This window comes from Mesocricetus auratus, unplaced genomic scaffold (assembly GCF_017639785.1).
Source record: "Mesocricetus auratus isolate SY011 unplaced genomic scaffold, BCM_Maur_2.0 Super-Scaffold_6731, whole genome shotgun sequence".
Lineage (NCBI taxonomy): Eukaryota > Metazoa > Chordata > Mammalia > Rodentia > Cricetidae > Mesocricetus > Mesocricetus auratus.
Genome location: NW_024429185.1, coordinates 4787159 through 4859247, shown reverse-complemented (window position 1 = coordinate 4859247; position 72089 = coordinate 4787159). Strand labels below are relative to the sequence as shown.

The following is a 72089-nucleotide window of genomic DNA, read 5'->3' as shown; positions in this document are numbered from 1 at the left end:
ATGGTGCTTCAGAGCTTCTGTAGTGGCCAATGAATGACTGTTCTAATTTGAGGTCCAAATGATGAGAAGGAGCCCATAAAGAATGCTACCTAAATGGTCAGAAGCTGAAAGTTGGATGGAACAGAGAACTATGGTAGAACCAAATGCAAATGAAAAAAAATCAATGAAATGATTCATGGACTGGTGCCTAGCCTAATAGAACCTTTCTCTGACAGCTGATAGGATCAGATGCAGAGATTCTCACCCAAACATTAGCTGGAGCTCTGGGAACCCTGCAGTAGAAGGAGGCATGGGAATTGTAGGAGCTAGAGGAGTCAAGAACACCAGGAGAACACAGCCCATAGACTCAGCTAAAAAGGGATCACAGAGGCTCACAGAGACAGAAGTGACAATCATAGGTCCTGCATGTGTCTGTGCCAGGTCTTCTGCACACATGCTCTAGTTGTGTGCTTTGGTGTGTTTGTGGGATGGAGATCCACCTGCTTCTGCCTTCCGAGTACTGGGATTAAAGTGTGCCACCACCAACTGGGTGTAGTTTGTTTTCTTTATGGCACTAGCTATCCTATTGGGCAAAGAAATTGCCCTTGTCTAAATTGCTGACAATTATTGTCCAAACTCACCAGAAGGACACAAAAAGGTGACTGCCTAAAATTGCCAAGACAAGGTAGGACAGTCCTTTAAAATTTTCCTGCTTCTGAATAAAGAGAGTCAGCTCTTCTAGGCCTGCAGGCCAAAGGTGGATAGCCCAGTGTTATAGAGGAACTTTGGCTGACTGCTTAGGCAGCCTGATGCCCATGTCATTAGGTAATATTTCAATATTTTGGGGTCTTTGTTCAAGTTAAAGACTAGATAGTTATACTTATAGTTTTCCTTTGTTATGATAGGAGGTAAATTAGGTACAAAACTTAGACATTAGATAAGATAGAAAAATATAGTATTTTCTCTAATTTTACCAAATGCAAACGGATTAGATATTGTTACTGTGATTCTTACCCGATAACTCTTTCTGTTATATATAGTTTCACTGTGCTAACGTTAAAACATTCCTTTTTATTTAGAAAAAAGGGAGAAATTCTGTGAAATAATCCTTCAACACGATATGAATATATACACTATCAATGACTAATTATGAATTGATTCATCAGTAGTCAAGCAGGAAGTAGAGGTAGGAAAGCCAGAGACACAGAGAATTCAGTGAGTCAGAGGAGAGTCCTCAGTGTTAAATTGTAAGAGCAAGTTCATAATAAGCTCAAGCAAATGGCCAAGCATTTGAAAGTAATATTAAACCTCTGAGTGATTATTTGAATCTGCTACAGGATGGGATGGGACAGAAAACCTTTCTCCTACAGTTACCAGTCTCCCCACATGTGTGTTGGGATCAGAATACAGGTAATTCCCTCTAAAAATATGTGCTGAGCCCCCTGCTAAGTCTCATAGTACTTTTTATCCAATAAACTGTCTTTCACAGAGTAAAAACCTGCTCCTCCTGCTCTGTGAAGGTAAAGACACTGAGCACACACCAAGACATGCCCTGTGGTCTCCCTCACAGCTTCCTGCAGGTGTATCAGAGGAGATCCCTAAAAAGAATCTGCAAGTTACCTTCTATTGGTGCTCCTGATTGCTAAGCCTTCCCAGAGTAACATGGTAGATAGGGCCCAGCCATCTGGATCTCAGGACATTAGCATCTCCCCTACTAGATGATCAGAGATCAAGTGACTCAGATCACACAGTCTTCCCAGCTCATGTCATCCAACCCAGCAGACAGAGCTCTAGTCTGGGACTTGGCATTTTACTAGAAATCCTTGTAATCCCCACGGCACTTCCTGTTCCTCTTCCAAGGCACAGGGTCCTTTGTGTGCACATTCCTTTACACACGCAGGGTTCAGCATAGTCAACCTATTGCTCCAGTGTTGTGAAGTCTTACAAACAGATAGTGCATTCCAACAGTAACTGTAATTATTGTTTAACTGCTGCTAAAGCAAAAAGAGGCCAGGAGTGAGAATACAATGAAGAGTAATGGTAGGGCTTGGAGGCAGTATAGAGACTGTGTACTTGATGTAGTTAAAATGTCCAAAATTGTTTTCAGAAGTTCAAACAGGCTTCATGGTCATGTGCTCCAGAGACTAGGGATTTGTATGAGATCATACCAGAGATTACTCCATACCATTTCTATCCACCAGAATCTTTTTTTTTTTTTTTTTTTTTTTGGTTTTTTCGAAACAGGGTTTCTCTGTGGCTTTGGAGGCTGTCCTGAAACTAGCTCTTGTAGACCAGGCTGGCCTCAAACTCACAGAGATCCGCCTGCCTCTGCCTCCCGAGTGCTGGGATTAAAGGCGTGCACCACCAACGCCCGGCCCACCAGAACATCTTAAACCAGGAAAATAACAGGGCCACAACATTTTACCCAGATCATCTCTTTTGGTTGAACTAGGGTAACAGCAGAAATTGGGTTTCATAACCAGGTCAGTTTTCTATCCAGTCTCTTGATTGCTCTGGTGTGTGAACCCCAAAAACGGACTGTCAGAACATTTTTGAACATCTAAAATTTACTACATAACTCCACACTGCTAATATCAATTATTGTCAAAGCAAAAAAGCCCTCATCTTGCTGGATGCCTCTCCCTTTCTGCACTGTCCCTACACCAGGTTCAATGTTGGTCAATGAGCTCAGTACTTGCATACACCACTCTTCATTTGTATGTTCCCAATAAAAGCCAGAGAACCTGGAGAACACTTATTCACTGGTCTCTTCTCCTTCTTACTGGCCAGTCAAGGTCATTAAGGGGAGTAGGAAGGAGTAGCAGGACTACTTCCCAGTCATGGGCAACAGAGGCAGGGTTAGGTGTTCACTGCAATTCTCAACTGCACAGTGTGAGGTAAGCCTATGATTCAGGGAACATTGCTCTAAATAGAAATAAAACCCAACAGCAATTGAGAGACAAGGAATCAAACTATGAATTACTGATGCTGAGATCTGTTACCTGACACAGAGTTACAGGTAATGGCCTGTTTCTCAAAACTCTCACCTGACTTAAATGTGTCAAGCAGGACTGAACATATATGCATAGAAGAGTACCCTAATTGTAAATTCAATATGCAATGGCTCAAGCTAACCTTCTCAAATTATATATGCACTAATCTGTTTTGTCTGCATTCACATGGCATGAATTCATTCATGCTGTGAAATCACAAAATCCCTTCTGCCTGCCACAATCAGGTCCTTTTACAGAATGGTGACTCCAGCAGCTGATTGCCTACCATGTTTCCCTCTGCAGTTTACACAATAGATTATTGCTCCTAGTCTCATTTTAAGGCAGAATTCATGGTCCACATGCAATTCCTTTTCCTGGGACTATAATAGCTGGTAGAATACATGATTCAAATGGATAATTTTAAAACATTGAGTTGGTACAGTCATTTAAGATTTTTAAAGGTGCAGCCTGATCTACAAGAGTTAGTTCCAGCACAGACTCCAAAGTCACAGAGAATCCCTGTCTCGAAAAACAAAAAACAACAACAACAAAAAAGAATTTTACAGATGTAATATAGGCCGGGAGTTGGTGGAGCACGCCTTTAATCCCAGCACTCGGGAGGCAGAGGCAGGTGGATCTCTGTGAGTTCGAGGCCAGCCTGGTCTACAGATCGAGTTCCAGGACAGCCTCCAAAACAATACAGAGAAACCCTGTCTCGAGAGAAAAAAAAAAAGATGTAATATAGAAGACAGCAAGGACATTGACCAGAAGAGTCACAGACCGGGATTGAGGCCACCAAGGTCAACATAAGAGAGCTTGTCTCAAAACATTTTTCTAAAAGGCTGGAAGTGCAGCAGTTCTAGAATTAATATATCTCCCCAGGGAGAAATCATTGAAAAAACCTGAGGAGGTTAATGAAGGAAAATCTGTGTAATTATACCATGCTTCCATCTATCACTAATGCTCGATGATGAGGAAGCCTAGAACAGATTTGCATTCCACATATGCTGCAATCCTTGAGTATCTTTTAGGTGAAGTCTTCAAGAAAAACCTTTAAACAATTTGAATAGGGACAGGAGAATGCAATTCTAGCCACTTAAGCGGATGGGACAGTTGTATACCAAACTCTTGTCAAATATATAATAGTAAAAAGTGCAGTCTTCATGGTAAATTGAATGCTTAGAGAAACAGAGCCAGGAAGAATGTCTTTAGGAACATATCTTTTAGGCAGCACATCTTTTTCAATGGGCAGATAAAAGAAACCACATCTGCATTATTCAAATTCTCTATGTGAACAGGACCGGTAGAATGAATTTGTGTATAAAGGAAGTGGATTTATTAGAATATCTTATAGGCTGTGGTCCAGCTAGTCCAACAATGGCTGTCTACTAATGGAAAGTTGAAGAAGACAGGAGTTGTTCAGTCCATGTGGCTGGATGTCTTAGCTGGTCTTCAGTATACACCAGAATTCTGAAGAATTTGTCTCAGATGAGAGTGAAGGAATGAACTTGGTAGCCAGAGCTAGGGCAAGAAGGTAAAGACAGACTTTCCTTCTTCAATATCCTTTATATGTACAGGCTGTTACCAGAAAGTGTGATCCAGATTAAAGTTGGATCTTATTCTTTGTTGGATTGTTTTTTGGTGTTTTAGAGACAGGGTTCATTTGGGTAACCGCGGAACTCATTCGGTAGACAAGACTGGCCTCAAACTCAGAAAATCTGACTGCTTCTGCCTTGAGTGCTGGCATTAAAGGTGTGTGCCACCACCAAGCTGTTAAAGGAAGATCTTCTCACCTCAAATGATGCAGATTAATGAAGGGTTTTTAATTTAAAATCTGTTAATATTGAAAAATCACCTCAAAGTGTAACTAATTTGCTGGGTTTTTTGTTATCCAGAGGTAAAGAGTTTGACTACCAAGAATAGACATCACAACAGCCAAGATAGAAACAAGGAAGATTTCTTACCTGCAGGAGGCACAGAGATGATGGGAATTCTTTCCTTTCCTTTCCTTCCTTCCTTCCTTCCTTCCTTCCTTCCTTCCTTCCTTCCTTCCTTCTTTTTTCTTTCCTTCTTTGCCTCTTTCTTCCTCTCTCCCTCCTTCCCTCCCTCCCCATCTCTCTCCCTTCCTTCTTTCTTTCTTTCTTTGAAAAATTTTTAGTTGGGTTTTTTTTTGTTTCTTTGAGACAGACTTTCTCTTTGGCTTTGGAAGCTGTCCTGAACCTAGGTCTTGTAGACCAGGCTGGTCTCGAACTCACGGAGATATACCTGCCTGTCTTCCATGTGCTGTGATTAAAGGCATGTATTACCAATGCCCAGCTGAGAATTATTTCCAAACGAATGCCTTTCCTAAACAGGGGAAGCATGGAGAATTTACTGAGGGAGTCTGGACACATTCACGTAGAGTTCTGCCTCTTCCTGAGCATACTGTAGAAGCAAACCCACTTCTGAGCATGGTAAGAATGTAAAAGAAGAAACATTTAAGGACATTCTTACCTCAGAGTCATGCAGGAACAAATATAATTTTATAAATGACGAAAAGAACTGCCTCACACATGTTTATCTTGTACCACAAGATCTTAGTGGAAAATCAAGTAAAGGACATTATGAAAGTAGACTGCCTTGGAGACCATGCTACCTGTCAATCTTGATGTTTGATGTAAAAGAAAGATGCATCAATGCCCCATTTCTCACAAATACAGAAAACACCAAGGAAAAGTCACTTAACAGCATAGTGTACTCTGCTCTTAACATCAGAACAACTCTGCTTTTGCCTGTGAGCAGGTAGGCTCAGATGAAGCCTACCACTGCTTCTACGCAAGACGAGAAGGAGTAATACAGAGGCCAGAAGAAGGGAGGGAATCCCAGGGTAGCAAATAGTTAGCTCCCATGTGTGTCTGAGCATTGAAAATGTGCTATCTGTAACAACACTCAATGCTCTTAAGTGCTGAGCAATCTCCCTAGGCCCCTTTGCTTGTGAGCCTAGCCTTTAATGGCTGAGACATCTCTCCAGCCCACTAAACCCCTTTGTAATTTAATTTTTCCATATATTTTTAATAAAATGATATTACCTCAATTTCCTCTTTTATCTCTTCCCTCTGTGTCTTCTCAAATACTTCCCTTCCAACTTCTTGTTAAGTATCTGTGAATAAGTATGCTGAAATACATGAGGATAACCTGCTGCATCAATTTTTGTTGGTTGTGCATATATTGTTTAAGGGCACTTTGTACTGGAGAAGCAGTTAAGGACCTCATCCCTGTCTAAGGCTAAGTATCTCAACTGAAAGAAAATTGGACTTTTTAATGATCATCAGGTGTCTGAGCCTGAATAGGGCTCCTTGAACAGGTAATATGATCAAGAATAGAAAACATGGGGTGGAAAATACCTTAGTAGTTGAGAGTACTTTAGATTCTTACAGAGCACCCAGATTCCATTCCCAGTATATATAGAAGTTTACTGTTATCTGTAATTCCAGTATCCCAGTTTCTGACACTATCTCCTGCCTATAAAGAGATGTGCACCATAAAAATTATTTTCAAGCTGTGTTTGGTAGAGCATTCTTTTAGTACCAGCACTCCAAACACAGAGGCAGGAAGATCACTGTAAGTTTTAAAGCTTGTGCTACACACACACACACACAGAGAGAGAGAGAGAGAGAGAGAGAGAGAGAGAGAGAGAGAGAGAGAGAGAGAGAGAGAGAGAGAGAGAGAGAGAGAGAGAGAGAGAGAGAGAGAGAGAGAGAGAGAGAGAGAGAGAGAGAGAGAGAGAGAGAGAGAGAGAGAGAGAGAGAGAGAGAGAGAGAGAGAGAGAACAAAACTGAATAACATTACACAAAAAGAGCATTGGAAAATTGGGACAATACATCTTAAAATCATTTCAGGTGTCTGCCACTGGTGCCCACGGAATTATTCTTGAAAATAAATAATGTTAAGTGTGAAAGCATATGTGATTAATCCCAGCCATTGGAAGGCAAAGATAGGCTGATATTCATGAATTTGAGGCATAGTGATTGACCCAGTCACTTCCCAAGTAAGACCCTTTACAAAAAGACCAAAATTTATTTTTTAATGCATATATGATTTTGAAATGCTTTCTTTGAGGCTAGATGTCATTCAATACCCCAATTGTCCTTTATTCACTAACTATACTATAATGCAATGTATATATGTATATATTGAGTCTTTATACTTCTCATATATTTAATCCTATGCCTTTGGACCATCATTCCTATTGTCTATAGAAGACAGAGTTTTCAAGTAATTTGATAGTGTTATGGTAAGAAATTAAGGAGACTGTTCTTAACAGGGTTGTTGTTTCATGGAAATCTAGACTTGACAATCTTGTGATCATTTCTAACTTCATACACAAAGGATTTATGCTACATGCTCTAGAGCTAAAGTTAAAAAACAAAACAAAACAAAAAACCAAAACTCCTCCCTAGTTTCTGTAGTTGGAAGGTGAGATTTTTTCAGTGTTCTGATCTTCCAGAGAACACTTCCATATACTTTTATTTCTATTGCTGTGATGAAACACACCACGTCCAAGGCAATTTATAGAAGAAAGCATTAAAGTGGGCTTACAGTCGCAGAGGGTTAGAGTCCATGAGGATGCTGTAAGCACGTGGCAGACGGAAAAGCTTAGAGCTCACATTGTAAGCCGCAAGAGGAGGTTGAGGGCACACTTGGCATGGTCAGAGGCCTTTGAAGCCTCAAAGCACACCCCATGGCATACCTTCTTCAAAAAGGGAATGCCTCTACTCCTTCCCAAACATGTCTACCAACTGCAGAAACTAGTATTCAAAATATGAGTCTGCGGCTGCTATTCTCATTTAACTACCATATGTTTTTCCAACTCTTTGATAGTGATAACTACTTTGTATCTGACCACATTCTCCCATATTCTTAAGTGACGCTGTTATCTTTCAAACATACAGTGGAACAGAATAAACATTCTTTTTCCTTAAAAAAAAAAAGGCTGTACGAGAACTGGTTACAACAGCTGCTGTTCTTCCAAAGGACTAATACCCCCACCTCTAAAATGGTTGGCAGACAAATCTATATAGTTTGGGCAGTGGCCTTTCACAACAGAGAAACTGTAGGCTTCAGAACAGCTGGTACAGGAGCAACCAAATACTCTGCATGTTGTAAAATCAACATGTATTTGCTGTTAAAAAGAAATCTGGAAGCTGGGCGGTGGTGGTGCACACCTTTAATCCCAGCACTCGGAAGGCAGAGGCATGCGGATCTCTGTGAACTCGAGGCCGGGCTGGACCGACAGCATCCAAAACAATAGAGAGAAACCCTGTCTTGTAAAAACAAAAACAAAAAAAAATCTGGAAAATGAAGAATGGTAACAGATCTAAGAGCTGCGACTAAGGTGAGTCAGCCAATGGGCTTTCTATGGTCTGGAAATCCTTTGCCTTCTCCATAACGTAAAGCACATACTCTTTTTATTTTTTCCTTTTCTTTTTATTCTTTAAATTAGAAACAAACTTGCTTTACAGGTCAATCCCAGTTCCCTCTCCTCCTCCCCTGCTCTCCACCACCCCTTATCCTATCCTCTTCCTGTTGCCCAGGGAGGATGAGGCCTTCCTCGTGGGATCTTAAAAGTCTGTCATATCACTTGGAGCAGGGCCTAGGCCCTACCCCATGAGTCTAGACTGAGAGAGTATCCTTCTAGGTGGAATCGACTCCAAAAGTCCATTGATATACTAGAGATAAATACTAGTACCCATAGATTGTCCAGGCCTCCTAAGTGATAACCACTTTCAGGGGGTCTGGATTGGTCTTATGCTGGTTTCCCAGCTATCAGTCTGGGACCAATGAGCACCCCCTTGTTCAGAGGAGATGTTTCTGTGGGTCTCTCCAGCCTGATCTTGACCCACTTGCTCATCACTCCTCTCTCTCTGCATCTAGATCCCAGGATTTCAGCTCAGTCTTTAGCTGTGGGCATCTGCTTCTACTTCCATCAGCTCCTGGATGAAGGCTCTAAGATGGCATATAAGGTCGTCACGAATCTCATTATCAGGGAAGGGCATTTAAGGTAGCTTTTCCACTTTTGCTTGGATTGTTAGTTGGTGTCACCCTTATAGATCTCTGGACATTTCCCTAGTGCCAGATTTCTCTTTAAACTTATAATGGCCCCCTCTATTATGGTATCTCTTTTGTTGTTCTCCTCTATTCTTCCCTCAAATCAATCTTCATGCTCCCCTCTTTTTCTCCCTTTCTCTTTCCCCTATGCCCCCTCCATGCTCCCAATTTGCTCAGGAGAATTTGTCCCTTTTCCCTTCTTCAAGGGACAGTGAGATAGAATTAATAAATGGAACCTCCTGAAACTGAGAAGCTTCTGTAAGGCACAGGACACAGTCAACAAGACAAAATGGCAGCCCACACAATGGGAAAAGATATTCACCAACCCCACATCTGAGAGAGAGCTGATTTCCAAAATATACAAAAAACTCAAGAAGCAAGTCTCCAAAACAAGAAATAATCCAGTTAAAAAGTGGAGTACAGAACTAAATAGAGAATTCTCAACAGAGGAATCTAAAATGGCTGAAAGACACTGAAGAAACTGCTCAACATACTTAGCTGTCAGAGAAATGCAAATAAAAAACTTTGAGATGCCATCTTACACATGTCAAAATAGCTAAAATCAAAAACATCAAATTAGAAAATTTAAGCAAAGTGATGTATGCCCTTATGATTCTGTCTGAAAGTCAGGATTTTATGCTATTCTCACGGTGTCAATGTGTATTGTAGAACCTCTCAACATAGTTATTGATTCAAAATATGCAGAAAGAGTTGTTTTGTATATTGATAGCTCTGAATTTATACCTAATTATAGTGAATTGACTATTATTTATTCACTCACAATAAATAATCAGGAATAGGAAGCATCCTCTCTATATAACACATATCCAATCCCATATGGGCCTGCCAGGCCCTGTAGCATAAGGCATGATCAAATTAATCAACTATTGAAAGGAAATGTCCTGGAAGACTCAACATTTCAAAAAAAATCATCATGCAAATAGCAAAGGTTTAAAAGAAGACATTTCCATCACATGGCAACAAGACAAGGAAATGTCCTACTTCTTCTTTATACAACCAAACTCTACTACCTGCCGGAAGTAACACAAAGGGTATTCAAAGGGATGAAGTATGGCAGATGGATATGTTCTATCCTGTAGAATTTGGAAAATTAAAATATGTACCCCACCCCATTGATACCTGTTCAGGTTTTCAATGGGCAACTTCTTTGAGCTTGGAAAAGGCTGATTCGATAATCATACACTTGCTAGAATTTATGGCCATCATTGTTCTACCTATACATATGAAGACAGAAAATACTCCATATGTCTCTAAAAAATGAAACAATGTTTTGCTTACTATACTATACCACACAATCCTTCAGGGTAGGCAGACATAGAAAGATCAAACTGAACCCTAAAGGACATGGTAAATAAACAGAAAGGGATGAGAAAGATCCCCCAAAATTGATTGCATAATGTTTCATTATCTTTGACTTTTCTAAACGTTATTGATAAAGGAACATCAGAATGCTGTCAGAGAAGAGGCTCAGAGTTTAGTGGAAGAAGGAGGATGTTTAGTTTGTTCCTATAGTCACAGGTTATCCAAGTTTATGTTCTATAACTGATGTAAGCTTAAAATACACTGTCTAGGAACTGTTCAGTAGTAAAGAGTGCATACCGCTCTCATACAGAATCAACAGCTGTGGGGTGACATTGGATAATAGAAAGAAAACAACTACAGAAGAGTGAAGACTAACAGAGCTCATGTCTTTAATCCCAGCACCTGGGTTCAATGCCTTGAATACCAGCATTAGGGTGGTGTATCAGACAGGAGCAAGGTCTCAGAGCTGGAATTCTTTTTCCAACCACATTGAGGATCGGAAGATCTTGATGTCTTCCATGATGAGGAGAGAGAGGCAGCAGTGTGAGTTTTGGTGGAGCCAGGATCTCCTTTTAGTCTGAGGTTGAGTAAGAGCTAGTGGCCAGCTGCTTTGATTTTTCTGATCTTCACCTTGAAGTTTGAACCCCAATATCTGTCTCTGAGTCTTTTAACTTCATGGTATTCAGCCCGTGGAGACACAAGTACCACCTGCACAGTTTGGAGGAAGAGACCTACTGCTCATAGGCAAAGTCCCATGACGAAGAGGTACCACCTTCACCAATTGAAGGAAGAGATAGGTAGATGGCAGTGTAAGAATATATTCAACAACACAAAGAGAAATACGGCACCAACGGAACCTAGTGGTTCTACAACAGCAAGACTTAAGCATGACAATCCAGATGAAGCAGAAGAAAGCAAGGTTAAAAATAACATTATAAAGATGATAGACTTCCTTGAAGAGGAAATGAAAAATTCCCTTAAAGAAATCAAGAAAAAAATTAAAAAGTTGGAAGACATCAGTAAGTTTCTTAAAAAAAGCCAAGAGCCAAATAATAAGCCCTAAAAAATGAACAAAAATTAAAAAGGTGGAGGAAACAGTTCAAAACTTGAAAATTTAAATAGAGGCATTGAGGAAAACAGAAACCCAGGGAATTCTAGAATAGAATAGAATAGAATAGAAAAAAATGGATAAATGAACAGGAAATACAGATGCAGGTGTGACCAACAGAATACAAGAGATGGAAGAGAGACTCTCAGGCATGAAGATATGACAGAGGAAATAGATTCATCATTCAAAAAATGACAAAGCCATCAATGTCTTAACACAAAACATCCAGGAAGCTTGGGACACCATGAAAACACCAAACCTAAGAATAATAGGTATAGAAGAAGGAGAAGAATTCCAGCTCAAAGACACAGAAAACATACTCAACAAAACCAGAGAACTTTCCCAACCTTAAGAAGGACATAATGATGAAGATACAAGATGCTTATAGAACCCAAGTAGACTGGACCAAAAACAGTCCCTTCACCACATTATAATCAAAACATAACCATACAAAATAAAGAAACAAAGAATATTATTAGTGTCAAAGAAAAATGTCCAACTAACAAATAAAAGCAGACCCATAAGAAGAACAGCTGACTTCAAATGGAGAGTCTGAAAGCCAGAATGTCCTGGACAGACATTATGCAGACACTGTGAGACCACAGATGCAAGCCCAGACTATTATACCCAGCAAAACTTGGTATCACCATAGATGGGGAAAACAAGATAGTCAATGAAAAACACACATTTAAACAAAACCTAACCACAAATACAGTCATACAGAAAGTACTAGGAGGAAAATTCCAACCCAAGGAAGCTACCTGCACCCATGAAAACACAGGCAATAGATAATCCCACATGCACAAATCCCAAAGAAGGGAAAGACACACAATCTACCACCACCAATGATGGGGGACAGTCTTCAGCATATGTTTCTCTCATTGGTTGGTGAATAAAACACCCTTTGGCCAATAGAGGTAGGATAATATGTGGGACTAGGACAAGAGGAGAAAGGTAGGAAGACAGGCACTGTGGGAGTGACATCATGTAGAGATTGGGAGGCTAGGATGCACCACATGTTTGCTGGTAAGATAAGGCCATGTTGAAATACATAGATTTATAAAAATTGGTTAAAATTAAGATAGAGGTAGCCAATAAGAAGCCCTAGCCACCAGATAACAGTTTAATAATAATATGTCTTTTTATGCTTATTTGGGTATGAGAAGTGTGTCAGGACCTGGCAGGACAAGAATAAAATAAAAAATAACAGGAAGTAACAATCACTGGTCACCAATATCCCTTAACATCAATGATCTCAATTCACCTATACAAAGATACAGGCTAACAGAATGGATACTAAAACAGGAATCATTCTTCTGTTGTGCACAAGAAACACACCTCAACTTTAAAGACAGATGTTACCTCAGAGTTAATGGTTGGGGAAAGATTTTCCAATCAGATGGTCTTAAGAAATGAGCTGTTATAGCTGTCCTAATATCTAACAAAATAGCCTTCAAACTAAAATTAATCAAATGACATGAAGAAGGGTATTTCATATTCATCACAGGAAAAATCCACCAAGATGAAGTCTCAATTCTGAATATTTATCCCCTAAATACAAGTTCAAACACATTTGTCAAAGAAACATGACTAAAGCTTAAATCACACATTAACCACTACATACTAATAGTAGGAGACTTCAACACCCAACTCTAACCAATCGACAGGTCTGCTAGACAAAATACTAAGATAGAAATAAAGGAACTGGACACTTGGGGGAGGGCCTGGGCCCTCCCCGGAATGAAATGACAGACTCTAGAGATGAGCCATGGAGGGCCTTACCCTCCCTGAGGAATGGAGTGGGGACTGGGGGGCTAGTGAGGGGGTGACTGGGCGTGGAGGAAAGAGTGGGGGAACTGGGACTGACATGGAAAGCAAGCTTGTTTCTAATTTAAATATATAATAAAAAAGTGTAAAAAAAGAAATAAGGGAACTAACAGATATCATGACTCAAATGGGCTTAACAGACATCATTGAACATTCCACTTAAACATAATTGAATATGCCTTCTTCTCACCTCCTTATGGAACCATTTCTAAAACTGACCACATACTCAGTCACAATGAAAATCTCAATAGGCACAAAAAATTGAATAACCCCCCCTGTATCTTATTAGACCAGCATGGTTGAAAGTTAGAACACAACAACAAAAAGTAGAGAAAGCATATACCTGAATAATGATCAACTGAATCAACACTGGTTCAATACTGAAATAAATAAAAAAATAAAGACTTTCTAGAATTCCATGAAAATGAAAGTACAATATACACAAACCTATGGGACACTATGAAAGCAATGTTAAGAGTTAAGTTCATAACACTACAGTCCTACATAAGGAGTTTGGGAAATTTCACACTAGTGATTTAATAGCATATCTAAAAGCTCCAGAACAGAAGGAAGCAAATTTATCCATGATGTATAAATGCTAGGAAATAATGAAATTGAGAGCTGAAATCAACTAAATAGAAACAAAGAGAACAATACAAATGAAAGTAAGGAAAGAGTTGGTTCTTTGACAAAATCAGCAACGTAGACAAACTCTTTTTCCAAACTAACCAAAAGATAGAGAGGAAATATCCATATTAAAAAACTCAGAAATTAAAAGATACCATAACAACAGACAATGAGGAAATCCAGGAAATCATTAGGTCATATTTGAAAAAGCTGTTTTAAACAAAATGGGAAAATCTAAAAGAAATGGACTATTAAGTGGATAGGTACCACACACTGAAATTAAATCAAGACCAAACACAATTTAAAACAGGAATCAGTCAGGACTGTCCAATCTCTCCATATCTATTCAATATAGCACTCAAAGTTCTAGCTAAAGCAACAAGACAACAAAAAGACACCAAGTGGATCAAAATTGGAAAGGAAGAAGTCAAACTTTCAGTGTTTACAGATGATATGCTAGTATCTATAAGTGACTCCAAAAATTCTACCAGAGAATGCCTACAGCTGATAAACATCTTCAGCAATGTGACTGGATAAAAGATTAAATAAAAAAATCAATAACCCTCCTTTATACCAATGGAAAAAAAGGTTGAGAGAGAAATCACAGAAACATCACCCTTTACAAAAGCCACAAATTATATAAAATATCTTGGGGTAACACAAATATGTCCATATCTGTTGCCATGCACAAAACACAAATCCAAGTGGTTCAAAGATCTCAATATAAATCCATCCACATTTATTCTGCGAGAAAAGAAAATTTGAAGTGACACTGAATGCATAGGCACATGAAACCACTTCCTAAATACAACAACAATCACACAGACACTCAGAGCAACAATCAGCAAATTGGTCCTCCTGAAACTGAAAAGCTTATGTAAGGCAAAGGACATGGTGAATAAGACAAAACAGCAGCCTAAATAATGGGAAAAGATCTTCACCAACCCCACAGCCAACAGAGGGCAGATCTCCAAAATGTATAAAGAACTCAAGAAACCAGACATCTAAATACCGAATAACCCAATTAACGTGGGGTGCAGATCTTACCAGAGAATTCACAAGAGAAGAATCTCAAATAGACAAAAAACATTAATAATCACATGGGTGTCTATCCTAATCATCATCATAGAACCTTCATCCAGTAACTGATGGAAGCACATGCAGAGATCCACAGGCAACAGCTTTGCAAAGTTCCAGGAGTCCAGCCAAAGAGAGGGAGGAAGGATTAGAAGAACAAGGGTGTCAAGATCATGATGGGGAAACCAGAGAGACAACTGACCAAAGATTATGGGTCCTCAGGTCTCTGGACTGACAGCTGGGCATCCTTTATGGAACTCAACTAGGCCCTCGCGTATGGGTCAGCTGTGTGGCTTAGTCTGTCTTTGCGGCCCAAGGCAGTGGGACCAGGATCTATTCCTGGTGCATGAGCAGGCTATTTGAAGCCCATTTTCTATGGTGGGATGTCTTGCTCAGATTTGATGTAGGGGACAGAGGACTGGTCCTCCTTCATCTTGATGTGCCAGGTTTGGTTGACTTCCGATTGGGAGACCACACACTTTCTATTGAAAGGGATGCGTTGGACAGAGTTGGAGTGGAATGGAAGGAAAGGAGGTAGTGGGGACCATGTTTGGTATCAAAAATGATTTAAAAATTTAACATGAAAAAAGAAATCTAGCAATCACATTAAAAATGTTTTCAATTCTTGAAAAATATGACGTTTGGGAAACTCACAGGTCCTAACAGATCCACACACTGGTCCTCAGTCTGTCCACTCCCAACAGTTCTGACAGCTCAGTCAACATGCCCCTCCTGCTCAGAAAGCAATGCCCCCTTCTCACTATGTTTTCCTTCCTAGGTCCCTAGAGCTGCATCAGAGGAGAACCCTACAAAGAACCAACAATCTACCTCCCAATGGTCTTCCTGAAAGCCAGTTCAGTCCAGAATCCTTCGTTACCTAGAACCACCTCACTGGATCTCAGGACAATAGTGGATCCTCTGCTGGATGTGCAGAGATCAAATATTACCAACCAGCACAGACGTTTCCAGCTCTGCCCTTTCTGCCATGGATCAGACAGGCCTCGAGTCTGGAGACTTGGTATTTTAGCAGAAACTTTCAGTTTCTCAGAGCACTTCCTGTTCCTTCGAAGACACATTGTCCCTTTCGTACAGTCTTTTCCCTAGCAACTGTCTGGGGCAACCTGTCAACCTCTAATGCGTTGAGATCCCTGGGTAAGGTCTCGTTGAATCAGGACACGGGGGTTGGGGGGGGGGCAGGGTAGATGCATGTCAAACTTTACTTTCGTTGAACTTTTTGTTTGTTTTTTGAGACAGGGGTTCTCTGCGGCTTTGGAGGCTGTACTGGAACGAGATCTTGTAGTAGACCAGGTTGGTTTCGAAGTCACAGAGATCTGTTTGCCTCTGCTTCCCTAGTGCTGGGATTAAAGGCATGCACCACCATGCAAGCTGTCTCCCAATCTTTGAACACAGGATACCCCTATGAAACAATGTGTCTGCTATATTTAAAATACTATGGAGCAACAAAGCACTTCCCTATATCTATATAACAGTGGAGTACAGTTTGCTGACCCAGAGAGCCACCTCCTTATCTTGAGTAGCAAACTCTGGCAGATCATTTTAAACATGTCAGCAGATGTATGCTTCCAGCTATTCTTGGTATGCCAAGTCTCATGCTCCAAACTGTGTCACATTTGACCCAAGAGGAGCCTACGCCTCACTAAGCCAGCTCTGTATCTCCACAGCAAACAACCGTTCCATAGCTGGAAAGTCTTGCAGGTAAACATAGTCCATATTCAAACAGTAACTATTGTTAAAGCAAAAAAGAGGCCAAGAATTAGAAAAGAATGAGGTGTCTATGGCAGAGCTTGCAGGCAGGAAGGAAATATTAGTATGAGGAAAGCATAATGCCAAAAAGTGTAGATCCCCCATGGAGGGCCTCACCCTCCCTGGAGAGTGGAGTGGGCATTGGGTGGGGGGTTGGGAAACTGTGGGTGCAGGGGGTGAGGGGAGAGGGAGCTGGGATTGACATGTGAAGCATGCTTGTTTCTAATTTAAATAAAAAAATTTAAAATGTTGAAAGTGCTTAATGGCTATGCTCTCTAGGAACTAGGGTTTTGCATTAGAGCCATGAAATATTGGTTACACCTTTTTTCCCCAGGCTAAACATCTTTTTTAATCTTTGATATTCCATGTATTTGCATCCCTGACTCCATATGGAGCTTCCATAAATGGCCAGTTTTTCATTATTTAAACATGGTAGCTTTTGCATCTTTCCATTCATTTTTTTTAAATTTTTCATTTCAGGCTGAACATCATTTTTTTTTTTCTTGAAGCATTGTAACATTGTAGACCAGGCTGGCCTAATTCACAGAGAACCACCAGGCTCTGCCTGTCAAGTGCTGGGATTAAAGGTGTGCACCACCACCACCTTTCTGAGGCTAAACATCTTAACCTGGGTAATAACAGACAAACCATTTTGTCTAGTTCTTGTACAATGACTGAACTACTGGAACTACAGAAAACTGGTTTCATGATGGTTTTCAGTTGTTCATCCTGATTCCTGATTGCCTGGTCTATGGACACAAGAAATGACAGTCAGAACATGTATAGATCATCTAAAACTGATTGCATCATTACTGCTTTCTAAAGTAGTATGGTAAAAGCAAGAATGTCTTCCCCCTCCTTCTTGTGCCCTCCCTTCTATGCTGTGATTACACCGGCTTTAACACTGGCCAACGAACTCAAATAATGCAATGGTTCCCAATACAACACAGAAAGACTTAAGGACACTCATTCACTGGTCTCTTTTTCCGTTCTCAGACCAGTCAAGGCACAGCTTGGAAGGAGCTGCAGGTCTGTCTCCACAGCACTGGGCAGTAGAGTCAGGATTAGATGCTCAAGAAATTCTTAATTACAAAGCATGGGGGGAACACCCAGAGCTACAGGAGACATTGTTCTCAACAGAAATAGATAATCAACAGTATGTGAGAGAAATGAAAAGAAATTATTAGTGATCAGGACATATTAGAGAATTAAAACAAATAAGATCCTGGAGAAGAGATGCACTTAATGAAATAATATCTACAAAGTGAAACTAATAACCCATTATGAAAAAAGTTTGATAAAAGTGAAAAAAAATCACATAGCTATCCTGAATTTGAAAAAGAGCAAGCCAATGTCGTGGAGGGAATGGCATTAACAAGATACTGAAACATCTTGCCTTATATGAAGTATTGGCTGCTGAGACCTGTAACAGGACACACAGTTACAGCCCATGGTCTGTTTCTCAAACCTCTGAGGTGACTTAACTTGCTCAAGCAAGACTGAACTTATCTGCATAGGATCGTTCCCTAATTACAAATTCATTATTCTTTGACTCAAGCTAACCATTGCAAAGTATATAACCACCAATGTGGACAAGTCTTCATTCACATGACATGAATTAACATATGTTGAGAAACTGGACAATTGCTTCCCCTGCCACAATCAGGTTTTTTCTCACAATGGTGACTCCAGCAGCTGACTGCCCACCATGTTTTTTTCCCTGTGGTGTACACAACATAGTATTCCTTCTATTCTGGTCTGAAGGCAGAAGCCATGCTCCACACACAAATCTATTTCCTGTTACTAAATGGACATGTGACTAATGACTCCAATAGGTAATTTTAAAACTAAGTGGTCATAAAGTTCTTTAAGAATTTAATTGGTTTAATAACTGTGACAAGGTCATTGGGCTGGGAGCAAATAGATTGGGATAAAGAGGATTTTGTCAACAAAGGAAAGCTTGTATCATAAACACTTTTTAAAAGACTGGAGGTACTGATGTTCTACAATTAATATGCATTCCCATGGAGAAGTCTTTACACACACTTAAGACTTGAATTAAAACAAATCTGTTTATTAACAGCATGCACTGAGCTGTGGCTACAGCTAAAAGAGGAGCCTGCCTATACCGTATTTTCCATTCCACATATGCTGTCCTCCTTAATTCTGTTTTAGGTTCAGGCCACAGGGTATATTTTGAACAATTTAAGTAGGGTTGGGATACTGCAAGTCTAGCAACTTGGGCAAAATTAATCTTTCAGATCATATATCAGTGTAACAATTCTCACATACCAGGGTCAGAGAACGCAAATATAAAAAAGGAAAAATCAAGACAAATTCACCCATAAGCACCCTGGAAGCTGTATTCTATACTCAGAATAAGGCTTCTTTTGCCTCACAGTAGGACGGCTTAGAGGAAGGCCACAGCTACTTCCGTGTAACCAGAAGTTCGTTTTCACTAGCTTTGGCTGCTGTCTCTCTCAGGTCTGTGATATCACTACAGAGAATTCCTTTTTAAAATTGTATTTGTAGTTTACATATATAGGTGTTTGCCTGCATGCATCCACGTACAATAGCTGCAAGGTCCATAAAGGGAAATCAGATCCCTAGGGACAAGAGAACCAGGAGACAGGAATAGAACCTGTGCCCTCTGTAACAATATCCAATGTTCTTAGTTACTAAGCTGTCCCTCTGCTTTTTTATTTAAAACTTATTTCAAACATTTTAATTAAAATGCATTACATTACTTTCCTCCTTCTTTGTTTTTTCATCACTTCCTGAATCCCTTCCTAAATCTTCATTGCTAAATACGTGTGAATGTGTATGTTCAAATACATGGATACACCACTTCTTTTTTTTTTTTGGTTTTCCCAGAGGGTTTCTCTGTATTGTTTTTGAGGCTGTCCTGGAACTGGCTCTGTAGACCAGCCTGGTCTTGAACTCACAGAGATCCACCTGCCTCTGCCTCCTGAGTGCTGGGATTAAAGGCCTGCGCCACCAACACCCAGCTGTGTCCATTTCTTTTGGTTGAGATTTTATTGTATCTGGGCTGAGTGGATTGCACTGGGTAAGCAGTTTGCCAGCTCAGCCCTGCTTGAGGGAAACACTCCCACATGCCAGAGAATCCAAGTCCTTAATGAGCAACAGGTGTCTGACCGCAAGCTGACCTAGGCTGACTTGACAGGAAACGGTATTAAAATTATAAAACTATAAAATTATAATGCCAGTTGAGTGTACATACCTCAGCTGACATTTGCCATGGCCCTGATGTTCTGGAGTCCCAGGGAGGACTGGGAATACCAGCCTGAGCCTCATACCATACTGCATTAGCAACTGTCACCTTGGATGACTTTGAAATCCTGAATTTTCTACCATGCCCAGCTTAGGCTGTTTCAGTTTCATTTAATGAGTCATTAGACTGACAAGATGAGTAAGATGAGCATTTCCATTTAAGTATATTAAAATTTCACTTACCTTGTGAGCCTCGGTTTCACCACTGGTAGACTAAGAACAGAATTCTGTCCTAGTCCCTTGGTGAATTAGAACAGACTCAGTTGGAAAGAAAAACAATATTGTTCATAGTTGGAAGACAGTAAGGCAGGAGGGCTTTATTTGATTGAACCATTCTAATACAGGTGTTAGGATCAGAGCTTGTGTCCTAACTATCCTAACTAGCCAGGCTCAGTCACGCATCCTTATTACACTAATAAAAGAACCAAGTTATTCCAGGCAGTGTTGACATATGAGTTTAATCCTTCAAATAGGGGCATCGAGTTTGTCAACCTTTAATACAGAGCTTGATCCAAGACTACACACAATACAATGTTTTGCTTTTTTAAAATAAATTTCATTGCCATTAAATTATCCTTAACGTTTAACTACCAAGCGGAGAAGTAACGGGGACATGAAGAATCACAAAATACAAAATTATATACACATATCCCTAGCTCATCAAGCTATCGTATGAGATAGAGTTGATTGCCTATTATGTTATTTTATAACATTTCTACCACATAGGCGAAATTGGGGATTTAGACACACATGAGGCCTTTGATGATGCTCTCTTCTATTAAGTATTTTAACATATAATGTTAAAACATCTGACAAAAAGCAGACATTATGGGTACGTCTTCCATCCTTGGATTTGTAATCAGGATACCCAACAAGAGATTCAGGAGTTCAGTTGAGCCTTGTGCAATCACTGACATCCCAGGCAGGCTGGATAACAAACAACAACTCAGGCAAATGCATGAAAATATGAAAAACTAAACCATGAACAACAACACACTTCCACAGACACACGTATTTGAAAAGTCTGATCACATAATACATGATATTTAAATAAAAAGTGGACCACTAGATGACAGGCGTCCCATTCTATACATTACAGCACAGAAATACCTATCAGCCATGTGAAACTACAATAGACGATAAACAGAAGCCATAGAGAAATATAAGAACTGCCTAATTATCTTCAGTAAATGGATTTCACAAAAATAGCACAATCTTCAATGCCTACTCCAAATGTTTCAAAATACAAACCACAGCCACAATTGTTATCTTCAACATTACACTTTGGTGAACATGGTAAATAAACTACTTCCTGTAAGGTTGCGATGAAAAGGAGAAGAAACAAGATTTTTTCCCTTGAAACTGAAGGCAACTATGATGTCTAATATCTTTAGCAAATCATTTACATGAACAGCCTTTTTTAAAAAAAATCATGTATGCACTCTTTCCGATATCCTCACATCAACATGTTGTATAGGGGGTCTATTTACAGGACTACACATGGCCAAGCACTTAAGACAAAGTCACTCGCAGGAACAGTGTCGGGTGTTTGACATCTTCTAGTTCCTGCAACAAGAGGTCTCATGCTCTTGGGAGGAGGCATGCATATACAGTCATACACCTACATAAAGACACACTGAAATCACAAAACTAAAAATGAGCAACTCATTAAGCAAATTTGCACTCATGATTTTCTCATGTAAGCATTCATTCCTGTAATGTGTGTGTTGAGACATCCAAAGGCAAATATTTTCCACATCACAAATTGCATCATGGAACAGGAACCAAACAGGTAGGCTTGACATCATAGAAATCAATCTTCAGTAGGTGGTATCATTTGGGGGCATTTAGGAAATGCTATTCTGCTGGAAAAAATACATCACTGAGGATGGTTTTGAGAGATTATATCCACACATTTCCATTACTCAGTCTCTACTTCGTGCTGCACGTTGACATGTGAGTTCTAAGCTTCATACTTTTTTCTGCCATGTCTGAAACTTGTCAAGACACTTTCAAGGTGATCTTGTATCTGATGCAATCATAAGCCAATTTAAAATCTTTCATAAGCTGCCCTAGACATTACTTGTCATCACCAGAACAGAAAAGGCACTAATATGCATCCATAATGTATTGTACCTAGAATTTAGTTTTTTCTTTTAAATGACGTGAAGTGAGAAATCTAAAAAGGTTATCTTGTCATTTAACTTCATATGGTTTTGTTCATATCAGTTTTCAGGTACAAACAAAACAAAGAATGACATCATCATGACTAAACAGACTGTTGACACTTTTCAGATTTTTCTGTCCCGAAAAACTAATCTTGCATGACTGAATGTAATTGCATTAGCTAATGATCTTACTAAAGTCATGGTATTCACATTGCCTTCACTATGCTTTATGTCCTCAAAGATTATTGTTATACACAAATATTTTAACAGATTGATTAAACACTACAGGTAATACTCTTGTATAAAAACTACCATGAAGTTAAAACAATACCATGCTTACTACATTTACAGGATTTCTCTGAAGTATGTTTTTTCTCACGATTTCAAAGATTACTGCTACATACAAAGGCTTTACTACGTTGTTTTCATACAAAAGATTTCTATCCAGCATGTCTTTTATGTATTCAGAGGACTCTGTTGTATAAAGGCTTTATCACATTGATTACAATTGTATGGTCTCTCTCTCCAGTATGTACTCTTTCATGTACTCGGAGATGACTCTGTTGTGCAAAGGCTTTATCACACTGATTAAATTTGTAGGGTTTCTCTCCAGTATGTGTTCTTTTATGCTTTTGAAGACTAACGCGGTATGCAAAATCTTTATCACATTGATCACATTTGTATGGTTTCTCTCCAGTATGTGTTCTTTCATGAGTTCGGAGAGAACCACAATATACAAAGGTTTTACCACACTGACTACATTCATAAGGTTTCTCTGCACTGTGTGTTTTTTTATGTATTCGCAGAGCACTGGACTGTGCAAAGGTTTTACCACACTGACTGCATTCATAAGGTTTCTCTCCACTGTGTGTTCTTTTATGCATTCGCAGAGCACTGTGCAGTATAAAGGCTTTATCACATTGATTACATTCGTAGGGTTTCTCTCCAGTATGTGTTCTTTGATGGTATTGAAGACAACCGTGCTGTGTAAAGGCTTTATCACATTGATTACACTTGAATGGTCTCTCTCCAGTATGTGTTCTTTCATGTGCTTGGAGATTACCCAGGTGTGCAAAGGCTTTATCACAGTGATTACAATTGTAGGGTTTCTCTCCAGTATGTGTTCTTTTATGCTTTTGAAGACTAACGGAGTGTGCAAAACCTTTATCACATTGATCACATTTGTATGGTTTCTCTCCAGTATGTGTTCTTTCATGAGCTTGGAGAGAACCAGAATGTGCAAAGGTTTTACCACAATGACTGCATTGATAAGGTTTCTCTCCACTGTGTGTTCTTTTATGTTTTCGCAGAGAACTGCGCACTGCAAAGGCTTTATCACATTGATTACATTTGTAGGGTTTCTCTCCAGTATGTATTCTTTGATGGTGTTGAAGATACCTGTGCACTGCAAAGGCTTTATCACATTGATTACACTTGTATGGTCTCTCTCCAGTATGTGTTCTTTCATGTCTTTGCAGTTGACTGTAATATGGAAAGGCTTTACCACATTTATTACATTCATAGGGCTTCTTGCAAATATGTGTTCTTTTATGGTCTTGAAGACTATTATGAGATGCAAAGGCTTTCCCACTTTGATCCCATTTGTAGGTTTTCCCTCCAGTATGTGACCTTTTATGGTGTTGAAGACTACTGTGGTTTGCTAATCCTTCATCACATTGATTACATTTGTAAGGCTCCTCTCCAGTATGTGTTCTTTCATGTACTTGAAGATAACTGCAATTTGCAAAGACTTCATCACATTGAGGATATTCAAAAGTTTCCTCTGCAGTATGTGTTCTTTTCTGCATTTGCAGACAGCCGTGGCATGCAAAGGATTTGTCACACTGAATATACTGAGAGGATTCTTCATTAGTATGAATGTTTTCATGCCTGTGAAGATAATTGTTAATGGAAATGATTTACCATGTTTATCACTCTGATGAATTGTTTTTACCATATGAATTCAATTTATAATTTAGTTCAAGTATAAAGAGGAACATATCTTAAGGTTTTGACTTTGCTTACATCCATAGTGTTTCCCTTCATTTTGGTTTGCTTTGCATCTTTAAAGATACCTGTGCTAGTAGGGGCCTTTATTAATACAGTTCACCATGGTATTCAAGTAGCTATGGCCCCCAGTAGACTCATGTGTTGAAATGCTTGGCCCACAGGTAGTGGCACTATTAGAATATATGAATTTGCTTGAGTAGGTTTAAACTTGTTAGAGAAAGTATGTCACTGTAGAGGTGGGCTTTGAGGTTTTATATGCTCGAGCTATAACCAGAGTATCACACAGTCTCTGCTACATGCAGCTAAAGATGCAGAACATATCTAACTCTTTAGCACTATTTATGCCTGCATTCCATCATGTTTCCTGCCATAATGATAGTGAACTAACTCTCTGAAATGCTAAGCCAGCTCCAATTAAATGCTTTCATTTGTATGAGTTGGTGCGGCCGTACTGACTCTTCACAGTAAGCTAAACTCTACATAAGGCACTCACACATATAACATTCTTCTATATGAGGTTATTCATATTTTAAGAGAACAGGGAGAACTTGAAGTTTACCACATCGATTGCGTTCATAAATTATTATGTTCTGAGGTAAACTTCATTTGCAAAGTGAGCCAAATCAGGATAAACAAAAGAATTTCGACATTCCTAGTACTTATAGGGCTTTTCTGCAATGTGAGCTTGTTGATGTATTCCCAATCAAGTTAAAAAACTAATTAATCATTAACTTATGTCACATTCACTAAGTATACTCAAAGTGGAGACTACTACATTTTCTATTAGGTCTGGGAGAAAAATGTTGTTTATTTCCATAACCTTATGCTTCAATGGATTGTATCCATTGTTTCACATGAAAGGCTTCCATATCACATTCACACAGTTTGAACTTTTGCTTCACATAGATATGTAGTATGGGGTTTAAATATTCTCCAGAAGAACACTTTGGTTACTCCAAATCTGCCTATGGTATAAAACTTAGCACAGTCAATAAATGTGTATGAATAACATGAGCTTTACTCTTGATTATTTCCTTATTAGAAAAGTTTGAACTTATGTGTATTACCTATGTAACATGTGTGTTTTGATATATCTTTGTATTAGGAAACTAAATGCATTGGAAATTCTATGGCATAGTTCACATAGGGCTATGGATTAAACTGTGATATCAGATAAAGCATTGTTTCCTTGTCTTCCTTCTATGAGAAATGCATTTCAAACACAAATTCTCTGCCTGACATTGAGGTACATGATTTGGTACTAACTTAGTATTCAATACATAGTAAATAAAGCTATGCTTGTTTACACTATTGCTTCTCTTTAGTGCTTCCAGGACAGATTAAAATTTCTTCAGAGGCACAAGTCTGTGAGGCGGCAGAAGACAATTACCTTCCATGTTGTGTAGAAATCTGATGAGGTTCTTCAATGTTATTGTCTTCCCAATCATAGGCTAAAATATAATACCAGAAAATGTATGAATCATGCAAGAAATTATGCAATACTTAGGATATTATCGTCAGTGAACCACATAACTATGATTTATTAACACCATTCTTCCTCTTTCTCGATCAAAATTTAAAGTGACAATTACCAAGAAAGACTTGCCCTCTTATTTAAAACTATGAAGTAAAATTCATAGTCTTACCTATATCAGTGAGGTTTCTGTATGTATCCAGCATCACTTCTTTGTAGAGATTCTTTTGGGAAGGATCCAGCAAAGTCCACTCATCCCAAGTGAAATGTATATGTACATCTTCATAGGTCAGTGCATTCTAAAACATCCAATATACATGTATAACAGAGCAAGATACTGACAACACTGTAAATGTATAACTCTTCAAAAATATATTCATATAATTCTGATGTGTCTCACACTTATTCCATGACAGAAGTTCTAATGCAATCACCACATCATTTTAGAAGGAAACTGAATAATGATCTCACCTCTATCATTTCTGCATATTTTGAACAGAATATAGGCCTGCATGAGGGATGTCTATTAACAGACATAAGGACAGTGACAAGCAACAGATCAAGAATACTGATCACACCTTAGAGAAATCAGATGAACAACTACTAACTAGAAAAAAGATGGGTGAGGTGGTTGTTTTGGCTCCTGCCTTTAATCCCAGAACTCAGGAGGTCCAGGTAGGTGCATTTCTGCTCTGGAACAATCTTTTTGTACACTATGAATAAGTGTTACTCTCAGAGTAAAAAAGAGCTCACTGGCTTATAACTGAGCAGGAGCAGGTTAGGGGCAAAACCAGACCAAGAGCATGCTGGGGGTATGAAGGACAGAGTCACAGTCAGGGGAGAGCCACCAGACAGAGGGAAAAGCAAGAAGGACACACTGTACTGAGAAAAGTTACCAAACCACATGGGATAACATAGATAAGACACATCGATTAATTGAAATGGAAGAGTTAGCTAGCAACCAGTCTGAGTTATTGGTCAAGCATTTATGAATAAGATTCTTTCTGTCTTGGTTATTTTGGAGTGGGCAGTAGGGATTAAAAAAACAAAAAACCTCCCCATACAAATTGCATTCCAAAGGATGGGAATTTCTGAAAGACCCAAGAAAGCTTTAAAAAAGCTTCTAATCTGAGAGAAACATTGTGAAACTTGATTTATTAGTCTTGTGTTTCTCAGGCCAGCCACAGTTCTGAGTCCCATTTCCCAGCCACCAGGCACCCTGCACTACAGCCCTGCACTAAGCTAAGCTGTGATAGCAGCAGCTGACGTGGTGGTGTAAAATTGATCTCATTGAACAAGAAAGAGATTACAGATATGTAGTAAGACTGAGAGAGAGGAGAAAAAAACTTCTAAACAGTTTATAGTGTGTTTAAAAATATACATAGGCTTGTGAGAGAAAGTAGAAAGTATAGTAAATTAAAAAAGAAATGTAGTTTTAAAATAATAAAATTCTTAATAAGGGGGTAAGTAATGGAAAAGAAAGAAGACACCAAGTGTTGGGAAATACAGAGTCCTATATATTATTGTATTGTCTTTGTATTATTTGGCTGCTAAGACACCGGATTATGAAAGCCCATAGAATAAACCAATCTATATATTTTAGAAATATCCAGGATTCAAAGCTTAAGCCAGATGGATACTGCTTTGGGGAGAAGTTATAGTTTTAATCCCACAGGACACAGAATTAATTCCAGATTTTTAAAAAATCAGGTTTGATCAGGGTACATCCCTGAAATCCTTGCTACAGACCTTAAAAAGATACCCTACAAGAACTTCAAAACAGGTAAAATCATTTTCCCTTGTTCACACTGTACTTGTAATCTGTGTTTATAAAATTTATATATTTTCAGAACAAGGAGAACAAACACCAATTAAAAGGGATGGCCCATATTATTAACATGTCAGAATGCCTCGGTTGCAGTTTGTGAGTTCTACTTCAAAAACAGCTTCAAGGCTCCTGTCTAAGTTGGTCCACCCTCACAAAGTACTGTAGTCAAAACCTAACATTATACTGATGTTTTCAACGTCTCCTCAAAGTTGTCAGTGTAACCAAACAACACGGAGTAGACTATAGAATAATGTCCACTTTCCCCAAAATATAGTTCATGGATGTTTATTATTATTTAAAGGATGTTGATTACAAGCTGTTATTTGAATTAGTCAGGAAAAAAGCTAAAGAGCAGAGATTATATTCTGGAATCTCTTTCTAAAGACACCCACGGTGCACTACTCTCACCACTCACACCTTCCCACTCCTATAAGAGCAGCCCCTTTGTCTCTGCCTGCAGCTTCAGAAGACTCTTGGGACCTAGATTATGATACCTATCACATTCCTCCAAAGATAGCATTCCCAGGTTCTACTCAAAGTAGTTTTGATTTTCACATCCTTGATGGCTAAAGATGTTGAATATTTCTTTAAGTGTTCCTCGGCAATTTTAGATTCCTCTGTTGAGAATTTTTCTATTTAGATTTGTACTCCATTTTATATTGCAGTGTTTGCTTTGTTGATGTCTATTTACCATCCTGAGAAGGTCAATACAGAACCACAATATACAAACATCGTATGTATTAATGTATAAGTGGATATTAGTAAAGAATAACCACAGTACAATTCACAGACCCACAGAGGTCAAGTCACCAGGACATCTGAATTGGAGGACCCATGGGTCTCCCTGGGAAGAGGAATTAGCACAGATTTTGTGGGTAGAGTGCTGGCAGGTGGGGATGGGAGCAGGAATGATCAGATGAATAAGGGAGAGACAGAGAGAGTACATGCAGAGATCTGGAATCAGTGGGTTTTCATGGTTTTATGTGGACAGTCATCTAATTGAACATTCTGGAACCTCTGAGGGTGAGCCTACTTAGGACTCCTAGTAATCAATATGGATCTGTGATGGCAAAAATCCTTCTGTGTATGTTTCTCTTTGGTTAATGAATAAAGCACTGTTGGCCAATAGAGAAACAAGATAGATGGGACTAGGAGTTGAGGAGGATTCTGGGAAACAGAGGCACAGTCAGTCACAATGTAGAACCCGGGAGAAGTAAGAGGCCCGGACCCTTTCGTCGGTAAGAGAAGAGCACTTGGAAATACTTAGATTAGCAGTTTTATGTTAATAATTAAATCAGAGCTAGCCGATAAGAAATCAAAGCAAACAGCCAAAAGCTTCACAATTAATATAGTGTCTCCAAGCAGCTGGCGGGAAGACATGAACCAGCTCTCTTCTCTAATCATATAAAGTGTATTGTGTGGGGGGAGCACTTGGAAAGCAACCCATAATCACCCAAACCCCAATACCTGGACACCAGCATAAGAGCCCCATTAACAACAGCCAGGACAGTATGTCATTCCAGAGTCCAGCTATCATACTATAATATTCCAACACAGCTGAAGCTGAAGGAAAGAGCTGGAATCCAACTTCATGAAAATTCCCTACAGAAAGTGAAGAAACCAACCAAAATATTTGAGAAAATGAAGAAATCCCTTTAAGAATAACTAGAAAGCCACAAAAAAACATACAGTTGAAAGAAATGGATAAAACTATTTTAGACCTAAAAATTTAAATAGAATCAAATTTTAAGAAGGACAAACTGAAGGAATTCTAGAAATGAAAAATCTAGGGAAGTGAACAGGAGCTACACATGCAAATTTCTCTAAAGGATTACAAGCCACAGAAGACACTCAGGCATTGATGAAAGGATAGAAGAAATAGATTCATCAGTTAAAGAAAAATTTAAATCTAAAAACTCCTCAAACATAACATCCAGAAATTCTGGTCTACTATGAAAAGACCAAACCAAAGAATGAGAGATGTAAGCGAAGAAACCCAACTCAAAGGATGAGAAAATATTTTCCAATAACTGATAGTGACATTTTTTCCTAATCTATAAAGGACAGTAAAAGAATACAGCCCACAGAATCAGTTACGCAGGTCTCAGAGGGACTCACCAAGAAAGAAGCAGCAATCACTAAGGCTACATGGGTCGGTGCTAGTGCTTCTACATACATGCTATGGTTGAGCAGGCTGGTGTTTTAATGGGACTGCTAACAGTGTTGGGAATACCTCTGACTCTTTTCCCTGCTCTTGGGAACTTTTCTTCCTATTTGCTTGCCAGATTCAGCCTTTGTATTTAGTCTTAATTTTATTGTTATGCAATGATTGGTTGATATCCTTTCGAGATCTGTGCTCTTTTTTGCAGAGAAATGTAGGGTGAGATCTCGGGGAGAAGGAAGCAAGAGAGGGGATTGGGAGGAATGGAAGGAGGGAAAACTACAGTTGGGATATTTTATATGAGAGAGGAATCAAAAATAAAGAGAGGACACAGTGATTGGACCAAGGAAAGACTGAAACTCTGCAAAGACACACAACATTCTGGAGCTCTGTCTGACACATGGGGCTCCAGTTTCAATGGGCTGAGACAGCTCTATTCCTAAAACTTTTCATGCATGCCAACTCTCAGCTACCTCCACGCCCTGTATGTACCTCTCCATGGTGCATGTCTAACAGCTTGAGTATCTCAACATCCTATGGTCTCAGAACACAGTCTTCATCTTCACAGTTTCATGTAATCAACTCTCACAGTCTCCTCACTGGAGAACTGACTCTGCCAAACATGGATACGTCCAACAACGCTGAAACAAACCCACAGACTATGAATCCATGACATTTCTATTCTTCACCTTTCATGTTTCACATAGGAGTACAAAATTGGTGATTCCCCGGAATTGAGCTTCTAAGTTATGATGGGTCCTGGCATACTTGGACCAGTGTTGCAGTAGTCTCTGTAGGAACTTGCTTCTTGGGTCTAGGGATTAGTTTGCCTACTCTGTTCAAAAACTGAAGGGTTAGGTGAATGGAGTTGTACCCTTAGGGTACCTTCCTATGTTTCTAGTGCACAGCAAAGTTCTTTGCTTGAATGGTCCTAAACTTGTTGAGAATTCCTGCCTCTTTTTCACCAGCAGACTACCATCTGAAACTATCTAGTGCTGTTTTATTCTAAAAAAAAAAATTCCAGACTTTTCATTTCTTTATGCCCCACTGTTTCTTTTTCACTATTTGCCTGAACGAGTCACTAATAATAAAAATCCATGTGTGCCGGGCGGTGGTGGTGCACACCTTTAATCCCAGCACTCGGGAGGCAGAGGCAGGCGGATCTCTGTGAGTTCGAGGCCGGGCTGGACCGATAGCCTCTGAAACAATACAGAGAAACCCTGTCTCGTAAAACCCAAAAAAAAAAAAAATCCAACAGAATTAATATTTTATCTAAGTGATCAGCCCATCTTCTTCACTTCTGCCATACTCAATTTATCAGAAAATGGAAAAAATAAGAAAACTTTGGGATCCATATTTTTAAAAAAGTCCTACGACCACTACCTCCAGTGTCTGAGTTATGTTCAACACTTCATATTCCAAGTTTTACCTCTATGTGCATCTTTCTAAGGTATTTACCCGCTAAAGACCTAATATTGTTAACATTCCTCCAAAAGACACCATGAAAAGATACTTTATGACAAGAAAATCACTTTGGTGTGCCGCTTCCTTAATGTGATTAAATTCTCTACCCAAAAGCATTTCAGGTGGCTGGGCGTTGGTGGCACATGCCTTTAATCCCAGCACCCCAGCACACGGGGAGACAGGTGGATCTTTGTGAGTTTGAGAGCAGCCTGATCTACAAGAGTTAGTTCCAGGACAGCCTCCAAAGCCACAGAGAAACCCTGTCTTGGAAAAAAAATAAAAGCATCTCAGGTAATGACCCAATTTATTTGGCTTATCCTGCCAGATAACAACCCAAAGAATGACAAGATTTCAATCAAAATCAATTTTCTCCTTTGCCAATAACAGAATATGGTTTGGGCAAGAAGGGCTGTTGCACCAGAGTTGGAGAGATTTGCTTAAGGTCTTCTATGTTTTTACATTGTAGAAAATAATTTTTACTACTAAGAGGATCTTATTCTCTAATAATGAAGAAAAGGATATTATTAGGGTCACATAGACACCATTTTGTTCCCTATGATTGAGGACAGGATACAAGTCAGTTCAGAAAAGGAAAACTTTTCCAAATCAAGGACAAGATAGCACATTTTTTAAGCAACAATTTGTGACTGGCATTATACACTTAGAGCAACTTGTTTTACTTGATATGATTTCTAAGCAACAAGCTCTCAGATAGAAGTTCATCCCCGTTTTGTGTATGTTTGTGTGTAGGAGACAATGAGTTCCATGTGCATACAGGTGAAATAAACAAAAGAGGATGTTGGATCTACTTACCTGCTGTGTAGTACTTCTATATACTATGAATGTGTACCACTCTCATTGATAAATAAAGAGCTGGTTAGTAAGTAGCCAGGCAGAAAATACAAGTGGGACAGTCAGAGACATAGAATGTCCTGGGAAGAAGGAGGATAGAGTCAGGAGAGTCAACTACCAGATGGAGAACAAGTCAGACAAAAAAAAGAGATAAAGGTCATGAGCCTCAGGGCAATTATATGGATTAATAGAATGGGTTAAGTTGTAAGAGATAGTTGATAATAACCCTGAATAATTGGCCAAGCACTTGTTAGTAACATTAAGCTTCTGAGTGATTAATTATTTGAAAGAGGAAGAGGGATTGGGCAAGACACAAAAACTGCCACCTACATATGGCGCTCAACCATTTGGCAAGAACCTGAGAAAGCTTTTAAAAAAAGGATTCTAAACACACAAAAATGGAGCCAAACACAGCATCCTGATGGGCACTTTACCTCCATGAGGCTCTGCTTGTTGGCAGTGAGCAGAGACAGGACCACTTCAAAAAACAACTTCCCGGTTCATGATGGCAAACTATGGATGGCTCTTTTCAGAGATCCTGCAATGGAGCACTTAAATTGCTTTGTGGGAGCCGGGCATCGGTGGCACACGCCTTTAATCCCAGCACTCGGGAGGCAGAGGCAGGCAGATCTCTGTGAGTTCGAGGCCAGCTTGGTCTACATAGCAAGTTCCATGGCAGCTTCCAAAACAATACAGAGAAACCCTGTCTCGAAAAACCAAAAAACAAAAAAATGCTTTGTGGGCAGTGGCTTGCATGCTGCTTAGGGGCAACATGGACCCCAAGATTTAGTTAAGCAAGACTCCTGCTGGTACCTTTCTCATAACCTAAGCTCTCAAAGACCAAGGAGCTGGGCAGAACCACCTACTAAAGCCAAAGGCTATGGGACTATCCATGCTTGTTCAGCAATTTGTAGACTCATGTGGATCAGAACGGGGTTATAGATAGGCAGAAAACACAGATTCAGATAGGAAAAAAACACAACTACTGTTTAAAAAGAAGTCATCTCTTTGGGATCTCCTAGGCTGGGGACTGTGGACAGGTCAATTCACTCCCAGTAGCCCAAGCAATCCAGACTCTGCTGACATCCCTGTGCTAGTCCTGCCCCCACTCAGGGGAGAGTTAGACTAGCCCCAGACGGATCAAGCCATCCAGAGTCAGCTGACATGCAGTGCTAGTTCCTCCTCCTCCTATGGGGAGAGGGAGTGTCTCAGACCCACTGCACCCATATTGAGACTCATGACAGTATGGGATCTGCTTGCATCCAAGAACATTGGACCCATTCCCACCAGGAAAGAGACCCAACTTGCTCCCACTGGAAGAAGGGATGGGAAGAGGACAATATAAGAACATATTCAGAGAAACACCAGAGACCTGGGAAGTGCGCATGCATGGCAGATCCCAGCACGACGGGATTATCCCACCCAGAGACTGCCAGCACCATAGACCCTTACTTCACCAATGGGGCTAGATAGGCCTGGGCCTGTTTACGGCCCAACTTCCAGTGATCTGTGCACAACTAGCTGAAGTCAGGTTACTGCACACTGCAGCTGCCATCCCGGCAGAAGCCAGCGTGCTCAGAGACTGCCAGAGTCCAAGTCCCATTCTTCACCCACTGGACAGGCAAGGGTCCAGCCTACCCAGAGATTGGCAAGGTCCTGATACAAGGACGGCCTCATTCCATGCAAGAGGAAAGCCAGCAGGACATCGCACCTTCTCCCACAGACTGGAAAGGAACCAGGGTCACATACTCACCAGGAGAGGAAGAGACTCCTTCTGCACCCACAGGAAGAAATGATGGGAAGGAGACAATATAAAAACATATCCAGCAACAGAAAAACCAATATGATACCACCAGAGACTAGAGAATCTACACCTGCAAGACCTGGACAGCCCACTGCAGATGAAGTGGATTAGAAAGACCTTAAAAATAATTTCATGAAAATGATAGAAGCCCTCAAAGAGGACATGAGAAAATCCCTTAAAGAAATGGAAGAAAAAACAAACCAAAAAATGCAAGAAATGGAAGAAAAGATAAACAAAAAAAAAAAACTCAACCACTGCAAGAAAGAGAGGAAAAGACAAAGCAAAAATTGCAAGAAACAATTCAAACAGTACAAGGGTTGAAAGCTAAAAGAGACACAATGAAAAAAACATAGTCTGAAGGAATGCTGGAAATAGAAAAGCTGGGCAAACGGTCAGGTATTACAGATGCAAGCATAACCAACAGAATATAAGAGATGAAATAGAGAATCTCAGGTGCTGAAGATACACTAGGAGAACTAGATTCATCGATTGAAGAAAATCTTAAGTCCAACAAATCCCTAACACAAAATATCCAGGAAATATAGGACACTGTGAAAAGACCAAACCTAAGAATACTAGGTATAGAAGAAGGTGAAGAAAACCACCTCCAAGGGGCAGAAAGCATATTCAACAAAATCATAGAAGAAAACTTTCCCAACCTAAAGAAAGACATGCCAATGGAAGTACAAGAAGCCTACAGAACACAAAATAAAGTGGACCGCATAATAGTAAAAACCTCAAATGTACACAATAAAGAATATTAAGAGCAGCAAAGGAAAAAGGCCAAGTAACACACAAAGGCAAACCTATCAGAATCACACCTGACGTCTCCATGTAAACTCTGAAAGCCAGAAGGTCCTTCCTAGATAGATATTCTACTAACAAAAAGAGACCACAGATGCCAGCCCAGACTGCTATACCCAGCAAAGCTTTCAATCACTGTAGAAGGAGATAACAAGACATTCCATGACAAAACCAGATTTAAACAATACACATCCACGAACCCGTCCCTATAGAAAGTTCTGGAAGGGAAACTCCACAAACTCAGGGAAATTGAATTATGTACAATAGTACCATCCCTGGGTCAAAGAAGAAATAAAAAAAGAAAATAAAGACTTATCAGAATTCAATGAGAATGAAGATAGAACATACCCAAACTTATAGGACACTTTGAAAGCAGTGCTATGAGGAAAGTTCATAGCACTAAGTGCCCACATGAAGAAACTGGAGAATAGTTACACTAGAGAATTAACAGCAGAACTTAAAGCTCTAGAACACAAAGAGGCAAACTCACCCAGGAGAAGCAGGCACCAGGAAATAAGCAGAGGGCTGAAATCAATAAAATAGAAAATAGGAAAACAATATAAAGAATCAATGTAACAAAGAGTTGGTTCTTTGAGAAAATCAACAAGATAGTCAAACCTTTATCCATACTTACAAAATGGCAGTGTTAATATGCAAATAAACATAATCAGAAATGAAAAGGGGGACATAACAACTGACACTGAGGAAATTTAAAGAATCATCAGGTCCTGTACTCCACAAAATTTGAAAATTTAAAGGAAGTGGACAATTTTCTGGATAGATATCACTTACCAAAATTAAATCAAGAACAGATAAGCAATTTAAATATACCTATAACCTATAACCCCTAAGGAAATAAAAGCAGTCACCAAAAGTCTCCCATCCCCCCCAAAAAAGCCCTGGTCCAAATGGCCTCATTGCAGAATTTTACTGGAAATTCAAAAAGCTTATACCAATACTCCTGAAAGTATTCCATGCAATAGGAGCAGAAGGGTCTTTGCCAAACTCTTTCTACAAGGCTTCAATAACCTTGACACCAAAGCCACAATTAAGAAAGAGAACTTAAGACCAATATCCATCATGAACACTGATGCAAAAATACTCAATAAAATACTGGCAATTTGAATCCAAGAACACATCAGAAAATTCATCCCCAGCCGGGCACTGGTGGCGCATGCCTTTAATTCCAGCACTGGGGAGGCAGAGGCAGGTGGATCTCTGTGACTGCAAGGCCAGCCTGGTCTACAGAGCAAGTTCCAGGACAACCTCCAAAACAATAAAGAGAAACCCTGTCTCAAAAACAAACAAACAAACAAAACCAAAACAAAACAAAACAAAAACTCATCCACCATGATCAAGTAGGCTTCATTCCAGAAATTCAGAGATGGTTCAATGTATGGAAATCCACCAATGTAATCTACCATATAACAAGCTGAGAAACAAAACTCACATGATCATCTCACTAGATGTTGAAAACGTCTTTGACAAAATCCAACACCCCTTCATGATAAAGGTCTTGGAGAGATCCAGGATAACAGGAACATACCTTAACATAATAAAAGCTATATACAAACCAATAGTCAACATCAAACTAAATGGACAGAATCTCCACCCGATTCCTCTCAAATCAGGAACAAGACAAGGCTGTCCACTCTCTCCATACCTTTTCAATATTGTCCTTGAAGATCTAGCTAGAGCAATACAACGACAAAAGGACATCAATGAGATACAAACTCCTACGGCTGATAAATAACTTCAGCAAAGTGGCAGGATACAAGATCAACTCAAGAAAATCTGTAGCTCTACCATATACATAGGATAAAAGGGCTGAGAAAAAAAAAATCAGAGAAGCATCGCCCTTTAGCCACAAACAACATACAATATCTTGGGGGTAACACTAACCAAACACGTGAAAGACCTATATTGCAAGAACTTTGAGTCTTTAAAGAAAGAAAGTAAAGAAGATACCAGAATATGGAAAGATCTCCCATGCTCTTGGATAGGTAGGATCAACGAAGTAAAAATGGCAATCCTGCCAAAAGCAATCTACAGATTCAATGCAATCCCCATTAAAATACCAGAACAATTCTTCACAGACCTTGAAAGAACAATAATCACCTTTGTATGGAAAAACAAAAGACCCAGGGTAGCCAAAACAATCCTATTCAACAAAGCCACATGGAGTCATCATCATCCCTGATTTCAAGCTCTATTATAGAGCTATAGTACTGAAAAAAGCTTGGTATCCGCACAAAAATAGACAGGTAGACCAAGGGAATCGAATTGAACACCCTGATATTAACCCAGACATGTATGAACATCTGATCTTTGACAAAGAAGTTAAAAATATACAATGGAAAAAAGAAAGCATCTTCAACAAATGGTACTGCTATAACTGGATGCTGGCATGTAGAACAATGCAGAAAGATCCATGTCTATCACCATGCACAAAACTTAAGTCCAAATGGATCAAAGACCTCAACATAAATCCAGCCACACTGAACCTCTTAGAAGAGAAAGTGGGTGGTACCCTTGAACGAATTGGTACAGGAGACAGCTTCCTGAACATAACACCAGTAACACAGACACTGAGATCAACAATTAATAAATGGGACCTCCTGAAACTAAGAAGCTTCTGTAAGGCAAAGGACACAGTCAGCAAGACAAAAAGGCGCCCCACACAATGGGAAAAGATATTCACTAACCCAACATCTGACAGAGGGCGGATCTCCAAAATTTACAAAGAACTCAAGAAAGCTAGTCTCCAAAACACTAAAGGATCCAATTAAAAAGTGGGGTGCAGAACTAAATAGAGAATTCTCAATGGAGGAGTTTAAAATGGCTGAGAGGCACTTGAGAAAGTGCTCAGTATCCCCAGCCATCAGGGAAATGCAAATCAAAACAACTCTGAGATACCATCTCACTCCTGTGAGAATGGCTAAAATCAAAAACACCAACGACAGCTTATGCTGGCATTGGTGTGGAGAAAGGGGAACACTCCTCCACTGCTGGTGGGAGTGCCAACTTGTACATCCATTTTGTAAATCAGTATGGAGATTCCTCAGAAAAATGGGAATCAGCCGGGCATCGGTGGTACATGCCTTTAATCCCAGCACTCGGGAGGCAGAGGCAGGCGGATCTCTGTAAGTTCGAGACCAGCCTGGACTACCAAGGGAGTTCCAGGACAGCCTCCAAAGCCACAGAGAAACCCTGCCTCGTAAAACCAAAAAGAAAAAGAAAAAAAGAAAAGAAAAGAAAAATGGGAATCAGCCTACCACAAGACCCAGCAATACCACTCTTAGGCATATATCCAAAAGATGCCCATTCATACAAGGGCATCTGTTCCACTATGTAATAGCCAGAACCTGGAAGCAACCTAGATGCCCCTCTACTGAACAGTGGATAGAAAAAATGTGGTACATTTACACACTGGACACCTGGAATTTGCAGGCAAATGGATGGCACTAGAAGAAACCATCCTGAGTGAGGTAACCCAGTCACAAAAAGACAAACATGGTATGTACTCACTCATATATGGATTTTAGACATGAATCAGAAGAGTAACAACCTACAATCCCACTGCCAGAGTCTACATAACAGAAACAGAACCTTCAAGGAATGACTGATGGAAGCAGAGGCAGACAGCCACAGCTAAACACTGAGCTCAAGGAACCCAGAGACAGAGAGGGTGGACTGATGAGCCTAGGGGTCAAGACTGGGCTTGTTTAACCCACAGAAACAGCTAACCTAAACAAGGGGGAGCTCTTGAACTCTAGAATGATGGCTGGTAATCCAGCATGGGACTATTCAAAACCCCCTGAATGTGCGTGTCAGTGAGGAGGCCTAGGCAATCTATGGGGCCTTGGGTAGTAGATCAGTACTTAACCCTGGCATAAAATGGACTTTGGGTGCCCATCCTACAATGAGAGATGCACTCTCACCCTGGACTCTCGGGAAAGGGTCTAGGCCCTGCCCCAGATGAAATGACAGACTATGGACACCCCTCATGCAGGGCCTCACCCTCCCTGGGGAAAGCAGTGAGGATTGGGGGAGAGGGTGGGAGTTGGTGGAAGTGCATGGGAGGAGGGGAGGGAAAGGGTGAGGGACCTGGGATTGACATGTGAAGCATCCTTGTTTCCAATTTGAATTGAAAAAGAAAAAAATCAAAAGAAAAAACAGGGTAAATCCACACACAATACCACCACCACCAAATCCAAAACAAACAAGAAATAACAATCAGTGGTCCCTCAATATTAATGGTCTGAACTCACCAATAAAAAAACACAGGCTAAGAGTATCGATAAAGCAGAAGTCATCCTTTTCCTGCATTCAAGAAACATACCTCAACTTGAAAGAGAGATGATAGCTCAAAAAGTAAAGGGTTGGGAAAAGATTTTACAATCAAACGGACCCAAGAAACAAGCTGGTGCAGCTATCCTACTATCTAACACATTAGACTTCACACTAAAAATCAAAAGAGATGAAGAAGGTCATTTCATATTCAGAGGAAAAATCCATCAGGATGAAGTCACAATTCCAAACATCTGTGCCCAAAATAAAAGAAACCCACTTTCATAAAAGAAATACTACTAAAATCACACAAAAGACCTCACAGTTATAGTGGGAGACTCAACACCCCACTCTCACCACTAAACCACTAGACAGAAACTCAACAAAAAAACAAAGGAACTAACAGAAGTTATGACCCAATTGGGTTTGACAAACATCTATAGAACATTCCACCCAAACATAAAAGAATATACCTTCTTCTCAGCGCCACATGGAACCTTCCCAAAAACTGACCATATACTTGGAATAATATCAACCCTTAACAGGTACAAAAACAAAAATTGGAATAACTCCATGCATCTTATGAGACCACCATGTGTTAAAATTTGAATTCAACAACACAGATTGCAGAAACCCTACAAATTCACGGAAATTGAATAATGCTCAATTGCACCACTCCTGGGTCAAGGAAGAAATAAAGAAAGAAATGAAAGACTTCCTAGAATTAAGTGAGAATGTAGAAACAACATACCCAAACTCATGGGACACTTTGAAAACAGTCCTAAAAGGAAAGTTCATAACTGTCCACATCAAAGAACAGGAGCACAGTCACACTAGAGCATTAACAGCACACTGGAAAGCTCTAGAACAAAAAGAAGCAAACTTACCCAGGAGGAGTAGACCCCAGGAAATAATCAATTGGAGAGCTGAAATAAATGTAGTAGAAACAAACAAAACAATACAAAGAATTGATGTAACAAAGAGTTAGTTCTTCCAGAAAAATCAACAAAATAGACAAAACTTTATCCAAACTAACCAAAAGGCAGAGAACAGAAAAATTAACAAAATCAGAAATGAAAAGGGGGACATAAGAATGGACAATGACAAAATCCAGAGAATCTTCAGGTCATAATTTGAAAACCTGTACTGCACAAAATTTGAAAATTTAAAGGATGGACTATTTTCTGAATAGATATAACTTATCAAAATTAAAAAAAGAACACATAAGCAACTTAAACAGACCTGTTATCCCTTATGAAACAGAAGCAGTCATCAAAAGTCCCCAAACCAAAAAAGTCTAGGGCCAGATGGTTTCAGTGCAGAATTCTACCAGAAATTCAAAGAGCTAATACCAATACTCCTCAAATTGCTCCACACTATAGAAGCAGAAGGTTCATTGTCAAATTCTTTTCATGAGGCTACAATTACCTTGGCACTGAAACTACACAAAGACACAACTAAGAAAGAGAACCACACACCAATATCCCTCATGAACATTGATGGAAAAATACTGAATAAGATACTGGCAATCAAATTCAAGAACACATCAGAAAAATCATCCACCATGATCAATCAAGTATGCATCATCCCTGGTTCAAAACATATTAAAATCAATCAATATAATCAACCATATAAACAAACTGCATAAGAAAAATATCACATGATCATCTCACTAGATGTTGAAAAAGTCATTGACAAAATCCAATATCCCTACATAATAAAGGTTTTGGAGAAATCAGGAATAACAGGAACATACCTAAACATATTAAAAGCAATATACTGTAAACCAACATCCAACATCAAACTAAATGGAGAGAAACTCAATGCAATTCCTCTAAAATCAGGAATAAGACAAGGCTGTCCACGGTGCTCCATATCTCTTAAACATTGTACTCGAAGTTCTAGACAGACCAGTAAGACAACAGAAGGAGTTCAAGGGGATGCAATTTGGAAAGGAAGAAGTCAAATTTTTACTATTTGCTGATGATATGATTGTTTATATAAGTGACCCAAAAAAACTCTACCAGGGAACTCCTACAACCGATAAACATCTTCAGCAAAGTGGCAGGATACAAGATTAACTAAAAAAAATCAGTATAAAAAGGACGAGAGTATATGTATATTTATGTTTCTCCTCTGCAGGGAATTCTCGTGGACCAAAAAGAAGCACAGTCTGCCTTGTAATTTATCAGTCTCAGCAACTGTGGTCGCTCATCAAGAGAGCTCCTCCTGCTCTGTGAAGGTAAAGACACTGAACACACACTCACCAAGACATTGACTGTGGTCTCCCTCACAGCTTCCTGCAGGTGCATCAGAGGAGATCCCTAAAAAGAATGTGCATGTTACCTTCCATTGGTGCTCCTGATTGCTAAGCCTTCCCTGAGTGCCACAGCAAACAGGGCAAAGCCATCTGGGTCTCAGGACATCAGCATCTGCCCTACTGAATGATCAGATATCAAGTGACTAGAGCCTAGGTCTTCCCAGTAAATGCCATCCAACCCAGCAGACAGAGCCCTAGTCTGGGGCATAGTATTTTACTAGAAATTCTTGTAATCCCCACAGCACTTCCTGCTCCTCTTCCAAGGCACAGGGTCCTTTGTGGACACATTTCTTTACACACTCAGGGTCCAGCATTGTCAACCCATTGTTCCAGAGCTGTGAAGTCTTGCAGACAGATGTTGCATTCCAACAGCAACTGTGGTCATCGTTCAAATGATGTTAAAGGAGTGGGGCAGGAGAGGGAACACAATGACAAGTCATGGTAGGGGTTGGAGGCAGGATAGAGACTGTGTACATGATTTAGTTAGAATCTCCAAGAATTGTTTCCAGAAGTTAAAACAGGCTTCATGGTAATGGACTACAGAGACTAGGGGTTTGTATGAGATCATAGCGAGGATTATCATACCATTTCTATCTGCCAGAATATCTTAAGCCAGGAAAATAACAGTTTGTTAGACACAGTCACACATTTTACCCTCCTCTTTTGGTTGAACTGCAGGAATTTGGTTTGAGAATCTTGATTTTTTGGTGTGGACCCCAAGAAATGGTCAGTCAGAATATTCATTTATTGATCATCTAAAATGTATTACAAAATTCACACTGCTAATATCATCATCAAAGCAAAAACAGCCCTCATCTTGCTGGCTGCCCTTCCCTTTCTGCACTGTCCCTACACTAGGTTCAAGGTTGGGCAGTGAGCTCAGTACCTGCACACATCCCTCTTCATTGGTATGTTCCTAACAAAAGCCAGAGAACCTAGAGAACACTTATTCACTGGTCTCTTTTCCTCTTACTAACCACTCAAGCTCAGCCCTGGAAGAAGTAGCAGGACCATCTCCCCAGCCATGGGCAGCAGAGTCAGGATTACGGGTTCAAAGCAATTCTCTATTACACAGTGTGAAGTAAGCCGAAAACACATGAAACATTGCAATAAATAGAAATAAAACCCAACAACAATTGAGAGAAAGGAATCAAACTATGAATGGCGGATGCTGAGATCTGTTACCTGACACAGTTATGTGCAATGGCCTGTTTCTCAAACCTCTCACTTGACTTAACTGTGTCAAGCAGGACTGAACATATATGCATAGTAGAGTTCCTTAACTGTAAATGTCTGTGTTCAACGACAACCTGGTCTACAAGAGTTAGTTCCAGACAGCTTCCAAAGCTCCCAAGAAACCCTGTCTCGAAAAACAACAAAAATTTCATTCACTTATATACTTATTTATTTGGTTTTTGGTTTTTTGAGACAGTGTTTCTCTGTATTGTTTTGGAGCCTGTCCTGGAACGGGCAGATGCATCTCTGTGAGTTCGAGGTCAGCCTGGTCTACAGAGCAAGTTCCAGGACAGCCTCCAAAGCCACAGAGAAACCCTGTCTCGAAAAACCAAAAATAAAATGTAAAAAGGTCATTGACCACCAGGAGAGCAACAGAGTGTGATTATGTCCACCAAGGTCAACATAAGAGAAGTGCAGCAGTTCTAGAATTAACATGCTTTCCCAGGGGGAAATCACTCAAAATATTTAAGAGATAAATGAGCAAAACCCTCTACACTGATAGCAAGCATTAATTTCTCACTAATGCTCAAAGAGGAGAGAGTCTAGAAAAGAGTTTGTACTCCACACATGCTGTCATCCTTAATTCTCTCCTAGGTTAAGGCTTCAAGTAAAACCTTGAACAATTTAAATAGGGACAGGAGACTGCAATTGTAGCTACTTAAGCTGATGGGAGACATATACCAAAGATATTCCAAGAATTAGTACACCAGTGACCTGAGCGAGCAGGCCATTCTTCGGAGACACAGTGCTGAAGCACAAGGGCCAGGGGATGAGAGAGAGGAAAAGTAGAAGGTAAAAACAAATGAAAGCTGCATAGGGGAGGTCTCACACAATTTGTAAGGGCCACGTGGGACATCACAGAACAACTAATGTGGCCACAGTTTTGCACCCAGCCCTGGGAGGACTTCACACACCAGCTTTCAAGGCTCAGCAACTTCTTCCCTTCTGGGTCCCACAGCCCATGACTCACCTTGTCAGGTCTTCCCACCTCGGCCATGCTTCCTTCACAGCTCCCTGTGGCAGGGCTCACAGCTCACAAAACCTCTGGTCCTGCTCTGCTACAAAACCAGGTATTCAACATGGTTCCCGGAAGAGGCATGGACTCTCCTGACTGGCAGGTTGGTCTAGGGTTCATGATTGGCTAGTGAAGCCTGAGGGACAGCAGCACCTCCCCTAAGGTCACAATGTGTTCAAATGCACAGCACAGTGAGAAACCCTGGTCTGCAGAGATTTGCATTTGAACAGTGCTTGCCCCAGCTGCAATTTCTGGCCTAGCCACCTTGCATAACAAAGGCACTAGCGATTCTTCCTCAGGACACAAAGTGGCTAGTGTGCATAGTCCATTACACACTGTGGAGTGCAATTATTCCACTGCCTCAAAGGTGGAAGGGTGTCTAGAATATTACCAGTTAAGGAGAGAGTTTGGGGCCAGGTGGTGGTGGCGCTCGCCTTTAATGCCAGCAGAGGCAGAGCCAGGCAGATCTCTGTAAGTTCGAGGCTGGTCCCACAGCCTCCAAAACAATACAGAGTAAGCCTGTCTCGTAAAACCGTAAAACAAAAAAAAAAAAAAAAAAAAAAAAAAAAAAAAAAAAAAGAAGAGAGTTTGGGACACAAAAGGAGATGCATGTTATGTTACTTCACACTGAGGGCAGACAATCTTGAGGAAAGAGCAGGAACCAGATCAAAAACAAGATAATATCTTTCTCCAACTGGAAAGATGGTTCCGGTGGCTCCATTGGTTTAGAAGACTTATTCCTGACATTCAGGTGAATCTTGACAAATGAATAATAACAAAATAATTAGTCTTCAAGGTGAGATAAATAATCCCAGAGAAACGGAACAAGGAACAATGCACTGTGATCCATCACGTTTTCCTCAGTGGACAGGTGAAAAATCCAAAAACAAACAAGATAAAAAAACCACAGCAGTATTATTCAAGGTTCTCTACTGGAACGGAACTGATAGAATAAATCACAAGGAAGGCAGAAATTGGATTAAAATGTCTCACAAGCTGTGTCCAGCTAGCCCACCAATGGCTTTCTACCAATAGAAAGTTGAAGACTTCAGTAGTTGTTCAACCATAAGGTTGGATGGCTCAGCTGGTCTGCAATATATATCAGCAATCCTAAGAAGTAGACTTTAAAGAGAGTAAAGTACTGAGATTCACAGTCACAGCCTGGGCCATCAAGCAAAGAGAAAGAGCTTCCATCCTCAATATCCTTTATACGTGTGATCTGCCACCAGAAGGTCCGGCCAACATTAATGCAGGATCTTGTTACCTCAAAAGATCCAAATTAATGAAGAGTCTTCACATTCTAAACCTGTCATTAAGAAAAATCATCACAGATGTACACAATTCTTTGGCATTCAGTAAATTCGAGAGGTGGTCAGTTTGACTACCAAGAACAGCCATCAGAACAACCAAGACAGAAGACTTGAGAAAGATTTATCAGCAGGAGGCCTTGAGAGATGGGTATTCGTTTCCAAAGTTATTTTCATTTTCTATTTATTTATTTATTTATTTATTTATTTATTTATTTGGTTTTCAGAGACAGGGTTTCTCTGTATTGTTTTGGAGGCTGTCCTGGAACTTGCTCTGTAGACCAGGCTGGTCAGGAACTCACAGGGATCTGCCTGCCTCTGCCTTCCGAGTGCTGGGATTAAAGGTGTGTGCCACCAATGCCTGGCATTTCCAAAGTTCTTAAGCATGTAAGCATAGGGATTTTGCTCAGTGAGTCTAGACAAGTTCATATAAAGTTTTGCCAAAACATGCTCAGTTAACAAATGCAGTTCTGATTATGGTCACAACGTAAAGACAGAGATATATAGGGAATTCCTTACCTCACAGGCATGCAGGAAAAATACATAAGTTCTTAAAATTATATGAACAAGTGCCCATGGCATGTTCATCTTACACCACAGTGTCCTTGCTGAAAGTCCAGTCAATGACATTGTGAAAGCAGATTGCTTTGGATCCTATGATCTCTGTCAGTCATTACATATGATCTAAAAGACAGATGTATCAATGCCACAATTCTCACAAGTACAAAGGACAGAAAACATAAATTCAGAAAACATCAAGGAAAAGTCAAGGAGTGAGCCTCCACCGCCCAGCAAGAACAAAGGTCCTGTTAAATCTGAGAGGCCAGAACTGCTTCCAAACAAGACCTGAAGGAGTTGTTTTTAAGTAGCCCTGGTTGCAATTTGTCTCATGTCTTTGACATCACTAGAAAGAATTTCATTGTTGCCCTTTGTAACCTGCATTTTGATTTTAGTTATATTGTATTTTGCCTGCATGTGTCCATGCCCAGCAACTACAGAATCCACAGGAAACCAAGAGAGGCTGGGGAGTGGCTTTACAGCAAATGGTTAGCTACAATGTGGTTTCTGGGAATGGAACCTGATCCTCTGCAACAACAGCCATGCCTCTTAACTGTTCAGCCATCTCTCAGCCCTTCTTTTATTTAAAATTTACTTCTCTATGTTTGTGATTAAAAGGCTTTCTATTACCTCCCTCACTTTTTGCTCTCTCTGCAATCTTTGGTATATTCTTGCCTCCTGAGTTCTTTCTTGTTAACAATGTATTAGTAGGAATATAGAAAAACATGAATACAATGTTCTGAGTCCACTGTGTTTATTTTATGCGTGTGGTTTAAGGGCTGGAATATTGTGTTGGATAAAAAGTGAGGGAGCTCATTTCTATGTGAGACTAATTTTTCTCACCTGAAGGAGAGGAGATTTCCACTTTTTAATGAGTCTCAGGTGTCTGACGCCGACTAGGCTTCCTTGGACAGGGAAGATAATCAAGAACAGAAAACTTAAATTCAAAATTACTTTAGAAGTCGAGAGTAATCATTATTCCACTGGGTGGTGGTAGAACACACCTTCAATCCCAGGACTTGGGAGGCAGAGGCAGGAGGATCTCGGTGAGTTCGAAACCAGCCTGGTCTACAAGAATTCGTTCCAGGATACCCTTGAAAGCCACTGAGAAACCCCGTCTCAAAAAAACAAAACAAAACAAAACAAAAAAAGGGCTAGTTCCAGGACAGACTTCAAAGCTACACAGGGCAACCCTGTCTTGAAAGAAAAAAAACAAAACAAAACAATAAAAGCCAGGCATTGGTGGTGTATGCCTTTAATCCCAGCACGCGGGAGGCAGAGGCAGGTAGATCTCTGTGAGTTTGAGGCTAGCCTGATCTACAGAGTGAGTTCCAGGACAGCCTCCAAAACTACAGAGAATCCCTGTCTCAAAAAAAAAAAAAAAAAGCTGGGAGAGTCATATTTGACATAATTGTTGACATATTGCTTTTTGTGGGAGGTTAATCTTTGATGATGGGAAATGACTTGTTAGAATGAAAAAATACTCCCATTTTGATGTATATATAAAGTTAAATGGAGCTATTCTGGGCTGCCCACCTGTGTGAAATTCACCAAGTGGCCAGACAATTCATTTCTTCATACTGATGCCCCTTTCCCATCTCAGGACTTGGACCCAAAGTGAAAGACCCCCGAAGAGATGCTTTCACGGAAGGGAGACCCGTACTCAAGGAACAGCGAGACCACGAACTTGGATGCAACAGCAAGAGGGTACCCGGGCGTCTCAGTCTCGGGGAACTGAGCGCGCCGAGCTGGGGACTCAGGGGTTCTTTTATAGCAAAAAGCGCGGGACAGAAGCGAGAAGCTTAGTAACAGGACCCTGATTGGACAATTCAAATGTCAGAGCGCGGGCAATTGAGGTTTTTCTTGGAACTCTAGTCTTGGCCCTGTCTGAGGAATAATCGGTTTCTGTGTTTGCTCAACTTTGCTGAGCTGGCCATCTGGTCGCCCACAGATATCTCTGTGTTTGCTCAACCTTGCTGAGCTGGCCATCTGGCCGCCCACAGATATCTCTGTGTTTGCCACCAGGCAGCCTGTGTCCTTGGGCTGAACTTCCTTCTGATAGGCAATGACTATGCGGCTGTGGAGGAGTGGAATTTTCCATAAGCCTCAGCTGCCTATTAGACTGGGCCAGCGTCTTTCAAAAGCTAGGCTGGACCAGATGAGATAGAAATACGTGCATATAGAAGAACAAAACCTGGTACACATAAAAGAATGCCAGAAATCCTGGCATTGGTGGTGCACCTTTAATCCCATCATTTAGGAGGCAAAGGAAGGCAGAGCTCTCTGAGTTCATGTCGGGGCCCAAAGAGCTGGCTCTGCTTCAGAGAGTTCAATACTGTCCTTATTCTTCAAGGTTCTCTTCAAGGTTCAAGTCCTAAGACCTAAAGGTCTAAGGCATGGGTAGACCTTTGTTTGTTCTTGGTCATAGATGTTTTATCTAAGTAACATCAGACTAAGGTTAGGTTACTCTTGGTCTTCGAGGCCAGATAATGAATAACGGAGTCTATGGTGTAGTTACCAAATGTTTGAATAATTAAGGAAGAAAGTCTGGTTATTCCTTGTACATGATAAAAAACTATTTTACCATTGTTGTGCCCAAGTTGCAAACTCCCCAGAGATCACCAGGAAGACCCATGAAACTGCAAAAGCAAGGTTTAATGATTATTCATCCAAACACAACAGGGACCCCGTCTGGCTAGCATCCCTTAGAGGGAGTGAAGTTCCCTGACTCCTGCTAGGTTTTATTATTATTTTTATTTTTTTATATTTTATTTATTGTGTATACAGTCTTCTGCCTGCATGCCAGCAGAGGGCACCAGATCTCATTCAAGGTGGTTGTGAGCCACCATGTGGTTGCTGGGAATTGAACTCAGGACCTCTGGAAGAACAGTCAGTGCTCTTAACCGCTGAGCCATCTCTCCAGCCCACTGCTAGGTTTTAAGGACAAAAGTTACAGGATTACATCAGTAGGTACAGGTTGGTTTCTGATTGGTTGACACTTGGGTACAATTAGGAGCATTTCTCAAAGTCATATTTTGGCATGAAATACCTGTGTACCAATTATTTTCATTGGTAACAGAGCCAAGCTGATCTCCACAAATTGGAACCAGCTTGGTCTGTATTGTGAGTATGCTAGTAAGACATATCTCAATTATAGGCTCATACAATTGAATATGATATTGTTTTCTTGTTTGAGATATGATCACATTAGAAAACCCCACGTTGCCTGGATCTCTCTCTGTAATGTACTTCAACAATTCCACTATATATTTCATTCTGTATCATTTGGCTCATTATTCAATGCATGCCATTTTTCTATACAAGATCAAGCATGAGAGCAATTTTCTTTGTACTTACTTATATTGGAAGAGATATGGATCGGGAGAAATTTTACAGTGCTTGCACTCCCTGTTGTTTTTCTTCATCTGACTATTCTACAAAATTAATATCAAGCTTTCCTCAAACTCTTTCTAGTTTAATATTTTAACTAGTTTATCTGTAAATTAAGCTCTTTGCACATTTTCTTCTAATATTAAGAGTCCAAGTGTAAAACCTAAATCAATACTGTCCAGAGTAAATACTCTAGCTTCCAGTAACCCAACGACTTTTAAAGAATGTTTTTTATAAAATTGTTAGAAATTTTCTCAGAATTGCATTTTTTTGAAGACCACAATTTTTTTTTTGTTTTTTTTTTTTTTGTTTTTCGAGACAGGGTTTCTCTATATTGTTTTGGAGGCTGTCCTGGAACTAGCTTTGTAGACCAGGCTGGCCTCAAACTCACAGAGATCCGCCTGCCTCTGCCTCCCGAGTACTGGGATTAAAGGCGTGCGCCACCAACGCCCGGCCACAATTTTTCTAACTATGCACAAATGCAGTATTTTTTTTTTGTGCTATCAAAACATTGAGTTAAATAGCCATTATTGTATGCTACCTAAAACAAAGACTGACTATACCGGATTTATAGGTGATGTCCGATAATGCTGTTGTTATGTTTTTGTTTGTGTTTCAAGACAGGAATTCTCTGTTTTGATTTGGAGGGTGACCTGCAACTAGCTCTTGTAGACCAGGCTGGCTTCGAACTCAGAGAGTTCAGCCTGCCTGTGCCTCCCAAGTGCTGGGATTAAAGGTGTGCGCTATCAATGCCTGGCTGGATAATGCTGTTGTACACTGTAAACATTTGTCAGCCATACTGTTTTAATAATAATGTTGATTGTCCAGTAGCCAGGCACGGAGTATAGGTGGGAAAACCAGACTAGGAGAATTCTGGGAAGAGCAAAGACAGAGACGCAGTTGTGAGCTAAACACAGAGGAAATAAGATGAAAATATCTTACTGAGAAAAGGTACCAAGCCATGTGGCTAAACATAGAAAAGAATTATGGGTTAATTTAAGTTGGAAGAGCCAGTTAGTAATAAGCAATAGGGCAAATGTTTTAGAATTAATATAATCCTCTGTGTGTTTATTTGAGACTGAATAGCTACTGAACTAGGCCCAACAGAAATTTTCATCAGCACCTACGTTTTCTATTAACAACACATAAGGACCAACTGCCCATGCCTATGCATAAGAGTTTTCATTGTTTATTGTATTAAAAGTAAAATTAACAGGGTTTCTCATAATATTTCCTCTTTGGTTAGTAATGAATCAGATACTAAGTACTAATGTTGACAACAAAGTATGATATATTCAACTGTATTGTAAGCTAGGTAAGGAAACAGTGAAACCATAGTATTCAGAAAGGCTAAACGTATGTCTGTTTGCAAACCATAATTTATTATACACTGAAACTTTTGTTGGGCCCACCCAAGGCCCTAGGATAGCATCCAAGAAGAATTTAGCTTACATTTAACTCAACATGGGAATGATAAGGTTGCTTCTTGTCCTCCAATTAGACAGGAAAGCGAGAGAGGCACTTACTTAATAGCAGTTATGAGTTGTGTGAAGCATGTTTTGCTTCCAATAACCTATAAAGGGTAAACTTTTATATTTCCTACTTTTTTCTAATGCACAATGAAAAGCCACACCATTATTAATTTAAAGGCATCTTGGTACATAATTTGTTATTCATGGCCAAACATATGTGTGGATGAACGGCTTTATTGTAATGAGCATACTATAACAAAAAAAGACTCCCTTTTATATATGTAAAAATAGCTTAGTCAAAAACATCCTACTAAGTCACTAATATTAAATCAAAACTATTTTATGCATCCTCTCCTCATAGTAGCCAAAGTGTTCAAAGTATAATACTTTTTAAATTTTCTATGAGGTCAGGACTTTTCAGAACAGGATGTAATGCCATACAAATTAAGAATAAAAAAGTGAACAAAAAAATCCAGTCCCATGTAGATTTATTCATCACACAAATCCTAAGGTTGATTTAAATACTAATACTGTTTTGATAGTTTCATTGTGTGTGTGTGTGTGTATGTTTGTATTTGTGTGATGTGCTCATATTTGTGTGTGTATTTCTCTGTGTGGTATGTGTTTGGATGTGTGCAATGTATTTGTCATTTGTGATACTTGTCTGTTTGTGTTTGTGTATAACTTTAAGTTTGCACGTGTATGTATGTAATTGTGTTTGGGTATTTGTGTTTATATCTGTTTATGTGTGTGGTGTGTGATGTATGTGCATTTGTGTGTGAGATAGAGAGAGGTATATGTGATGTGTGTGTGTCTGTTTGGTGTGTAATTGCAGGTACCTGCTATACCTCAAGTCTACTGGTCAGTGGACAAGTTTCAGGATATGGTTCTATCTACCATGTGTCCCAGGTTTAAGCTTATTGCACTAGTACAGCAATGTGCTTTGACCAAATGAGTCATTTCAATATCTCACAATCACATGCAAAAAAAAAAAACCTGTAAAAATAATTGCTACTACCCAAAATGAGGATAAATATACTGTCTTGTGTGTTTGCTCTTCAAAACTCAAGAACTATCTCAAATTTACTACTGAATAACCTTAGATTAACTTTATGAATGAGAAGATTTTAGTGGTTAAAATAATTTTATCTAAAGCAACAATGGCTTCAACTACCCACATTTGTTCTACTCACAGTTCTACGTAGTTCCTAACACCAGTATAAAACTTCTGTGGTGCTAGACATGAGGAATGTTTTTGCCCCACAACAAACTTGATAATTTAAGATGCAAAGAAATTATAATAATAGCACCCATTTTTATAGGCAGGTGGAAGTAAAGCCCTTAAACTTTAAAAAATGCAGAATACATGTTTTAGCAAATAATCCCTCTATTGTGAGAATTTCACATGGTGCCAAGTTGAGCGTTTCTCCTGTGAAACTCTCTAGAGCTTCAAATTACAAATATATACATCAAACCAGATTTATATAAAATTCCATTTTCTTGGATCTGTCTCATAGCTGCTATGATTCAGAATAACTCAGATGCTGCCAAGTAAACTGTAGTAAGTTCTTCTTGCAATCTTGTCAAACATCCATATTGGGTTTTCATTATTCCACACTTGCTGAGCTTTTGTTTTTAAATCACCCATATCTATCCCACAATGTGTAAAACACACAGTGACTGTGAACAAATGCTTGTTGTATCTGCAGCCTCTGTTTTATACCTCTCACTGGCAGAACCACTTCCTTCTCTAACTCTAAAATCATCAGTAACCCCAACTCTTTGCATGTGATGTTAAATTTTAGCAATTCAGGAGTACATGACATGGAACCCTACACACAAAAGCTGGGAGGAAAACAGCCATGAATTGGTACTGAGTCAGATCACAGAACAACAAAATAATTCCATTCAGGATAGTAAGAGTAAGCCTAAGGATTTAAAGTCCCTGAAAATCTCTTAAACCTCAGAGTGTCATGAGCTGAACAATACTTTATCTAGACCACTTTGGTTGCTGTATGGAAAACAGTCATGTGAAACCACAAGAGTCTGTTAGAGGTTCTCAAGAATGTATTTAGATATAAAATAGGGGTAAACACTCACTGGTACTGAACACCTTAGATGCCATCATGACCCAGCTGCTGTGTCGTGTCATTCTGTGTGAGGAGATGGGGATCTACCTCTCCTTGCTCTGGCACCAAGCAGCCAAGAGAGAGTGAATGTGTGACCTCTCCATTAAGCAGTCACTTACACAGACAAGACCTCTCCCTAGGGCTTGGAGCACCAAAAGTCATTGGCTAAATGAACTGAAATCCCACAACACTTCCTCAGCAACCACATGGTGACTCACAACCATCTATAATGAGATCTGGTGCCCTCTTCTGGCATGCATGCCTGAACACTGTATGCATAATAAATAAATAAATCTTTAAAAAATATAAGAACTACAAGATTCTTTTTTTTTTTTTTTTCCGAGACAGGGTTTCTCTGTATTGTTTTGGAGGTTGTCCTGGAACTCGCTCTCTAGACGAGGCTCGCCTCGAACTCCACCTGCCTTTGCCTCCCAACTGCTAGGATTAAAGGCATGCACCATCAATGCCTAGCTGAACTACAAGATTGTAATCAAAATTAAATTCCAATATATCACTGGTTAGCACTCATCCTGTGCAGTGTGGGTCTCTCCTTTGCCTATAATAGAAATGGGTTGTATGGGGGAAGGCTGTTCCACCAAAATTGGAGACATTTTCTTGAATAGTTCTAATGTTTAACTTTGTAGAAAATACTTTTGATTACTAAAAAGAGCTAATTCTCTCAGAAAAAAAGGAGGTCCGTTAGGTTTACTTAGAAAACTTTTTGTTTCCTATGATTGATGTTTACTTATATATCTGCATCAGAATGAGGAAATAAAAACTTTTTCAAACCAAATGCAAGATAACAGAATATTTTAAGAAATAGAATATTATTTGTACTCTTAAGGCAACATGATTGTTCTAGTTGCTTTGTAAGTCACATGAATATTTATAACAATTTATCCCATTTTGGTGTATGTTTGTGTTCTAGAGAGAATGTCTTCTATGTTTCTATAGGCGACACAACAAAAAAAGAGAGTAACAGATCCACTGCACTTGGAGTAATAGGTGGATATGAGCCTCCCAAACTCAGTGCTGGAATCTGAACTAAGGTTGTTCCCAAAAAGAATACATGATGAGTGACCTACCAACCCCCATAATACTAGTTATCCAATAAACAAAGTCTTCCATACATTAACAACAACAAAGCCAAAATAATTCAAGTAATTAAATGACCCTTAGGAAAAGGATGCATCACTTTGAAGATGCTGTGTATGGTCAATTTGCAGCATGAACTGAATACATTTCATAGAAAATTCCCAAGAAATTATTACAAGAAAGTAGGTTCCAAAGTTACATGCAAAGTGGAAACACTCAGAAGGTTCAATTGAATTGTGAAAAAACTGCATAATTGACACAATGTGAATCCTATACTTATCACAAATGCTACAATAATAGATTATCTAGTAACATTTGTGAAAGCAAGAGGTGATGGACAGAAATATCCAAGAAAAAAAAAGCACAAAAATATTGCCAAATTTTAATCAGAAGACCAAAGAAAAAGACCAGGAAGTTTGATCTTGGTCAATGTTAACCAGAAACTGCTGTGTGCATAGATAGGAAATAAACACAAACTAAACAATTCCCTCAAAATTAACTCAAAGTGAGCATTTGCCACCATTGGAGTCTTGCCCTCCCCCCTCCAAGAGAGGTGAGTGTTGGGCTTTCTCTGCTCCTCTACCACCCTCCTTGGAGTCCCTTTCCTGGGGCACATAAGCTCATACTGCACACCAAATTCCCAGAGACCTGGGGGCAGCCAAAACCTCCCAACATCTGCCAACAAAGGAGCCTTGGCCTCACACCCACTGGGAGAGGTGAGGGCTGTGCCTTCTTCTGCCTTCTCCATCATTGGAGGTCCTAGACCATGGCAGATAGACCATTCCCACCCACTGAATTCCCAGAGACCTAGAGGCAACACAAACCATGTGGCATCTGCTGCCATTGGACATTGGACCCTTGGACCTGCACCCACTGGGAAAGGCCCCAGCTGCACCCCCTGGAAGGAGATAGGAATACGACTTATAAGAACACCTTGAACAACAGGAAGAGTAATGTGACAACACAAGAGTCCAGGGGTTCCACACACCAAGACCTGACCATTCTTCTGCAAATGAGGCAGAAGAAAATAACCTTAAAAAAACTTAAGACGATAGAGGCTCTTAAAGAGGAGATGAGAAACTTCCTTAAGTAAGTGGAAAAAGCCTGGCCGTGATGGCACAGGCCTTTAATTCTAGCACTAAGGAGGCAGAGGCAGGTGGATCTCTATGAGTTGGAGACCAGTCTGATCTACTGAGAGAGTTCCAGGATATTGGGGACTGCTAGAACCTTGAACAAAATGGAGTCTGTCAGCCATTTCTTGGCCTTCTGCCTACGTGACTTCGAGCACACATGTCCTTGAGACAAAGGAAAAGGTTAACCATAAAAGTTAAATTTACACAGGGCAGCCCACCCACCTAGCCAGGGGGAAGTAACCCTTATAGAGCAATTGTCTTTGTTAACAAAAGGTTAAAGTGTTCCTTTGAATACTTCCTACCCCTCCCTAATTCCTGTACCTGACTTATGCTGACAATCATTTGTGGAATGCGACTGATGGAAAATTACAGCTTCGTCTCTACCTTATTTGGTGTATATTTGAGTTGAGACTTGATTGGCATGCTTGTACCGCCCCCTGAGATTCTTTTTCTATAAGTACCATCTCACCCCAAAAATAAACGCTCTTGATCAGCAAAAGTTGTCTTGAGCCGGTTTCCTTTAACCTCTTGAAGTTTGCTTTTTAAGATTGGATCTGCTCGTGAAGACCCACCAAATTAGTAGCGACCCTCATCACCTCATCCCCGCGGGTCGGGGATCCCCTCCGGGGGTCGCACAGGACAGCCTCCAAATGTATAGAGGAACCAAAAAAAAAATGAAGAAAAGACAAACAAAAAATGGAAATCTAGGAAAAGACAAACCAAAAAAAAAAAAAAGCAAGAAATTAAAAAAATTCTCTTAAAGAAAGTAAAGAAATTCAGGCAGTAGTGGCACATGTCTTTAATCCCAACACTCGGGAGGCAGAGGCAGGTGGATCGCTGTGAGTTCGAGACCAGCATGGTCTACAAGAGCTAGTTCCAGGACAGCCTCTAAAGCCACAGAGATCCCCCTGCCTCTGCCTCCGAGTGCAGTGATTAAAGGTGGTCGCCATCACCACCCTGCCAGCAGCATTATTTGTAATAGCCAGAACCTGGAAGCAACCTAGGTGCCCCTCACCCAAAGAATGGATAAAGAAAATGTGGCACATTTATACAAAGGAGTACTACTCAATGCAAAAAAACAAACAAACAACAACAAAAAACAAACAACCAAACAAAAAACAATGGAGTCTTAAAATTCGGGAGCCAACGAATGAACTAGAAGACATGATCCTAAGTGAAGTAACCCAGTCACAAAAGGGCAAACATGGTATGTACTCACTCATGTATGGATATTAGATATAGAGCAAAGGATGATTGTAATCATTTTTAGAAACTTAGGAAGTAAAAACTGACTGTAAAGCTGTTCATGCAAACCTTTGAAACTGTATGAAGTAGCCCAGGTTACCTGGGTCCATTTTTTTGAAAGAAGTGATCACTGTTTCTTTATTACATGACATCTGCCCCAGATTACTGAATCTGTCTGGAGATAGATGTCCAGCACTCTTCCCACATTTTCTGGAGATTTGGGCTCAAAACTTCTTTAAGCAACAAGTGTAAGTTTGTGTTGAAATCAATCAGACTCCAGTCAGATTATAGTAGGAAAATTTATAATTGGAGATATGGTTTTTCTTTTTTGATTTACCAGAAGACAGGATAACCCTACATAGCCTTGGCTGTTGTATAACTCACTATGAAAACTAAGCTGGCCTCAAACTCAAGATCTTGGATCCTAATGTCTACCAAGTGCTGGGATTACAGGAATGCACAATAGCCAGGAAAGATGTTTTTTTAATGACCTATATATAAATCAGAGAATGAAAGGATGAAATAAGAGATTTAAAAGGAACCATCATTGTTTTGATGAACAGTAATACTTCTAGAAATTATGATTGTTTAAATTTACAAGTCAATTCATACGTTCTCAATAATTGAGTTATTTTCTTAGTTTTGGTAACTTCTATTATAAAATGTTTGGATGAGTTTGTGTGTACATATACACCTGTATCATGGTGTGTGGAATTGAGAACACATTAGGGTTGTCTATTTCTACTTCTCCCATGTAAGTACTAGAGATGAAACCCAGGGAGTTGTTTGTATGTGACCTCATTGGCACATTTTTGGGTTTAAAAATTCTTCATGTATGTGCTGATGTTTGAGTGTGCATATGCATCAGGCCAAGCATAGAAATAATAGGAATATTTGTAGGAGTAATATGGGTCTTCCAGAGATCGAACACAAATCATGAGGATTATTACCAGCCAGCAATTTTACATACTGAGACATTATCTGGTGTTCATTTGTGGTTCTGAGAAAGGGCTGTGAACAAGTGGTTAGTCCTCAGAAAAAACCAACATGACCAAAAAGATAACAGTATATAATTTTCATCAACAAATATGATTTATTACTTAATTTCTCCTATTTACCTTTATCCTTAGATGACAATATTTTCACAATATGAAAAGAAAGTAATATTTTACTGATATAATATTTCACAAACTCTTATTTGAGCATCAATGAAACAGGTCTGTATGAAGATGTCCAAAAGAAGATTCCTCAAAATAGTCTCCCAGATTTTGTTAATTAGCATGCTCTCTCTCTGTCTTTTGGTTAGTTTGGACAGAGGTTTGACTATTTTGTTGATTTTCTCAAAGAACCAACTCTTTGTTTCATTGATTCTTCTCAATGTTTTCCTGGTTTCTACTTGATTGATTTCAGCCCTCAATTTGATTATTTCCTGGCGTCTGATCCTCCTGGGTGAGTTTGCTTCTTTTTTTTTTTCTAGAACATTCAGCTATACTATTAATTCTCTAGTGTGACTGTTCCCCAGTTTCTTCATGTGGGCACTTAGTGCTATGAACTTTCCTCTTAGCACTGCTTTCAGAGTGTCCCATAAGTTTGGGTATGTTGTGTCTTCATTCTCATTGAATTCCAGGAAGTCTTTAATTTCTTTTTTTTATTTCTTCCTTTACCCAGGGATGGTGCAATTATGCATTGTTCAATTTCCATGAGTTTGTAGGTTTTCTGTGATTTGTGTTATTGTTGAATTCTAATTTTAATGCATGGTGGTCTGATAAGATACAGGGGGTTATTCCAATTGTTTTGTATCTGTGGAGATTAGCAATGTTTCCTATTATGTGGTCAATTTTAGAGAAGGTTCCATGTGGTGCCGAGAAGAAGGTATATCCCTTGGTGTTTGGGTGGAATGTTCTATAGATGTCTGTTAAACCCAGTTGGGTCATAACTTCTATAGTTCTTTTCTTTCTTTGTTAAGTTTCTGTCTGGAGGTCCTATCTAGCCTGTGTCCGAAAATGTGCGGAGGGTGTCTGGGATTGACACCACAGACACTCGTTCAACCGTGTAAAGAAAAGTTTAGGCAGGCCCCAGAAAGGCTCAAGAAAACTTCCCAAGAAAGAGGATTTGGGTGTGCAGACAGACAGCCCAAAGAAATGCATGGGCTGGACAACCCCAGAGAAATGTGGAGATGCTTACTGGGAGTGGTCAATATGCCACCATTCAACAACAAATGCAATATGACATCGCAGTCTATGCCCAAGTGGCAGCAGTGGCCCAAGGGGCTTGGAAAGCATTGCCTTCCAAGGAAGGAGGGGATCACCTGTCCAAAGTCCTTCAAGGACCCTCTGAACCTTTTGAACACTTTGTAGACCATCTCAGTCAGGTAGCAGAAAGAATATTTGGGGGCATTGGGCCTGCGATGCCAGTCATCAAGCAGATGGCTTTCGAAAATGAGAATAAGTACTGTAAGGAAGCCCTTCGCCCCTATCACAATAAAAGTCTAAATGACTATATCCGGATCTGTACGGACATTGATGGGAACTTCATCCAGGGCCAAGTGTTAGCTGCTGCTATTCAGCCCCAAGTGGGGAAAGAAAGACCTACTCTGGGAGGGAGAAAAACATGTTTCAGCTGCGGGAGGGAGGGAGACTTCCGTAGCAAGTGCCCTCAAAAGAGTACTACGGGTCTCAAGAGACCTGATTTATATCCCCATTGCTGAAGGGGATATCATTGGGCCAATGACTGCTACTCTAAAACTGACCAGGAGGGAAATTTCCTTCCTGCTAATAATAATCAGGGAAACTGGAAGAGGGCCCCACCCCAGGGTCCCAAAACCAATGTGTACGGGGCAATGACCCCTGCTCCGAGCAGTGGCAGGATTCATTTTCTCCCCCAGAGCAACCCCTTCATATGTCAGCCCTCCTTAGAGCCACCTCAGGGAGTGTAGGATTGGAACTCGGTCCCTCTGACCGGGCAATCCTAACACCGGAACTGGGGATCCAGGCCCTCCCTACTGGGGTGCATGGGCCATTGCCCCCAGGCACCGTCGGACTACTCTTGGGACGGTCCAGTACTATTCTTCGAGTGATCCAGGTACACCCCGGTGTTATAGACCAGGATAGTGAGGGAGAAATTAAAATAATGACATCAGTGGGCAGTGGGGTTGCTCCGTTACTCCTCCTCCCTACAGCTCCTTCTGAGGCTCGAAAAATTAAAGAGAAAAGGGGCAACCAAGGTTTTGGAAGTACCGGCCCAGCAGCATTTTGGGTAGTCACTATGGAGAACCGCCCCCAGCTTACATTAAGGATAGAAGGCAAGTCCTTCAAGGGCGTCCTAGATTCTGAGGCGGACATTTCTGTCCTCTCAGATAAATCCCCCCGCCCCCGCCCCTCCTTTCCGAAAGAGGGACAGTGACCCTCCAGGGAATAGGGCAGGCTGTGCCCCAAAAAAGCCTCAGAATCCTAAAGTGGCAAGACTCTGAGGGCCACAAAGGGCTTTTTCAGCCATATGGCCTCCCTATTAACCTCTGGGGATGGGAACTCATGCAAGAAATGGGAGTGGTCCTCACCACCCAGGCACCCACATACAAAAGCAGGGGCCCCCAGATGATGCAAGGGATGGGCTGGAGTCCGAGGAGGGGACTAGGTAAACTAGAACAGGGAGAGGTTTGCCCTGTGAACCAAGCACGCATTTATGAGGGAACATCCTGGGTTGAAGGATGGATTGAAAATGGGCGAATAGCCGGGTGTGGGCGGCACACGCCTTTAATCCCAGTACTCAGGAGACACAGGCAGGTGGATCTCTGTGAGTTCAAGGCCAGCCTGGTCTACAGAGTGAGTTCCAGGACAGCCTTAAATAATACAGAGAAACCCTGTCTCGAAAAAAAAAAATGGGTGAATCAAAAAAAAATTGGTAACAGTAAAGAGGTACTGGTATTAAGTAGAGAAAAAGAAAAGACAAAGGTATATAAAATGGAAAATTTTGTTTGCATTTAGTTCTATTTTGTGAGTCATCTCTTTTGGCCAAAAGCCTGGCCTCTCCACCTTACATCTACAGAGTTACAAGGAGTAGACACAGCTGTACCCCATGACTGTAGCTCAAATGGAGGAATAATGAAGGGCATACAGGACTTTTTAACCTTTTTAGTTCAAGGACTGGCTGGAGTTGTTCTTTTACATAGATTCCAATCAAGGAAGTTTCATTTCAACAGACTAATCATGACCTAGGGAAAAAGGATGACCGAAAGATGCATGTATGTTCTGAATGTACGGTGTGGCCACACCAGTATATATGAAATGTGATTGTGAATGCATGAGTGTGAACTGCTTATATGATTAAAAGGATACTTAAATCCCTTCAAAAATAGTTTAAAAAGCTCCTAAATTGCTTTAGATATAGCCAAAAGGAACATACAGCCAGTCTGTTAATGTTTTAACAGAAAAGTTAAGATGCAAATGAGGCCTTGTCAGCTTGTGAGAGTTCTACAGGTTAGATTGGGAATGACTGCTCACAGACTTCAAATAATTTTCAAAAGTTATTTGGGACACAGTATAGTTTACAATCTTTGAGTGATTTTCAGAAGTTTTTGGTAAATACTTAATGGATATGTCCTTTTTAAAGGGCATCTACAAATAATCTAGGTAGTGATCCCAATTCACCTAGATAGTTAACCAAGAAGGGTAGACAAATCCTTCTACTGTTATGGTCCAGCTTCAACAGTTCAAAAAAAATTTTTTTAAAAATAAAAAAGGGGTAATAATGTCCCCAGTCCCCACATGACTCATCAAATAATACACTCCTCATTTAAAAATTTTAAAATGTGAATGCCAGTGAGCAATCTGCTTCAGACAGATTCTGGCATGATGGAACTTGAGCAACTATTGCTGAGGTCAAATGGAGACATCCATGCACTAGACAGTGGAGAATACCCTAATTTGGGGTCGAGGGCATGCTTGTGCTTTCTTGCCGGAAAAGAAGCTTTCCTGGAGGGAGCCTTTCTTGGGAAGATTTCTTGAGCCTTTTTGGGGCCTGCCTAAACTTTTCTTTACACCGTTGAATGAGTCTCTGTGTTGTCAATCCCCGACACCCTCCGCACATTCTCGGACACAGGCTGCGCAGCAGACTGGGGATAAAGGCAGAGACATATAGGGAATTCCTTACCTCACAGGCATGCAGGAAAAATACATAAGTTCTAAAAGTGATATGAAGAAATGCCTGGGGAATATTCACCTTGCACCACAAGGTCTTAGCTGAAAATCCAGTAGATTGCTTTGGAGATAATGCTACCTGTCAATCACTAAGCATGATCTAAAAGATAGATGTATGAATGCCACAATTCTCACAAGTACAAAGGACAGAAAGCACAAATTCGGAAAACATCAAGGAAAAGTCACCTAGCAGCACTGACATCACTAATCATATTTGGAAGGCGATCGACGCTGAACAACGGTTGTTTGCCCTTGAGAGGCCAAGCTGCCCCCACACAAGACCGGAAGTTCATTTTAACTAGCCCTTGCTGCAATTTGTCTCAGGCCTGACATCACTGTAGATAATTTTGTTCTTGCCTTTTTTTATCCTTGAATTTTATTTTACTTATATAGTATTTTGCCTGCACGTGTCCATGTACAGTACCTACAGAACCCAGATAAAGCCAAGAGATGCTGGGGACTGTAGTTATAGTCATCCTCTGTGACAACAGCCATTGGTTTTAACTGACGTGCCATCTCTCTAGTCTTTTTTATTTAAAATTTACTTGTATATATTTATAATTAAAAGATATTACATTACTTTCCCCACTTTTTGCACCTCTCCATTCCTTCCCATATACTTCCCTTCCAAGTTCTTTCTTTTTTTGTACACTTTTTTATTATATATTTAAGTTAGAAACACGCTTGCTTCCCATGTCAGTCTCTACTCCCTCTCCTTCCTCTCCATGCCCACTCTCCCCCACTAGGCCTCCCAGCCCCCCACCCAATCCCCACTCCATTTCCCAGAGAGGGTAAGGCCCTCCATGGGTGATTTGTATCATATACCTAAAGCAACTTGTTTTGTTCTAATTGCTTTATAAAAGTCATGAGCACATTTGAAAACCAATCTCTGCTCATCTTTATGTGTATGTTTATGTGTGTAAGAAAGAATGCCTTCCATGTGTATACAGGTGACACCAGAGAAGAGGATTCAGATCCTCTGGATCTAGAGTAGCAGGTGGTTATAAGCCTCCTGACTTTGGTGTTTGTCTCCCAACTCAGGTCAATCCCAAGGATAGTTGATGAGTGACCTGCTGAGCCCACATAGTACTTCTTATCCAATTAACTCGAAGTCTTTCATAGACTAAAAACAACAAAACCTAAATAAAGAAAGAACCATATAAATGATCCCCGTGAACCTGAAGCCCAGTATTGAGATACTGGATATAGGACCAGACAGGCTGCTGCTCATGGACATTTGCCACTCTGTTACCAGAGACACAATACTCAAGAGTTGCCCCTAGTGCTGTATACACAAGTTGCAGCTTCCCCTCCCCCATCCACACCTATAGATCACAGAGCATCCTTACCATGCCTTTCCTCTCACCCCATATTTGCGTCCCAGCCCTGAACTTCGGCAGACACCCCCAGCTCAACCACAGGTCATGCCTGCCGGAAGACTAGGTAGGCTGCCCAAAGCCCTACCCCACTATCTATCACCACAGACCCAGTTCTCACACTGGAACAGAATACCAGGGGCAACTTTATCTCCCCTCACCCACATGTCCCATGTATCCCGACAACATTCCCACTAGCTTCGTCTCTGTGTTCCAGTGCCAAACTCACACAAACAACCCTTGATGACCCACATGTAGGCCAGGTAGGCTGTCTGCAGATTTATCAGACTGTCTGTTACCACAGATCTAATATTCATAGTTGCCCCTAGAACCAGAATAGAATCCTAGAGACAGCTTCCCCTACCCCCTCTCCACTCCTCCTGTGAATCCCTAAGATCCTCTTCCCCTGGCCTCCCTTTCCTGCAGCCTCCAACAGCAGCAAAGCTTCCCCCATGAACACGCCAGCCAAGCAAGCCTATACAGAAGGCAAGGCTCAGCCAACACTCTCTCTGAAAATCCAGAGACAACAAAAACCCAGAACAAAACTGCCACCAAACAGGGACAAACCCAGAAATCAGCACCTAACCCTATAATCACCTCAAATTGAGATGCCTAGATGCCAGCTTATGAAAATAAAAACCACAAGGTAATGCATCCTCACCAGAGCCCAGCTAGCCTACCACATAAGGTCCTCATAGTCCAACATATCTGGAAGAGAAAGACCTTAAAACCAATACTATGAAGATAATAGAGTCCTTAAAAAAGAAATAATAAATAACCTTAAAGAAATCAAGGCAAACAATAATTGGAAGAAATCAACAAATCCCTCCAAAAAATCCAGGAAAACTCAAAAGAATGAGAGGAAACCAATAAATACCTCAATTAAAGCCAAGAAAAAACACACAATTGAAGGAAACAAACAAAAGCCCTGCAAATGGACATAGGAGCAATTAAGAAAACACAAAGTGAGGGAACACTGGGAATGAAAATTTAAGAAAAAAAGAACTGCAGAGGCAAAGCATTAGCAAGTGAGTACAGAGATGAAGAGAAAGTCTCAGGCAATGACCTCAGTCAGAGAAAATGTCAAACCTAAAAAATTCCTGACACAAAATATCTGGGACATCTGGGAAACTATGACAAGATCAAGCCAGGAGAAGGATCCCAGCTCAAAGATCCAGAAAATATTGTCACAAAAATCATAGAGGAAAATTTCCCAACTTAAAGGAGGCACCTTTCAAGGTACAAGAAGCATATAAAACACCAAATAGATTGGAACAGAAAAGAAAGTCCCCTTGCCATACAATAATGAAAACACCAAACACAAAACAAAGAAAGAATATTAAAGCTGCAAAGGAAACATACAAAGGCGTACCTATGAGAATTATGCCTGACTTCTCAATGGAGTCAGAAGGGCTTTGGACACATGTGCTGCAGACTCTAAGAAGTCACAGGTCCCAGTCCAAATTAGAATACCCTGAAAATTTACATTAATAAAAATAGAGAAAATAAGATATTTCATGATAGAGTCGAATTTAAATATCTATCTACAAATGCAGCAATACAGGAAGTGCTAGAAGGAAAAGTTACAAATCAAGATTAACTCCACATATGAAAATAAAGGAAATAATCGTACATCACTGATTATTTTAAAAAGATTACTACAAAGACTAGGTGAGCAATCACTCCGGAGTTTACATCAGGTATAATAGCTCTAATAAATTTTCTACTACAAAGTAAGCATACCAGAAAGGAGTAGACATCAAAAACAATCCAAGTGAGGGCTAAAATAAATAAAACAAAATCAGAACACTATAAAGAATCAATGAAACAGAGTGGGTTCTTTATAAAAAAAAATTCTCAGAGGATAGCTCCATGGTAGCATCCCCCTCCCCACCCCCAAACCCTGCCCAGGAGACACCGTTTACAAGCTCCACAGCATTAACTCCAGAATGATCCTACACCGAAATGTTAGTGTTAAACGTGCAGAACTTCTGGAAAACACTAGGAGACCGGGGCTCTCCGAGTTTGGCAAATCTGCCTTCCACAGTGACAGTAGGCACTACAGGCACAGCATTTCAACGTGACCCCAGCAAGGCTATCTCTAAGCGCAGTCCGGCTCCCAGTGTCCTGCTCAGACGCAGCCCGCGTAACGAAGTATTCAGAGGCTGCGGCCCGCCGGGCCCACGCACGTAAAGGACCACGCAGGACCGCACGGGACGGGCAGGACCACAGTGAACTCTGCGTCGGGCTCCCACCCGGCCCGGGAAGGACTCGCCACACCGCGCTCCCGTCTGGGGACAACAGCCCTTTGCTCACCATGGCCGGCCACTCCTCCTCCGCATCTGTGGGCAGCAGCCCCTCGCTCATGATGGCCAGGCGGTCAAGCTCACACGCTCTCTCCACAGCAAAGCCCACGGCACAGCGCAACCGAGTAGCTTCCGACTTCCGCAGTGGGAGGGGCTGAGCCAGAAGTCCGGCGAACGGAAGAACCCTCCCATCTGACTGACGGGTCTTGTGGAGATCCTGATTGGCTGGTGAGGCCTGAGTGACAGGAATAATTCCCCGTGGGGAACCGGTGAGCCTCAGGAACACAGCGCAGTGGGTCTCAGTCCTGCCTTCCTGGCTAAGCACAGACCTATCCCAGATGGACTGGAGGCTTGCACTAGATTTAATAGGTCTCTGGCTAGTGTAGATCAATGGGTCAGTTTTAAAAGGAAGTATACAAACCCAGGAAGAGACTAACCAGATGTTGCACAAGAGGAATGCAGGGTACGTCAGGAACATTATAAACAAAGTTCACAGCAGCACGCGTAGAAAGAGCTGGGTTCTCGGGATATGAAATGAAACAACGCCTCCCCTTCACCAACTCTCCCAGTATTCCCAGATTTAGAGGAGATCTGGTTTTGTTCTTTACCTCAGTGCCATTGAGAAACCTCCCAAGGCCTGGGCAGGTTGCCAAACTCAGTGAGGCCTAGTTTCTCAAGACTCTCCTTTCACATTTGGGTGCAAGTTCCATTTAGAGTTAATTTTGTGGAGGTTGTAAATGGCATCTCATGTACTGGATAGCACTCTATACTAAACTGTGATGCAGAACAATGGAATTTGGGATATAAAGGATTTACCACGTTGTGCCCAAATTCTGAACCCCAAAGTCATCAAGAGGCCCATTGTACACTGTCTGTAAAGCACACCCAGAGCCGTAAAGCACAGCCTTGCCAGCTAACTTCTGATTGGTTCCTTGCCATGAGGAGAGCATGTCACCTTAGTGACCAGGACAAGAGCAGCAAGGTCATGAAAGCACACGTCATGGCTGCTAAAATGGGGGGCTGGTCACTACAACCAATGCTTGGAAGAGTCACACAAGGGAGAATTAATCTAAGGGAGAGAGCTGCCTCTAAAATACCCCAGAGATAAGTAGCATGTGAACCAGGCAGGCCTGTTAGGGATTAGGATGCTGGGATGTAAATGTTTATTTAATTTTTCTTATATGCATGTTGTTATTGGTCACATAGGAGAGCTTGTCTCAGAAACATTTTTCTGAAAGGCTGTTCTCAAATGATTATGTTTTCTCAGGGAGAATTCACTTTAAATACTTAAAATTTAATAAAGAAGTATGTCTTTAATAACAGCATGTACCCAGCTGTGGTCAATGCTGAAGGAGGAACCATCCAACAATGGGTTTTGCATTCCACAAATGCTGTCATCGTTAAGTCTCTTCTAGGCCCCAGGATGTACACTGAACAATTTAAATGGGGACAGGAGACTGCAAGTCTAGCCACTCAGGCAGATGAAATCTATCTTTCAGATCATACATTATGTTCTACAGTTAAAAGATGTATCAATAGATTTAAAAATGTGTGCCATTGTCACAATTCTCACACCTACAAAGGGCAGAGAACACAAACACAGAAAACGTCGAGGAAAAAGTCCCCTATCAGCACTGTGGATGCTGCTCTTAGGTGAAGAGTCCTGCTGAGCGATTCTAACCTTGGCATAAAGCTGCTTTTGCCTGTGAGCATGCTGGCTCAGAGGATGGATACATCGCCAGAATGAGTTCATTTCAACTAGCCCCGCCTACTGTGTATCTCAGAGCTGTGACATCACTCTTGGGCTTTTGGAGACAGGGTTTCTCTTTGTAGCTTTGGAGCCTGTCCTGGAACTAGTTCTTATAGACCAGGCTGGCCTTGAACTCACAGAGATCCACCTGCCTCTGCCTTCCGTGTGCTGAGATTAAAGGCATTTTCCACCACTGCCCGTGGAGAATTCCATTTTTTAAGCTATGAATTTTGTTTTTTTATATGGGTGTTTGCCTTCTAGAGTCTTGCGGTACTCGCAGAGGCCAGAAGAGTGCAACAGAATCCTTTGGCCTTGTGTTGGCAGATGATTGTCCTCTGTAACAATATCCAGTGATGGTAACTGCTAAGGTGTCTCTCTTACTGGTTTTTAATTTAAAATGTATTTTCATACACTTTAATTAAAATATATTACAACATTCCCCCCCCTTCCTTGTTCTCTTTCCTGTCCTTTCCCAATTTCTTCCTTATTTGGTGTGTGTGAATACGAATGCACAGATACATGAATAAAACCTGCTGAGTCCATTTCTGTTGGCTGAGTGTGTATGTGGTTTCAGGACTGAACACACTGAACTGGATAAACAGTTATGGATCTCATCCCTGCCTGAAGCTAATTCTCCCACCTGCAGGAGAATTTCCCCGTTTAATGAGTAACAGGAGTCTGACCTTGAAGTGACCCAGGCTGCCTTGGTTAGGAAACGTTATCAAGAACAGAAAATCTGGGGTGTGAACGCCTCAGTTAACACTTGCTGGTGTCACAGCCCTGAAGGAGCTGCAGGGAAGACTTGGAACACTGGTCTGAGCCAATCACAGCCATCCTCGGTTCCGTGGGCCTCATGCCATACCCCATTGACGGTTTTCACCTTGGATGACCTCAAAATTCTGAAATTCCTGCCTCCACTTCCTAGGTTTCCTGATTACAGGGCTGTGCCACCATCCCTGGCTTGGGTGGCTTCAACTTCATTTAGTGACACTTTAGAATGACAGAATGAGTAAAATGAGCAGTTCTATTTAACTATATTGTAAACTGCTTGTCTCCGTGAGCCTGGGTTTCACCATCTGTAGAATAAGGATAGAACTCTGATAAGTCCTTTGATGAGTTCTAACAGACTCAGTGACAAAGAAAACAATACTGCTCGTAATTGGAAGACAGTGGATTTTAAATCAGGAGGGCTACATTTGTTCTGTTACTCGAGTTAGCACCACAGCCGGTGTCCTGGCTACCATAACCAGCCAGGCTCAGCCAGTCATCCTTAGTAGGCCAACTAAAACACCTAACTTATCAAGTTGTGGCATGTCCACCTATAGGCAATATGGGCAGGTCTCTCTGATGTCGAAGGACAGCCTAGTCCACAGAATGAGTTCCAGTAATCAAATTCTTTAAAAGAAAGGAAGAGAAAATGAGGGAACGAAAGAAAGAAAGAAAGAAAGAAAGAAAGAAAGGGAAAAAAGAAAGAATGAAGGAGGAAATTATTACTGAAACATGATATTTATTCAGTTTTACTAATTTGGAAAAATGATGCAAATGTTAGGTAACCATTTCACCCTTAGAGTCCTAACAGGTTTGGATAGAAGGCAAAATATATGCAAAACTAAATAATCTAATGAAGCCATATAATGAATTTTCCCATTTCTAATCTCCATGCCCTTTCTTAGCTCCTGTCTCTGCTGCAAGGCTGTCAGACGAGGAGCAGATGTTTCTTCAGTAGAGACGTTCTCATTGGAGGACTCAGTCTCTTCACACAATGAGATTCCAGGGAAAATGAGAATTTCATGGGGTCCACTACTTCGATAGTTTTAGCCAAAGTAACAGATACCAATGTTACTTTAACATATCCGCATTCCTACCTGACAAGCTGGTTACAGGGATGTCAGGTATGGACAGAGGAGCTTTCAGATGCTAGTGGACTGCAGAGTGGGAGCCTGGAGGGTGTTGGCACTGACACGTATGTGTACTTGCCAAAAAAAAAAAAAATCAGGAAGGAGACCTGGAGGGAGCTGTCCTGCCACAGGTGCAGTGAGTTCCTACAGAGAGCACGGTGGGAGCCAGCTTGTCCTCAGGTAAACCCCAAGGCCTGCTCTCTGCCCATTTAAACCTTTGGCATTCAGACCAGAGCTCCCTCTCTAATAACTCCTCCAAACCCCACCCGTCTTTTTAAATGCCTACCTGTCCCAGACTTAGGGTGACTTCCTTTTAAGTCTCAGGATCTTCTGACAACCAGGTGTCTCCAGGAGTCAGCAGCTTTCAGGGTTCCTAACTGAAGGCTTGGCAGAATCAGGGAAGCAGACTGTGACTCTGCTCAGACAAGTCAGTCTTCATGTTTGCAAGTTCCTTTTTCTGTGCTCACAGGAGGCATGGACTCCAGGAGGACTACAATGACAGGTGAACTTGTTGGCTCCCATTGCTGCCTATTTACCACACTGAGGTAATCAGCCTTGTGGCTTTGGTCAAGCAGGCAGCCACTTTCTAAAGACTTGTATTGCAAGTTTCATTCCTGATCATTTTTCACACTATTCCCTCATTTTGTGGAGATTTGGGCTCAGAAACTTCTTAAAGCACCATGGCTAAATGGGTTTCCGATGGCATGAATCTTGTATTTCTTCTGGGTCATCAGAGCTGAGGTAATGTTGAACTCAGGCTCACCCATTCACACCTTACTGCTCTAATGACTGGCATGTTCATGTGGCTGAACAGATACTCAACACCTAAGAGCACTGGCTGCTCCTCCACAGGGCCTGACTTTGACTCCCACACCCACAAGACAGCTCACAACTATGTGTAACTACACACACAAGGAATCAGATACTCTTTTGTGACTACCATGGGTACCTTACATGCGCTGGAAAAACTTATATACCTAAATTAAATATCACTCTTTTTGAAAATAACATGTACACAAAGAAAAGATTTTTTTAATACAGAATCACATTTATATCTGAATTTTCACCATCTGCACATATGGGGCCCTAGGAGGCCCGAGAAATGCATCATATCTCCTGGACCTGGAAATACAAGTAGCTCTGAGCTAACTGATGTGGGTGACAGGAACCAAACTTGGGTACCCAAGAGGAGCAGTACTATTGAACAAGCAAGCCCTCCAGCTCCCAACACGTCATTATAATGCAGAAGATGAAGATGCCTAATTGCTCCTTCTGACTCCTGTCACTTAAAAGTGAAAGGCCCTGTGAGAACGTTGTCAAAGGACTCAGGCTTTCTATTCCTCTGTGAATGGACTTGCCACATTGCTTCATAGTTTCATTGTAAACAAAGTTTTCATAATGTGACTAAAGATAACAAAAGCTTTTGTTAAATCAGTCACATCATATTAGAAAATGTTTCATCATTTGAAATTTGCTTTCTTTTTGGATTTTTTTTTTTTTGAGACAGGATATCTCTACATAGCCATGGCTTTCCTGGAACCCACTATGTGAATCAGGCTGATCTCAGACTTAGAGAGATTGACATTCCGCTGTCTCTCAAGAGTTGGGATTATACACATACACCTCTAAGCTCAACTGAGAAATGTTTTTAAAATGACTTATCTTTGAATTGAAGTGGCCAGCACCCCCCTCCCCTAGTTTATCAGCCATGACAGGCTAACATGTGCTTGCATGACCTTGCCCCTCCTGTCCTGGCCACTAGGAGGTCAGAAACCCTACTCGTGGTAAGGAACCAATCAGAAGAGGCTGTGCTTTATGGCTCTGAGTGTGCTTTATGGATAAGTGCACAACAGTGATACACAGAGCATAGCAACTGCTATGGGTGGGCCTATGGGCCATAACAACCAGTTGACCAATCAACACAGGGCAGGTCGTCCAAACCTGGAAGAGCACCAATCCTGAGATTGTTGCATACCCTTAGACACTCCCCTTACACTGTCCCTTAGTATCCCAGCCTTGTGTTTTCTCTGGATCTTTCTCTAGCCATTTGCTTCAGTGAAAGGATGAAAGGCCCAAACTAATGGGGTTAGCTCATTAAACAAGTACAATAAGTGACTCTTTGCTTTTGCATCGAAATGGGCCTCTTGGTGATTTTGGTGTTCAGAATTTGGGCACAACAGAATCAGAGAATTAAATGATAAAATAAGATTTAAAAAGGAACCATTAATATTTTGATGAGCATTAATAGTTCTTGAAATTTTATAATAATAATTTAAATTGACAAATCATCTCATCTGTTCTCAATAATTGGCCTATTTTCTTTGCTTTGTTAACTTCATCCATTTAAAAATGTTTTAACTATGCTTGCATGTATATATACCTGTGCCAGTGTGGCAGCGAGATGACAGGGGGCTATTGTCCACTTCTCCTATGTGAGTTCTAGAGATGAAACCCACAAATTCATCTGGCTGTTAGTGACCTCAATGGCATTTATTTGTGTCTAAAAAGTATTTTGTATGTGCTGGTATCAGAGTGTGCATATGCCGAGTGGTGGGAATAAAGGCGTGCGCCACCACCGCCTGGCCGCTATTTCTTAGTCTTATTACTAACTAGCTCTTACAACTTAAATTAACCCACAATTCCTATCATGTTTAGCCACATGGCTTGTTACCTTTTCTCAGTAAGGCATTCTCATCTTGTTTCCTCTGTGTTTGGCTGACCCCTGCATCTCTGTCTTTCCTCTTCCCAGAATTCTCCTAGTCTGTTTGTCCCACCTATATTCCCTGCCTGGCTACTGGCCAATCAGCATTATTATTAAACCAATACTAGTGACAAATCTTTTTTTTTTTTTTTTTTTTTTTTTTTGGTTTTTCGAGACAGGGTTTCTCTGTGGCTTTGGAAGCTGTCCTGGAACTCACTCTGTAGACCAGGCTGGCCTCGAACTCACAGAGATCAGCCTGCCTCTGCCTCCCGAGTGCTGGGATTAAAGGCGTGTGCCACCAACGCCCGGCACGAGTGACAAATCTTTACAGTATACAAGAACATCTTCCCACAGCACCTAGGACTCCAGTATTGTCAGTCCTTATTGTATGTAACATACAATAAAGGCTATTTAACTCAATGTTTGATAGTACAGCAAACATACTATAATAGTGCAAAATTAGAAAAATTACCGTCTTCAAAAAAGGCAATTATAACAGCCGGGGGTAGGTGGTACATACCTTTAATCCCAGCATTCAGGAGACAGATGCAGGTGGATCTTTTTGAGTTCAAAGACAACCTGGTCTATAAAAGCTAGTTCCAGGACAGCCTCTAAAGCCACAGAGAAACCCTGTCTAAAAGAGAAAAAGAAAAAAATTATAGCAATTTTAGAAAAACATTCTTAAAAATGCATTGGGTTGCTGAAAGCTAGAATGTTTACCTTAGAACGTATTGATTTGGCTTCTACACTTGGGGTCTTAATTTAAAAGAAAATGTGCAAACAGGTTGATTTACAGACAAACCGATGAAAAAGTTAAAGAATGAATTGTTCAAGAAAAACTTAATATTGTGTAGATAAATGGGATGAGGGAAAACACCTGGAGTGTAACCTCTGTAAAATTTCTCCCACTTCCATCTCTCTTCCAAAATAAGTAAATATAAAGAAAATTGCTTGGGTGCTCCTGCTTGTATAGAAAAATGTGGTGCATTGAATAATGAGCCAAATGTGTTGTTCTTTGTTGTTGTTTCCTTT

The 72089-nt window shown here is 40.5% G+C and overlaps 1 protein-coding gene across 1 annotated transcript; it reads right to left on the bottom strand.

The window, feature by feature from the left end:
- Positions 1-20360: 20360 nt before the first annotated feature.
- Positions 20361-65089, bottom strand: LOC106021546 (zinc finger protein 431-like). The gene is made up of 5 exons (XM_040742195.1): positions 64719-65089; positions 41199-41255; positions 25901-26027; positions 25645-25705; positions 20361-24134 (listed from the first exon to the last, which is right to left on the bottom strand). Exons 1-5 carry the CDS (start codon positions 64767-64769, stop codon positions 22709-22711), a joined length of 1722 nt encoding a protein of 573 aa, XP_040598129.1. The 5' UTR covers positions 64770-65089; the 3' UTR covers positions 20361-22708.
- Between the last annotated feature and the right edge of the window lie 7000 nt (positions 65090-72089).

Excerpts from the sequence above, each read along its gene's own strand:
- LOC106021546 (XM_040742195.1), bottom strand. The coding sequence starts at position 64,769 with ATGAGCGAGGGGCTGCTGCCCACAGATGCGGAGGAGGAGTGGCCGGCC. Across the intron at positions 25,706-25,900 it reads CAGAAACCTCACTGATATAG|CCTATGATTGGGAAGACAAT; the intron begins GTAAGACTATGA and ends ATTATATTTTAG. Across the intron at positions 24,135-25,644 it reads ATTTCTACACAACATGGAAG|GCATGAAAACATTCATACTA; the intron begins GTAATTGTCTTC and ends TTATCTTCACAG.